The sequence below is a fragment of the Lissotriton helveticus genome, chromosome 9 (genome assembly GCF_964261635.1).
Source record: "Lissotriton helveticus chromosome 9, aLisHel1.1, whole genome shotgun sequence".
Lineage (NCBI taxonomy): Eukaryota > Metazoa > Chordata > Amphibia > Caudata > Salamandridae > Lissotriton > Lissotriton helveticus.
The window spans coordinates 1,016,934,807-1,017,006,895 of record NC_136070.1 but is presented as its reverse complement, the minus strand read 5'-3'; the positions used below and the strand labels follow the sequence as shown (position 1 = coordinate 1,017,006,895).

At 46.1% G+C, this 72,089-nt stretch overlaps 1 long non-coding RNA gene across 1 annotated transcript; it reads right to left on the bottom strand.

Moving 5' to 3' along the window:
* Positions 1–28,816: 28,816 nt before the first annotated feature.
* LOC144783124 (uncharacterized) lies at positions 28,817–70,317 on the bottom strand. Its single transcript, XR_013601415.1, has 3 exons — positions 70,211–70,317; positions 36,452–36,550; positions 28,817–29,014 (listed from the first exon to the last, which is right to left on the bottom strand). It is a non-coding gene; the product is annotated as an uncharacterized LOC144783124 (long non-coding RNA).
* Between the last annotated feature and the right edge of the window lie 1,772 nt (positions 70,318–72,089).

The following is a 72,089-nucleotide window of genomic DNA, read 5'->3' as shown; positions in this document are numbered from 1 at the left end:
CCAACCGAATCAGATTTCGGGGAGTCCGACCAACTGATTATGATGTTTCCGGATACCATTTGGTCGGACTCCCATTGACTTCAATGGGAGCCTGTGTTCCGCCGGAATACACAGGCTCCCATTGAAGAAAGGGGTGGCTGGGGCAAATCGTGCACCTGTGGCGAACACCCCTTGGTGTCTGCCACACTGTGCATGGCCTGAAAGGGGGGTCCCTTGGGTACCTCCGCGGGACCCATTCAGAAGGCTCCGGGTCAAGGGGGACCTGCTAGGAGCCCCCAATGTCAGATTCCAACACCTAGTCCATGTCTGACAAACCGATTCAGAAAGGCTGTCCGAATCCAACATCGTAACCTCTCGGTTGGAAACGCGGTCCATAGACCTGGATGAGTCAACTCTGAACGACTCGGTTCCTCCAAATGCCTACCGGAACCGACTCAGTCTTTCGGAAAGCTTTCCGAATTGGTTGGAAGGACGAGTTCCGAATTGGATTTAGCACACCCAAATCCAATTCTCGAGCCTTTCCGAATAACATTGTAATTGACCCCTAAGAGTTTCTCTCAGCATTCATCATCTCAGTAAATCTGACAGGCATCTCTGAGGCGTATAGCTTCCTCATCATTAAATTCGTATGGCCTGATTCACAGAACTAACTTAAGACAAAATCCTAAACTTACTACCATTTTCGTATTCACAGAAGGCACTTACTCATTTTGGTATTCACAGAAGACACTTACTTATTTCGGTATTCACAGAAGTTAGGAGTCCTAACTTTAGGACTCCTAAATGCCTTCTGTGAATACCGAAAGTCTTAAAATTAGGATTTTTCTCAGTTTAGTAGAAGTAAAGTTAGGACTCCTAACTTTAGAACTCCTAAATGCCTTCTGTGAATACCGAAAGTCTTAAAATTAGGATTTTTCTCAATTTATTAGTAGTAAAGTTAGGACTCCTAACTTCCGGACTCCTAAATGCCTTCTGTGAATACCGAAAGTCTTAAAATTAGGATTTTTCTCAGTTTAGTAGTAGTAAAGTTGAGAAAAATCCTAATTTTAAGACTTTCGGTATTCACAGAAGGCATTTAGGAGTCCAAAAGTTAGGAGTCCTAACTTTACTACTACTAAATTGAGAAAAATCCTAATTTTAAGACTTTCGGTATTCACAAAAGGCATTTAGGAGTCCTAAAGTTAGGAGTCCTAACTTTACTACTACTAAATTGAGAAAAATTCTAACTTTAAGACTTTCGGTATTCAGAGAAGGCATTTAGGATTCCTAAAGTTAGGACTCCTAACTTCTGTGAATACCGAAATGAGTAAGTGCCTTCTGTGAATACCAAAATGAATAAGTGTCTTCTGTGAATACCAAAATGAATAAGTGTCTTCTGTGAATACCAAAATGGTACTAAGTTTAGGATTTTGTCTTAAGTTAGTTCTGTGAATCGGGCCCATTGAACTTACAGTGTTTGATGAGCGTATTGAGTCTCCCAACAAATTTTTCGATGGTCTCACCATCTTTTGGTCATTCCTAGTTGAAAATCTAACTTTTGAAATCCACATATGGCATTGGTCTGAACTTGAGATTCAAGGCTTATTTGATTTGACGGTATGTAATTTCACCAACTTGCTGCATTTTCTTTTTTACTTCTTTTACACCTTCACCAGCTAGATTCTTAAGGTATTTGACAATCTTCTTGTTATCTGTCTTCTACTGCATCAATAAAATCATCCAATGTCTCTATCCACGCAGTACATCTGTCACCAATATTACGTTTTTGGGCAGTATTGAATTGTGGTGGTTGTTTCAGGAAGTCAGCAGCATTATAATGGTTTGTGTGATTGGCTGACACTCAAGAGTGGGGATCTCCCACACTGTATGCTGTTCACTAGGACCTGCTTCATTCATACCATCTCTAAGGCCCTGTGCTGTTTTGGCTTCTGGGTAATCTTGGGCAATCGATGGAAATACGACCTCCCTCTAGGTCTCCATGCAAGCCCTTTAACTCTTCTGGGGACCTCTGAAGTTGTTCTGAGCCACCACCCAGCAGTTGAGGTGGTGCCCTGCTTTGGTTATGGACGGCTTAGCAAACAGAACCCCAGGCGCTTCCTCTGGGGCAACTCTGTGGTATGATGACTCTCTTTTTTCTGTACTGGTAAGTAGATGACCTTTTCTTGTGTTTGTTTTGCTTTACTTGTAAGCATCTCTTTGTACTGTCCGACACCTGGATGATCTCTGCTTTGTAGCACTTCTTTTCGCAGCATTATCTTGCAATTGACTGTCAGTATTTGCTGCTTTTTTAAAGCCTGGTTGTATCAACCTTTAGTGTTGCCACACTATATGATGGATAGCTTTACGTTGTGTAGTAGTGCATCATCCTTGCAAGCCTGTATAAAATTTCACAAACTTATACCATTAAATCAATTTGGACTTCAAATAAAACAAATAATTACTATAAGTACAACAGTAAAATTATACATAATTATCAATTAATCAGTGACATATAAATAACAATTAATAAAAATAATATATCACATTAACATCTTCTCACATTATTCCCCCAATAAAAACAAATTTTTAAAAATACATGTGGAATAAACATATAAAAATTAAAACACATTTAAAGAAATAAAACACTACAAATTTAAGCAACAATTAAATAATCAAACAATTTACATAATTAATATACCATTAAATATTTAAATAACATAAAACATAAGTTCACTTTACAATGCATTTTAATTTAATTAACTTTCCACCCTATTCCCCTACAAACCCAACAACAAGCTACTAAAACATAGCTTACTGTTACTACTAATACAATGTAATATACATTAAAATTAACAATTAACAATTAAACTATTTACTTAATTAATAATCAATTAAATAATTGATTCACAGTGAAAAGCTAAATGCCATCAAGCTTAAATTATTTATAATTGAATTAATTCCAGACCCTATTCACCACAAACCCAACAACTAGCTACTATACTATAGCATTTAAATTCCTAATACTTTCAAAATTACAAACTATATTAAAAAAATAACTATTAATATGAACAATCTTAAAAAACTAAAATTAATAAATTAACTAACATACAATATATTAATTAAAAAACAAAAAAGATTGCAACTATGTTACAAAAAGGAATATCAAAAACAACATTCTCCCAAACAATAGTATATAAATAACAAAATGATATTCTTCCAAACAATATTCTGATATTTCGGTAGTACCAATATTTTTTCACCATATTTATTTATTTATGAAGTTTTCTATAGCGCTAACAAGATCCTGAGGGATATCAGAGCGCTTTACAAAGGAAGAAAGGACATAAATCCAATATTGACAACAAAAAAGAAAATACAACAGGAATAATCACATATATGGTCCATGATATTTAAAATTCGATGTTTTGTCCAAACACTTCAGAAGATTGCACAGCTCCTATCATACCTACAGCCTTAGCAGTCACTGCCCCCTGTCAAACACTAACATGGATGAAACCCGTAACCATATTTAACTAGATACCTGATCTACCTCATGCCTACCACATTATTCCATCCTGTAGCTCAGCAACAACTGTGCAGTAATACCTCTAGGGACACCACTTCCTTTGTCATTTGCGACACCAAAACTCTACACTTGCTATCTGCTTAACAGTAGTGCGAGGGTCACCATGATGCTTTTGGAGCAAACCTACAGACCGCTCACGCAACGCTACTCTCTTCCAATGCAGACTAATACACGCAATACACACTCAGACATTGCAACCCATGGTTTAGCCTCACAATCAATGAAGAGTGTAAACAAATGTGATTACATGTCTCTTACACCACTTCACCTGATTCCATGCATGAGCCCATCTATAGCTTCTCAGCAACACATTTGGAGGGGCATTGATAACATAACTTGAAGTATCACATATTTTCCTTCATTGGCCACTATATAAACTACACCCTGCCAAGCAAGTACCACTAATACAGTAATTACTCTCTGGCTCGCTCCCTTAAAGCTCTCCAGGACGTCATCAGGTGATTGAGGAGCTATGCAAGTATGGCAATATACTACACTACAATGAACGTCTTGCTTTATAGCCTACCCGATAGTGTCAATCGAAAGAACACCGCTTTATGTACAACATAGAGATAGTGTATGGCGTTGCATGTTCCATCATGACATGATTGCACTTATCCCAAAAGCACCATTGGAATCTGTCAGTCTTATTATTGGGATCAGTCAGTTATTATTGGGATCATTCTGTCTTGCTTTCTTCTATGGGTTTATCTGAGGCTGTTATTTGTTCATACAAATACTATGGGCCTCATTTATGGGTTTTTTGAAGTTCGGCAGGGCAGCAGACCTTGCTGCTGCGCTGCCCTACGGCAAAAGAAAAGGGCTGGGATGAGACGTATCTATTAGATTCAGTGCATTCCTGTCCTTTTCCCCTGTTCCGGTGCACATTGTGCCGTGCGCCAATGCAGGCACCTTTGTACCATGGTGCAAGGGTGCCTGATTTGCGGGGCTGATTATTTTTGTGGAGGAAGGGAAACGTTCCTGCATAAAAACAATCACAAGTGGCTTTTTTCTCATTCTGCAGCACACATAAAAAGAGGAAAAACGAGGAGAAAGATAGATGTTTCTTCTTGTTGAGCCTCCCTTACGCCTCCCCTGAGGAGGCGCAAGTTTCTGGCGCTGCCTCAGACTTACGATTTCTTGCAAATCTGGGGCAGTGTCAAAAAGCCATGGATGTTGCTGGGAACGTCCCCAGCAACACCCATGGAACGCCCCTTTCACTCAGTTTTCTGCGTGAAAGGGGAACATATTTAGAGGCCATGAAAAGCCATGTAATATGGCTTTACGTGACCGTATAAATATGCCAGTGGCACATTGCGCTACCTGAACGTCAAAAACTTGACATTCCGGCAGCACAAAAGTGCTGGTATGCACGTTACTATACATTACTCAAAAGAGAACATTGTTCAGAGTTAAATATGACTAACATTGCTTTATAAAATCTAGAGTCTCCTGTCTGTAGATGCCCATGCCTCACTATTATTTTCACAATATTGCATTTTTTTCATACTCATCTCCTGGAGCTTGCTATAATAAATGTTATTTATTTTGTACATAAAAGCTAAAAATTCAGATTTTATGTCTTGCAAACGTATGCCTCGAGATTTAAGCATAAAAATATTTCATCATTGGTATCTATAATATATTTATTTAAAATGTTCTGTTTTATGCTCCTGTTCCCACCACTGATGGGTACATCTGAGGGAAATTTACACTTCCTGTCATCAGGGAATGTGCTTCATCCCTCAAGTTTAAGTATGTAGCTCACATAGTGTATGCTCAAGCATACTGGATGATTTCAAGGTACTATTAACATTTACTAATAGCATTTGCTTGCGAACACCAAGAGAATATTAAAAGCATGTTATGTCATTCTATCTTCAGAGATGTGTTACCTACCCACCATGGCAAACCCAGGGTGAAGATGGACGGAGTACTGAAACTTTTCAGACACTCTCCCCCAGTCACAAATCTAGGTTGAATCCATCATTGTTATTTAGCTCACTTCGCCACCCCAGTTCAGACACAGCTATATGCAAATCAGTCTTGACCCTGTGCCTCATGGGAACAGTCCAGCCTGAACTGCCAAGCCATGTCTTCCCTGGACCGGAAACAAGCATCCTGGGACCGGTTTCCGGCTAACAGCCCTCATCAGCCCGGCTAGCTTGAATCCAGTGGCAATGTGAACAAGGGACCCACGTCTGGGTATACCCTGCCAACTTAGGGCGAACAAAGAAAACACAAGGAGATGATGGACGGAGCGCTGAAACTTTTCAGACACTCACCCCCAGTCACAGATCTGGGTTGAATCCGTCATTGTTCTTTAGCTCACTTCGCCAACACAGTTTGACAAAGCCATACGCAAATCATATAGTTGCCTTTCTTTATTCAATTCCAAGTCATGTGGGCAAACTCAGCGTGGTGTGCACCACAGTTGGGACACATGTGTGATCGATTGGGGTAAATTCTATGAATTTTCGCCGGGGACATGTATGCCCTCCATAAAAAATTTAAATTATCAACTTGTGCTTACTATTAAGGGAGACATCTTTAGTCCCAATGTGAATCTTGTATTGGGTGCCCCAGATCTCGTTCTCATGCCTCCTGGATCTTAGCGTCTCTGCTATGAACCAGGGCCATGCTGGCTCTATATAGCTTGGATATGAGATGTTCCCCCCTTACATGAATTCAGTAGTGTTAGAGGTGGAAAATTCACTGGTTCCAGAGGGATTTCAGTGATTTGCGCGTGCAGTGTACTACAGAGCCTGCTAAGCACGAAATGGTCCATGAAAGACACCTCACTAAACCACTCCTCTTCTGTGCTCGAAAACACTTGTCCTCCCGGAAAGAGGTCTCCAATTGTTTCAAGAGAGTATGCGGTGAGCGTGTGCGTTGTGCCAACCTCTCTTCGGTAATGGGCAGCCATGGATTTTTGCAATCGGAATCACAGGAGAGTAAAGTGTGTGCCCACCGGCCATACGTGCCAATTTCTGCCAAGCCTAGCTAGTAGTCAACGCAGTCTGGATATTACGGTGGTCTCTAGGAAAACCTTTTGGCAGTATTGTCTTTAGCGGGGCTGGAAGTACTAGATCAGTCTCCGGTTGTGCATAAGGGAGTCGGGCAGGGGCGTGGCTAGCGAGCTGATGTGGACGGACACGTGAGCCTGAAGCTCTGCGCCGACCCCGATGTTTATCCTGGATTGCGAGCTGCTGAAGTGAGCCTGGAGCCAGCTGACCGAGCTGCCTGCCCACTGGAGAACTGCGGGCGGAGCTGCGGGAGAAACCTATGCCATCGTCAACTGCTGGATGCAGAGGATCCATGGCGAAGAGGTAGAAGCCTGTACTAGACTCCCTCAAGATGGTGCCGATGAGTGGGCACCGCTGCCCATCTGACTGCTGAGATTAGCTGGGAAGCGGACATTGGAGAGAAGCAAACGGTGACGGACCATGCGAGGTGGCACCAGACGAGATATTCGAGTAGCTTGTTGAGAGGCACTAGACGGGAGCTGCAAGCCGAGCAGACGGCAGGGACCCCCCCCCCCCCCGTCGAGACCGCATTGCTGGTAAGCGGTGGACGGAGGCTCTGAGGCAGAGAGGCGACTGGATGACCCGGGTCATTAGCAGATGCAAGGTGGCTTGCAGGACATAGCGAAGGGCTGATCCGGGGCTGGTGTCAATGTGCAGCTATTGAACTGAGGAACTGAGTGTGTCGCCACCTCGATCGCTTTACCGGGGTGTGGATCCGGGCACACTGAGGTGGGGGTGCCCGATCACAGAGGCCCTATGCAAAGTGACCAAATAGGGACTATTTGTGGAAAACATAACTCAAGGGTGCAACGCAACAGAGGGACGCATTGGAGTTGGAGCGGAAGTTCACCAAGGGTGGAGCGGCTGTTGAAGCGCTCACCGGGGGGTGCGGGGAACCAACAAGCGGAAGGTGACTTGGCGAACGGCATGCTCTGCCCGTAATATAACGCACCCGGATTAATTGGGGGCAGGAGCCAACCAGGGGAGGACCGCCACTTAGGCTTTGCGAAAACGAAAGCCCCTGCTTCTGGTAGTACGTAGCTGGGCAAGAGCTGTAAAGGCATACCCCTGCAGGACGCTGTCTTGGGGGCAGCATTTGGCGAGAGGTGGGCTGGATCTGCGGGGGGATCTGCCTGCCTGTTGGGTATCGCCTGGGGTGGGGCCATTGGGCACCGTGAACCTGACCGGGGTCCCTGTAGTCCTGCCCGACTGAGGCGAAAAGAGCGATTTCATGGGTGCGTGCCTGGTGATGGCCTAGTGCCTGAGTTCTTCTTGCCCATTGGACTAAACTATGGACCCAGAGAGAAGAGAGGCATCTGGACGGTCAGACAAGTAACAGCCTTAATGCTAACCTTGTAGGTGCGCTGTGGCCTCGGTCCTTAGACTTGGGTTCCATCGTGGGGCCCAGAGACTGCTGGGTTAGTCTGCAGCACAGGCAACACATCTGATCCACGGAAGTAACGGAGACATGGGGAAACCACGAGGAAAGCAGGGGGGTGTCCCAGGAGATGGAGGACTCAGCAGCAGAGCAGGGGAAACAAGACGCTGCTGAATCAGTGCCGGGGACCCTACCGCAGCAGCAGGTAGACCAGATACTTACCACCATTTCGGACACCAGAAGGGCCCTGCAACAGGACATTGCACAGGTGGCGACGGGTCTGGGTCTCCTACGGGCGGATCATGCCAAATTGTCCGATAGAGTGAAACAGGTGGAAGTGGTGCTGGAAGTTGTGGAACCGGCTCAAAAATCGCTGGAGGCCAGAATGGGGGACATGACAAACAGATTGCAGGTCTTGGAGCAGCAGACTGAGGATGCTGAAGGCTGTAACCGCTGCAATAATGTTTGAGTGGTGGGACTGCCGGAAGGAGTGGAGGGGTCCAATATGTTGGGCTACCTGGAAGATTGTCTGAAAACAGTAGTGGCGCCAGAGGGACTATCATCATTTTATACTCTGGATCGAGCACACAGAGTTCCGGCGCACCCTCTGGGCCTGGGAGGCCCCCTAGGCCGGTGGTGGCATGGCTCCTTCACTATAAGGATAGGGGATTGCTGCTGCGGCTGTCACATTCAAGGTGGAGAACGGCAGGGTGACGCTGTTCCCGGATTATACTTTTTAGGTGCAGCGCCGCCGCTGGTCCTTCCTGGCAATCAAGAAAGAATTGCGGGACGAAGGATTGTAGTATTCATTGATGTTCTCTGCGCGCCTCAGAATTATGCTAGACGGCAATACGCATTTTTGCGATAGTCAGGAGGATGGGTGGGCTTGGTTGAAATCTTCCCTGGCAGGAACTGGTGATGTAGGGCAGTCCATGAAACTGAATGAGGAGGGGCCCCATCCCTGGAGGTCACAACGTATTAGAAGGCGCCGTCCAGACTCGAAAGGGCCTACGCGACACAGAGAGATCAGCAGCGTTGAGGGCTGTGTCCGGAATCTCGCAGGAGCGGCAACCACAGTCAGTAGCGGACACAGAATCAGAGAAGGAACTGGGGGTTTCTAAATCAGAGGACTCTGAAACTGGAAGTGTATTGTTGCCTCATGTCACACACGGGACAGCAGACAACCTTGTTGTTGCATAGGGTAGTGAGGAGAATATTAGGTCACTGCTGGCAAGGGATTCACTGTTGGTTGGACTGGATCCGGTATTGGGGTGATGGTGTGGGTTGATAGGAGGTAGTCGGCAGGCGCTCAGCTCCAGGGAGGTTGGTCCTGTGTAAGGGGGGGCTTTCTCACGATTGATTACCCTGGGGAACCAGGGGCCATGATCTACCTAGGGGGTAGGGAGCTGGACTGGGGTGGGATAGTGAGTTCCGTCGCCTCGGCAGCTAGCCGCCTCCTTTGCCCCTAGGGCTTGCGAGTCCTCAGTGGCTACTGGTGGACATAGTTGAGGGGGGTTTCTTTTGTTTTTCAGGTTTGGATGGGAACTAGAGTTTTAGGTCCTGTTCTGGGGGAGGGTAGACTGTAAGGTTGTTGGGGTGTGTGTTGGGAAAATGGGGCCGCCGGTGTGTCTAAAGAAGGCGAGAAGCTGGGTAGAGGATTACAGATCCATCATGGGGGAGTTACCTGAAGTAAAATGTATTACATGGAATGTGCGGGGGTTACACACAATGTTGAGGCGCCACAAAGTGCATGCTTATTTGGCGTGTAGAGGGACCCACATTGTATTTCTCCAGGAGACACATATTACTCATGCTTAAGGCCTGGCATTGCAGCGTAGATGGAGAGGGCAACTATTTTATACAACATACTCAGGTTTTGCCAGAGGGGGAGCAGGGATTCTCTTTCAGCCTATTCTACAGGTGGTGGATCCAGACAGGAGGTTTGTTGCAGTCGAGGGGCGCATAAATGAGAAGGATGTCACGCTCTGTAGTGTGTATGCTCCCAATGTCGACCAGGGGAAATTTTTAACCCAATTGACTGGTAGATTGGCAACATTCTTGACAGGGACTGTGCTCATGGGAGGTGATTTTAATTCTGTTGCAGATGTTGACATTGATATATCCCACGCTCCGTTGCTGGAGTCCCCTATTCATAGACTCACGAAGGCCAGGTGAGACTGGCAAGACATGTGGGGACTGGTTGACACATGGCGCGTGCAACACCCAGGAGAATGGGATTACTCCTTCTTTTCTGTGCTGCATGAGCTACCCGTGCGACTAGATGTGATAATGATAATATGCTCTCTGGATGTGTCTGCTATGGTGGCCCATAGTGAATATCTTACAAGAACGCTCTCCGACCATAACCCATTGTTACTCAGGATGCAGTGGGTCCAGGAGAGATCCGCGATTCTGACCTGGAAGCTACGGCCTGAAACATTCGCATTCCGGGAGGAAGTTGGCACCGGTATCACACAGTACTTCCTAGAGAATGAGGGAACGGCGTCGTCCACGGCGCTTGAATGGGTTGTCTTTAAGGTGGTGGTGAGTGGACTGTGCATTACTAAAACGGCGGGAGTGCGAAAGACATTGTTGCAGGATGTTGAACAGGCAGAGCAGCACTTGAGGGTAGCTGAGAGGACACGTCCTGAGAATCCAGAGGGGCAGGTAGAGGTCCTGGGGGCAAAAGAAGCAATGGCGGCGCAGTTGGAGAGACTAAGGTGCTTTGATTATAAGAAATTTTTGGCAGGTGCGCATGCGGAGCGGGATAAGGCGGGTACGTTACTTGCCGGGTTGGCTAACCCCACCCCCCGGGGCACCCCCATTTTAAACCTGACCTCGAAGACCGGGTTGCTGGTTTACACCCAGCAAGGAATTAATAGGTTGTTCTTAGAATATAATAACGAATTGTATGGGAGCAAATTGAAGGCCGCCGAGGGAGACATTGAGACCTTTCTAACCGATGTTACTGCAACTGGATAAGGAACAGGCGGATCTGCTGGGACAGGAGATTACGCTAGGGGAGAATGGGTGCGCGGTTAAGCATATGGCGCTTAAGAAAACACCTGGTATAGATGGCCTACCCATAGAGTTTTATTCGGCCTACATTGATATATTGGCCCCTAGATTGCAGGCGGTTTTTAATGCGGCGAATGACACTGGCAAGTTACAGGCCTCCTCCTGTGAGGCGAATATTATACCACTGTTGAAACCGGAGAAAAATGCTTCAGATGCAACTGCTTATCGCCAATTATCCATGCTTACATCCGACTATAACATTTTAAGCCGGATTCTTGCAACACGGCTCCTTCCGCACATGGTGCAGCTGGTTCACTGTGATCAAGCGGGATTTATACCAACTCGGAATACGGCCACCAATGTGCGACACCTACTTAGAGTAATGGGGGAAGACCATTGTACAGCGGTGACAGCAACTGTGCTATCTGTGGATATTGAGAAGGTGTTTGACAGTCTGGAATGGCCGTATTTATTCCATGTTCTGTGACGGTTTGGTCTTTATTTGTGAAATGGACTGGAATTCTTTACGATTTGACAACAACCAGGGTTTGGACAGGAACGTGGTTTCCTCCTTCTGCTCGTGGGACGGGGAACACGCAGGGATGCCCGCTGTCACCATTGCTATTCGTATTGGCGATTGAACCACTAGCGGCACACGGCAGAACAGGGCGGAGTTGTCCTGGGCTGGGCCTCCGGGGAGAAGAACAGCATATCTCACTATATGCTGATGATTTGCTCATGTCACTGCGCCGAGAATTCGGCAAGGTTTCGGGACTGGAAGTGAATTGGACAAAGATGTGCTTGTTCCCAGCGGCCCGAGGGGTGGTTGGCCCTTCTCAGGTACAAAACATTAGCTGGGAATCTAATTGCTTACCCTATCTTAGAACTCACATATATAATTTGCCTGATAATATGTTGGAGGGTAATATAGGAAGAGCTGTGAGAGGCCTTAAGGGTGGTATTGCGTTTTGGAGCACTTTGCCACTCTCAGTGGCAGGTCGGATAGCCTTATTGAAGATGGTGGCACTTCCCCAATTGTTGTACTATTTTCATACGTTACCGGTTTGGGTCCCAGGATCAGTATTACGGCAACTCCGCTCCATGGTTTGCGGTTTCTGTGGGGAGCTGGTAGGAGACCGGTGGCGCAAAAGACGATGATGCGCCTGAGAATAGCTGGAGGACTGGCAGTCCCAGACTTTGAGCGCTAATACTTGGCGGCTCAACTGCAATGGCTTACACAAGCAGTTGCTCTGGAGTCCAGGGGCCCTGATGATACCGGGGGGGGGCTGGATACCACGGCATGTGTTGTCTTTCATAGTTCTACGTCAGCTGCTCTACCACGGAGTGCTTACTACTGAGGAGAAGACGTTAAGGTTATGTTGGAACCGTAGTCACAGCGGAGCGAGGACTGTTCGTCCTTATGCTCCGGAGATACCACTGGGTATGTGTACAGCCCTCCCCCACGGGATGATTGGACAGCGTTGGCGGAGTGGGAAACATTGGGAGTACAGATGCTGGGGGACTTGTACCCGATGGTGCTCTATTACCATTCCAGACTTTACAAGATAGGTATGGTTTCCCCCGTGGTGATTATCTATTACACGCTGCCCTAGAGACGGCGATACAGAAGCACTGGGGGCGGGGGGGAGGTGGGGGGCTCTCGGAACAACAGACCAACATGATCTGCCAGTTTGTGGTGATGGCAGCGGGGGACCTTTAAGGTGGTCACGTGCCTATACTGGCGTATGGTAGGAGAAGGGATGGGGCCATTAGGGGACCTGCAGAGGAAATGGGAGGCAGACCTGGGGAAAGAGATACCTGAGACGGCCTGGGCATACATAGTTAGGAGGGCATAGAAGAGCACCAGAAACGCCAGGTTCCAGCTGGTATACTTTTTCATATTACACAGGGCATATCATACCCCTGCTAGGATTAAGAAGTACTTCGGAGCCAATACAGCACAATGCCCACAGCGTACATTGGAGGGGGCAGAGTTCCCGCACATGATGCGGAGTTGCCCACAACTTTAAACTTTTTGGGAAGAGGTAGTAGACCTGCTATGTGATGTTACAGACCACCAAATATCTGCTGACGTGGGCACGTGTTTGCTGCACTGGTTCCTGCACACTCCTAAATTAAAGGTAACAAGCAAATTCCTAGATCTGGGGTTGATCTTAGCGAAGAAAGATTTTACAGCCCACTGGAAAATGAGGGGATGGCCCTTTGTGAGGTGGAAAGCGGATGTAATAAAATGGGCAGCGTGCGAAGGTACAATGCGACTCCAACGGGCTAGGCGTACAGGTAACGACAAGGTGCTGGAGGCAGCGAGGGCATGGGAGGCCCTGGTATAGGCCCTGCGGATCAAGATGTGGAGATGGAGGCGACGCAGCCATGAAGGAATGTGTGGGACAGCTCGGAGATATAGGCTTAACAGCAATTCCCAGTGCAACCATGTTAGATGGCCATTGTTGCAAATTGTATACAGGTTAAAACATACAGTGTTGATGTTATTATGCACAGAGCTGACGAGAGGGGGCTGACCCAGAATGTATGGCCTTGATGGTTGTGACACACCGGGGGCAGAGGGTGGGACGGGAGGGGGGTGGGCAATATGATAATAGTTATTTCAGTTGATTTGGGTTATATAGACGTCAATGGGAATTAGGGATTAGCATCCTGTAGAAGTGCTGTGAGATGTAGGAGAATGGGCCTGGTAATTTTGATGCTGTGCTTGAAAATGCTAGGGAATTGTATTGATAAATAATCTCCATGTAGAAGAACAGTTGAACTGCATGTAAATGAGCACCAGAATTACAGTGATTGTTGGACAGTGATGTATGTGTGTTGGGAAAAACAATAAAGACAAATTTAAAAAATGAATAAATAAGGGAGTCGGCGATCAGGGTGATATCAATAGTGTGCAAAACTACACTGCGCCACCAAATAATAAACCTGAAAATTGGGGATCCCAAGCCCTCCCCTCTCGTATGGTAAGGTTAACGTGTCCCAACTGACCCTGACTCTGCCCCCTCCCCAAACAAGTCTGATGAGATATGAACGTAGCATACAGAAAAGTCTGTTAGGGAGTGGACTAGGAATATTGTGAAACAGATATAGAAACTTGGGAAGTACCACCATTTTTATTATCATGGCGTATCCCCTTTACTTAATCTGGAATCAGGACAGGAAAGGAAGGATGCCTGGGGACTCTGGATGCTTCTCCCACCTTCCAGAGGAAGGGCACCAGTAATAAAAATTGGACCTCAGACACCATCTCATCAGTACATTTCTGGACATGTGGATATTCTACCAGGAAGAAGGATTGCTGTGCTGCTGAAAGTACTGGCACTCTGCTGGACTTCTGCCCTAAAGGAACTGCTGCCCTGCTGACCTGCTGCCTGCCGCCCTCTTGCCTGGGTAAGAAGGACCGGACCTAAATCTGTTGAACCCAGGACTCAAAAGTGACTCCAAGGGCAAGTTGGCTGGCCTCCTCATCAGAGCCTCAGAGATAGAAGGCTCAAACAACCTTAAACTGAGCACTTGGACTCTGTCATCTGTGAATCTTACCCTGCCAAGTGGTGACATCCCAGTCCTGGACTCTTGGAAGTGGGCCTGAAGGTGCTCTTCCAGCCCATCTTTGGACCTAGCGGAGCCAACGCATCTCCTCTGCTGTGTGGCGCAAACCCAGGCTAAACCGACACTTTGCCTCTGTTGAAAGGGTTCTCCTGATGTAAAGGACTCTGCATTGACCCTGCAGCTGCATCGCAACTGCCACCTGTGTGAAACTTTCCCGACGTAGGCCGTCACATTCCCTCATCGAAGGCAGCCTTGACGATGACCCAGGTTCTCACAGCGCAGCCTCACTGCTCCTCAGAACCGACACATCACCTTGACTGTGCAACGCATCCTTGACACCAGACTTCGCATCACAAGCCCTTGATGACCAGATCCTCAACAACGATGCAGGACCTTCCATACAGCTAAGCCTCTTGGAACTTATCCATCTCTTTGGCTGCACAATGTATGTTCGGCATGGACTCTCAGAGCACTTTGCAAATCAGGATTTAAGGTGCTTCATTCAGTGAGCCGAACTGAGTGCTCCATCTCAGTCAGCCTGAACTTGTGACTTTGTCCTGGTCCAGTGCAACCAGATATCCACAGTTGGGGCTTTGTGCCTTTGGCACTGATTTTACTGAAATCTCTAAATCTGCATATCTCTAGTTCTACTGATTAGATTTTTGTTGTTTGGTCTTGTGTTAGTTATTCAAATTTACTAACTTTTTCTAAATCTGTTGTGGGAGCCTTTTGTGGTGTGTTTTCACTGTGTTACTGTTTGAAGTGCTGCATCAATACTTTATATTGCCTTGGAGTTAAGCCTGAATGCTCTGTGACAAACTATCTGAGGGCAGAGCACAGGTTAATTTAGGGTGTGCTTGTGACTTTCACCTTGACAAGGATTGTGGTTCCTGCTTAAACAGGGTTTCACCCCCTCAACCAGTAACCCAATTTCTTACACTTGTGGCAATGGTGGAATTTGGGCTTGTGTTTGTACAGTGCCATACAGCAATTCTTGTGCTACACTACCTTCTTATGTAAGTAATTTGAGATGATTTTGAATGTTTTAAATTCTCCTTGATTGGCTCATTTTTGCTTTTCCAAATCTATCCTCATTCCTACTACTGGACTGTCTTAAACCATACCTGTAGTAATGCTGTTTGAGCTGGCCAACTTGGAAAGTTACATTGTGACTGAGCTTTAATAGTTTCACAAGAAAAAAGGTCAACAAATGAAAAAGGGCATCAAAATGTTGGAGCTGCAGAAAGCTCCCAGGGCCTGCACAGAGGTCAACCAGTTAACAACAGCCACAGAGGTGAAGGATGATGACTCATAAGGCCAAACACATCCTCGACCCCATTTTCGCAGGAGGGACAAATATCCACTTCAGCCACACCTCGCAACTCCTCTGGACAGACCACCACTGTGTACACTTCACCTTCAACACTACCACCGCATCCAAGCCCACCCCGCGCCCACCACAAAGAAACTAGAGCCAAGTCACATAGGAACACCTCAACACCACTCTCTGCCACGACCCCACCTCCGCCACGACCGATGCCAACTCAGCCGCCAAAGACCTACACCACTGGATCACCAGCTGCGCAGACAAGCTCGCACCACTCCGCCCCCCGCCTGACATCGCACCTGAAGGCTGCCTGGTTCACCACCGCCCTCCAGGAAGCCAGGTGCTCCTGCAGATGTCTTGAAAAATGCTGGAGAAACAGGAAAACCACAGAAGACCAGAACACCTACAGGAACGCTATGACCGAATACCACCAGCGCATAAGAGACACCAAGAGGACCTTTATCCGGAACAAAATCCACACCAACACCAGCAACGCAAAGGAACTCTTCAACGTCATACAGCAGTTCACCAAACCTCCCAGCAAAGCCACGGACGTCATGCCATCCCAGGACCTCTGCAACAAACTCAGCACCTACTTCCACCTGAAAATCAAGACCCTCTATGACAACTTCAGCGAACAGACTCCAGACATCACCCTCCTCGCCGCTATTGACAACTAGCCCACCGTCACCACCTGGAAACTGGCTACCACTGAGGATACCATCACGACCATGATGAACACCCACTCAGGAGCCCCCACTGACCCCAGCTTGCTGGACAATTACCACAGAGCCTCCGCCGCCGCCATAGCACCCGAACTATGCCAGACCATTAGTGCCTCCTTCGAATCCAGCATCTTCCCCGATGACTGGAAGCAGGCAGAGGTCAAGCCTCTCCTTAAGAAACCCTCGGCAGACTTGACCGGCCTGAAAAACTACCGGCCCATCTCTCTCCTTCGCTTCACAGCCAAAGTCACTGACAGATTCCTAAACGCCCAGCTGACCTCCTTCATCAAAGAGTACACCATTCTTGACTCCTCCCAGTCCGGATTCTGCTGCAACCACAGCACCAACACCGCCCTCCACGACGCCTCTGATGACTTCTGCATTCAACTCGACCAGTGACACACCACAGCCATTATCCTACTAGACCTCTCTGCAGCCTTCGACACCGTCCCCCACCGCACTCTCGCCGCCAGACTCCATGACGCCAGGATACGGGGAACCGCCCTCAACTGGATCCTCTGCCTTCTCGCCGGCAGAACCCAAAGGATCAGACTCCTGCCTTCCTATCCGAACCCACAGAGATCAACTGCAGAGTACCCCAAGGATCCAAGCTCAGCCCAACGCTCTTTAGCATCTGCATCGCCCCCCTCGCCATTATCGTTAGACAGCATGGCCTCAACATAGTATCCTACGCCGACGACACCCAGCTCATCCTCTCCGTCATGAAGAACCCCAAAGATACCAGACTCAGCTTCCAGGAAGGAATGAATGACGTCACGGCCTGGATGAGCAGCAGGTGCCTAAAGCTCAACTTGGAGAAGACGGAGGTCCTCGTCCTTCGACCCTCCTCCACTGCCTGGGACAACACATGGTGACCCTCTGCCTTGGAAAACCCGCCCACTCTGACAGACCACGCCCGAAATCTCGGCATCAGTCTAGACTCCTCCCTCACCATGACGCACCAGGTCAACGCTGTCGCCTCCACCTGCTTCAACTCCCTCCGTATCCTCCGCAAGACCTTCAAGTGGATCCACAAAAAATGCAGAAAGACCGTCTCCCACGCACTCATAACCAGCAGACTAGACTACGGTAACGCCCTCTACGCCGGAATCAACAAGTCCCTGCTACACAAGGTCCAATATCATCCAGAAAACACTGAAGCCAGACTAGTCCTCGGAACCCCACGGCATGAGCACATGTCCTAACACCTACGAGACCTCCAATGGATCCCCAACGAGAATAGAGTAACCTTCAAGCTACTCACCCACGCCTACAAATCCCTCCACAGCATCAGACCCAAATACCTCAATGAAAGGGTCTCCTTCCACGTACCCAAAAGGAACCTCCGCTCTGCCGACCTCACCCTGGCAGAGACCCCACGCATCCGCAGAACCAGAGCAGGTGGAAGAGCCTTCTCCTACGTCGCAGCAAAGGCAAAGAACAAGCTCCCAGTCAACATCAGACGCTCCCCCACTCTGCACACCCTCAGGAAGACAGATCTGATGCTGCACCCCCCCCCCCCCCCCAGCGTGCCTTGGAACCCTCCCGCGTGAGTGGCGCACTTTAAAAACCCCTGATTGATTGATTGATGATATGGATGAGCAGTAACAGGATCTGGACATCAGCCCTGAAATGCATCCTTCAGGGGAGGGAGAGAACCCATACGTTGAATTGGAACCTCCTGCTAGAGCAGGAAGCAGTGCCCCTTTACATGGCGTGTTCCTAGACTAGCTGGCAGACTGGAAGGCAGGGAGGGAGTTCAGGCAGCAAATGGGCACATTTAAAATGAAGGAGAAGCCGGTCTTGGAGGAGAAAAGAATGGCCCATGAGAGGAGCCTCAGAGAGCTGGGCCTTAAAACTAGACAAGCAGAGCCCAGAATCATTAGTGGTAGCATTCCCTCAGTGTCTGAAGGAGACAAGAAGGTCCATATCCCCAAAGACCTGGTACCCAGTTATGTGGTGGGAGATTACATTTATCAATGGTTTTCAATTTATGAGATGACCTTGAGAGTGCACAAAATCCCAGTGGAGCACTGGGGTAGAGGACCAAACCAGGAGACACCCATGAAAGCCCTTCTCCTAGCTAAATTTGGACGATTCCTGAAAAGTATTGTCAGAGGTTCAGGGACAGCAACAACTCCCCAATCAGTCTTGGATGGATTTCTTGGACTATTCTAACAAAGAACTGAATCACTCGGTGAGGGGCAGCAAAGTTCATATTATCAATGGACTGTTCAACTTAATTCATAGGGAGCCCTTGCTCAATATTTATTTTACAGAGCTGTGACAGACTTAGTGGCTATCAAGCTGACTGACTGCAGGAAGCTTGCTGAGTAATCGGACATCTGGGTCAAAGTGCCAAAAAGGCATCTGGGGGGACTTCCAAAAGGGTGGTCAGATATCCCACCAGAAGAAACAGGTGGTAGAAAAACCTAAAAAGTAAGGAGTTCTCAAAAGGCCCTAAAATAATGCTCAATGCTTAACCAGTCCTCCTCTAAATTAAACAAGAAGGAATTATATGTTAAACGGACAGGGAGGTTTGTCCCCCAATGTACTTAATGCTACAAATATAGGCATTTTAATGGAGACACCAATTGTCCCAAGAGGGCACACCAGTGGGCAGACAACTGGGTTGGGGAGTGTAGTGCTTGGGGATGAGGTGGTTCCAGTTAGCTTGGGGGAATAGACTGAGATTACCTATTGTCCTGGGGTATAAGAAGATGGTATCAAAGCCCATATGCTTGCATAAATGTCCAAGTATAGACAGTGTGTCACCATCAACGTGCAATGGATGGAGGCTCTGAAGGACACAGAAGCCAGAATGACTGTTGTAAGGTGTCAGCTGATGTCCTCAGAGTAGGTCCTCCATAACACATTCCAACAAGTCATAGTCGAGGACAACCATGAGAGTCATCTACCAGTGACTCTGGCTCCCTTTGAGTGGGGATGGGGATCTCTGGTTCTTTAAAAGTAGCTGTGAGCCCTGCCAGGCCTGCAGATTGGAGCCTGGAACAATGACACATGGTGCTACCAAGAATAGTACGGCCAAGGGGTGTGGGAAACTAGCCCCTGAAGTTCCTGTGAACCAGCTTAATGGGGCACCTGAGGAGGATGTTCCTCAGCCTAGGTAGAGGACACTGTTAACATGAGGAGCTGCCTGAACTTGCTGGATGGTAAGTTGAAGGTGGGCCCATCAAGGAGTCATTCTGCAAAATGCAGAAAGATTGCCCCACTCTAGAGAGCTTGAGGTGGCAAGCTGAGGCCAAGGCAGCAGGTTATATGTCTGAAGATCACCTTTTCTACTGAGAGAATGACCTCCTATAGAGTGAGACTAAGGTTCCGGGACCTGGGGCTGAATGTTGGTGGTCCACAGTTTTACAGGATCACACTGGTGTTGGCTCATGACATCCCACTGGCAGGACATCTGGGGCAAGACAAAACCGTCACCAGGATTGTGGCTGACTTCGATTGACCCCGGATGAAGACAGCCTCAGAGGCATTCTAACGGTTTTATCCCACTTGCCAGTGGGAAGTCAGAAACAAATCTCAAGGCTCCCCTGACCCCTGCACACATAATTGGCCGCTTTTGCTTTGTACACATTCCGGAGTAACTCACTTGTTTTTGTGACACGTTATTTTTTAAATAATCAGCAAATGTTTGTTATTTAGCTTTTCAGGCTAGGATTCAGTCTGCACATTTCATGCAAGGCCAAACAACATTGAGCCCTGTTTTTCTCTGTGGTGGGACACTAACACCAATACATAATAGAGAGATCCAGCTGCTGTTTTTCAAATGAGACAAATCATATCATTTAAGCTGAAACTTGCTGTTCTAAAAAGAGAGGAATGAAGTTTGCAGAGAAAAAGGTCCTGAGACAAAAGAGCTACACGGCTGAAATTTAGACCAACTGATTATGACCATCGGTTATTGGGGCCCAACATTAATTCCAGAGATCTTTAGTATAACACTGTGCTTTCAAAGTAATGGTAGGCCTAGGCTGATTTGTCATTTGCTATGACAGGGCATTTCATTGTGTAAAGTTTATTAATTATGTCAATCACATTATTGACTTGAATAATTGCAGCACGGTTTCTTCATGATAGAGCAGTTAGTTTCAATAAATATTGTAAGCTTTCTTTGTGTCTCTTTCCTTTTATTGCGGACATATGTGAGTGAGAGAATGAAAGGTGATGACCTGTTACTGCAATACATGAGAGAGTTCAGAGTGTTGTTTTCTGGGGTGCTAATTTACCTGTCCCTTTGGAAGGTTAGGAGGGCAGGTAAAACACTATGATTTCGTCTGTATTTGGGCCAATGATACTGATGTGGTATGGTGACTAAGTGCCTACATGCTGATGTCCTGTGATACCAGGCATAGTTCTTTTTCAAAGCAGAATCCCTGCAACATGGCACCAACACCGTTTGGTCTGGTACTTATTCACGGGCCACCTGAATAGTGCTTGTGAATGTTCACAATAACATTACACCGCTTACCAGAGAAAGCCGTCCTGTTTGGAATTAATACTCCACAGTGTTTAGCATGCACCAAATTCTGTTGGTTTTTCAAGCTTGAAAATGTAAAAGGACCATGCACTATTGCTATTCCTGTAAATTGCAAATCGGCTGTCCATGCATATGTAATGCCACATGGACTTACTAATGCGGGTGGTGCTTATATCTTTGTAGTGGAAGCGGATGTCGCATATCGCTTTGAATTTTTTTATCCTTCGGTCAATTTTCCAGCTGTGAATGGTAATACAAATACATTTCATACATAAACTACACCTCTACCACCAGTTCAATACAGACCGTATGCACTCACGGAAATACCTTTGTCTTATTGGGAACATCATACTTAGTTCCCTCCCACATGTAGCTACACTGGTTTGAATCACTCCCCTCAGTAATGATGGGCCATATTGGCTAGCTTTAGCTGGAAACACACCTTATCCTGATATGGCTAATCAGAATCTTATACAAAAAGAACAGATGATGGACAGAATGCTGAATTAATCAAACATCCCCCCCCAGTCACAGATCTGGGTGAAATGCATTGTTTTTTGCATGCTACGCCATTCCAGTTTAGACCCACCCATATGAAAATCAGTCATGACCCGGTGCCCCATGGGAACAGTCCAGCCCGAACTGCCAGGCCAGGGCCTTGCATGACCAGAAACAAGCATCCTGGGACAAGTTTATGGGTGACAACCCTCATCAGCCAGGCTAGCTTGAATCTTGTGGCATAGCGAGCATGGGACCCACATCTGGGTGTACCCTTCCAACTTAGGGCAATAAATGCAAAACGAACAGATGATGGACGGAATCCTGAATTAATCAAACATTCACCCCCAGTCACAGATCTCGGTTAAATGCATTGTTTTTAAAATCAGAATTGTATGCAAACACAAGCCTCATACCATGGTCTAGTGTCTCTATGTCGGTGCTTAACTCAATATATTTTGTGCATGTTGTTGGCGCAACCAGCAAGAATTGGCCTGCCAGGGCAAGCCCAGGTGCCTGCAGTGCCTACAATCAGTCCTGTAATTGTTCATTCAGTTATGGGGAAAAGACCCACTAGTCGTGAAGAAATTCCATTTTGGATTGCCCAGAAAGTCGACCAGATTGAAGCTTGGTTTCCCCTTACAGGATCACAAGACAAGCACATAATTTTGACTCTGTGCTTACTCCATGGGATTGTTTCCACTATAGGAGACTGCAACACTTGGCGTACAGTATTTGCCGCTGTCTATACTATCAGTCACAGTATTCCCTCGATTTCAGTCTTACCAGACATATTAAAACAAATACAGAATGAACACAGGCAGCTACTGCCCTGGATTTGGGGATGAAGCTAATGGGAAATGTACCCATAGTTTAGCAATGATTGTGTCTATCATTAAATGTGAAGAAGCATCTGTGGCTATACACCAGAGTCTTGCAACGGTTGCACAAGCCGACCCTGAATGTGAGCTGCCTATTAATATTGCTGATGTGTGCGCATCCCTAGGATGCAAAACCATCTTGTGGCAAACCTTGTACTTACAAGGAAGCCAGAAAGACCCATGAGTTTGTTTAAAAATCATGGGATTAATCAAAACAACCTCAGAAAGGTAAACCTCATGGAAGTTCTCCACCACTGGAGTCCTCTGAGAGGTGCAACAATTTTCGTGATCACAATAAACTCAAGACTCCAGACAGGTAGCAGGTTCCTGATACACATTTTCCTCTTCCCTTTCAGGAATCCTCTGACAAGCAGTATAATAGAGGAGTACAATCTGAATGCAGGCAAGAAGAGTATGTGAAACCGAAGAGGGACGCACAACACTCGTCTGACCTGAAGATAAAGAATGGGGAAATACCGCCTCAATATAAATCCCCTTCTCAAAAAAAGAAAGTAACAGCCATAACTACTAAATATGGCGCAGACATTGAGAACCCTCTTCCTAAACAGGAGTTGGGTGGGCACTCTCAGTGACTGCACATCAGAGGTCACCATAGTGCGTCGGAATCTCCAGGAGTTTCTGGCAGCGAGATCAACTGATACTTTTATTACAGTAGAGACTCATGACCGGTGCGTAGCTCCTCTGGATATATTATATGATATAGACATTCAAATTCAGGGTGACATACATTGCACCATTATAGTAGTATTCTGGGAAAATTTAACTTTGTCTTATAACATCCTTTTGGCAGAGGTCGACTGGCCCACGCAGTTTGTACAGACATCCCCACAAGGCGAAGATGCAATACTTCCTTCTTTTTCTGCGCTTGTCCCTGACCAAGTTTAACAAGCCTATGCGGCAGAATGGGCTCTTGCTCTAGCCCCTGCATTATATCACAATCATGCTGGCTGGGATAAGGATTCCCCTTACCATGTAATACCTATTAGTTCCAGCCTACAAGTGCAACAGCAATTCCCAATAAACAGGAAGCTAAAGCAGCTGTTAAAGAAATTCACGCCCAAATGGAGTATCATGGAGAAATTAAATCCTGTATCTCTCACATGAATAATACCCTTTTTCCTGTGTTGAATCCATATCATTAATTTTGTATTACCTTAGACTATAAACATTTAAACAGTCATACACGCACTTTTGCGATACAGAGTACCATAGTAAGGCACTTAAAAACAATATAGTCTGTTGAGAATACAAAACAACCTTGGATATTTCCAATGCTTTTTTCTGCCACAATCTGGCACTTGAAAGCAGAGATTGAAAAGCCTTATCAGTTCAGGGTTTTCAGATGAGATATGCAAGAGTCCCAATTGGCTATAAATAATAGCCTAGGACTATTTGCTGCATGTATAATGTCAATGCTAAATGGTATTGACCCGGATGCATTGTCCTATGTAGATGATATCTACTTAACGAATGATGACTTGAACCCTCATTTGGCCAGATTAGATCGCAATATAGTGGGATTTGCTGACCTAGGTTATAAGTTCAACTTTAAAAAATCTTATATAGCTTTTCTAAGTGTCCTTTCCCTAGGATATGAATTTACACATGAGGGAATGAGTCTTGTAACACATTTTGGGAAAAATGTGTACAGTTGCAATCTCCAAATAAATTAAAAAAATTACAATCCTTATTAGGATTCCTTAATTTCGGCAGAACATACATTCCTGATTATGCACAATGCATCAAACCACTTTATGAATTAATTCAACCTGACTCTTCAATTTCATGCTGGAAATATGGACACACAAATACAATCAGATCCTTACAATCTGACTTGCTTGACGCATGTCACTTACATACATGTGAAAATAGCACTAACATCGAGATCTGGGTAATTACCGGGTACAGTTGGATTTATCTATATCACTTTTAAGGACGGTGAAGCAATGCTGATTGCATATAAATTGCATTTATATTTCTGTGCCGAAATGCGTTTTGCTTCCACTGAAAAAATACTGATTGCAGTGCACATGGCTGTCCTTAAAGAATAGAAGAGCCTGGGGGAACAGTGTCCTGCTTCTGTGGCTGGTGGTCAGTGGTTGGGGACTACAACCCCCAGGAGACTTTTGCGCCAGGGAGACGCTGACAGCCACTTGAGTGCCCAGAGGTGCATAAAAACATTGTGGGCCTCCCGCTCTGGGGAAACAGTATCCTGCTTCTGTGGCCGATGGCCGGGGACTACAGCCCCCAGGAGACTTTGCGCCAGGGAGGCACTGACAGCCATGCGAGTGACCAGCCATCGAGAGCCTCCCAGTGCCTAGAAGCCCTGGCCAAGGGCAGGCCCATCTGCGCCCGTCAGTGCCTCGGAGGAGGCTGGGCTACCCCCTTTACATCGATGCTTCTGCTACCGACATGGGTAAGTGCAAACAACCTTGTAGCTTGGACCAGGGGAGAGTAAGAGCAAAGGTGCCCAGGAACTCTGCTTCCGTTATATCTTATTTAACTTCTGCAGTCGGGGCTTTAAATAAGGAAATTCAAACTCTGAGGTTGAACTGGGCTTGAGGTCGGACCTTCCTAGGACAAATACGCTGAACAAAGAGATGGAAACTGTTCCTCTAGGAATTGAAGCCAACCACCAACAAATTAGTCGTGGTGGAGGGGGTGTTGGACTAGCACTCGGAGGAAGAGGGATCGGGGAATCCCGCTTTTGCGGAACTAGAGTCCTCACACACCCAGCAAGCTAGGTGTCATGCTTCATCATCTGGATCTGCTCCTCGTTGGGTCGGCGCTGCAATGCCCAACGGGCACCCGCGAAGGGGCTCTTTACCGGAGATCTTTTGTTCCTTAGCCGTTTGATGAAGTGGGGGTGCGTGGCCCGTGAAGGTGTAGATATAGTGGGGTGCAGTGAGTGTGTATTAAAAAAAGCTGGATATTCCAAGTATAGTTTTATTCCGGCTGGTAATCCACCTTATTAAAAAATATATTTAAGAGTGGCAGTACCCCTATGGAGCGGTAGTCATTTGGCATTATGCTCTGCTCTCTGGTTCGACATGTTTCTTGCCCTGTTGGTTATAAAATACTGTGGCAATTCTTCAGGACCTAATAATGTGATAAAGTGAAAGTGAAAGATGAGGTAAATATCTACACTAAATGGTGCTGCTAGTAGCTAACTACCATCCAGGAGTCACTACTTGTGTATGGTAGTGTAGTGTCTGTAAGAGGACCTTGGGAGACAAAAGAATGGAAAAAAAGACAACAGGCATGAGTCTATCTCAGTTGTTGCTTAAGTCTATCCTAGCAGTCATCCTGGTACATGGAATGGATTACTAGCAGTGGAGGCCCTAAAGGATAGTTCTAGATGCTGGGCTATTGTAAATAAACCATTGTTTTCTGGAATCGAGAACGCCCCTCTAGAATGTAACATCAGAGAAGCACAATGGATTTCCCATTTTGAATCTATATATGAGGCCCCCATCACTTTGGATTCCCCTGCTACGTCAGAACATACAAGGAATTACTCTGTAGTTGTTTTTAATGAAGGTGAAGTAGACTGGCCAAAAAGCAAATGACCAGTAATAAGACCCCTGATCCGGACGGTGTTACGGCTGACATATCAACAAAATCCAGTTTTTTGGGCCAAACTTTTGATAAAAGTCTATAATGTGGCAAGTCAACAGGGCTTCCCGACATCCTGGTCATCTTCCATTATCATCCCAGTCTTCAAAAAAGGCCAAAGAACCAAGCTGCTACAGGCCGATATCTTTAATTGACTCTGCTGTAAAAATAATAGGGAGAGTGATTTTAACTAAGTTAATGGACTGGTTGAACAAGAATGGTGTTTTAACAAACCTTCAATATGGCTTTAGAAAAGGAAGGTGTACACTGGATCAGTGTTTAAATGTACACTTATTAGCAGGGAAATACACATAGGCTTATAAGAGAACATTACAGATGGCCTTCATGCACCTTTCCTCAGCTTTTGATCTGGTTAACAGATAGGAGGTATGGTCCATTTTGATAGATAAGGGAGTAGATCAATGTTTAGTTCACTTCTTGGCTGACTTACACAGGGTCTCTCAGCCAAGAAGGCAATTGCACAAAGCTCTTTAGGATTGGAAGAGGGGTCCGCCAGGGCTGCATTTTAGCTCCATTGCTTTTTACCCTTTATATATATAACCTAGGAAGTTTTTAGAGTCCAGCAGCTTAGATATTCTGTGAGTAGGGGACATGGTTATCCCTGCCCTCCTATACGCAGATGATGCTATATTATTGGCCCGTACAGCTGTAGGGCTTCAGAGGCTTTTGGATTCCTTCGGGCCTATATGCAATCATTTAACTTAATAGTCAACATAGCTAAATCACATACAATGACCATGGGTCAGAGACCAAGAAAGCCAAAACCTTTCTATTGCGAAGGCGTAGTGCTGTCTAGGGTGACTCTTTCTCCTATTGGGGGGTACTATTTGATGAGAGGAGCTCCTGGGTCCCCTAACAGAAAGCAAAATAAATGTGATGGCTAGGTCTACGGCTGCCGTTCATGGTTTTTCTCAGCGACTTGGTGCCAGGCCAATGGCAGCTATGCTTAATATTGACAGGTGTAAATGCAAAGCCATTGCATTGTTCGGGTCTGCTATCTGGGGTTATAAATCAGCGGAGGGGCTACAGACAGTCAAAAATGTTTTTTTACGCTCTCTTTTGTTGGTCCCCCAATCTACCTCCACTTTTGTTATACATCAAGAGTTAGGTGTTAGCTACGTATCAGATTGGATAAGGATGGCCCTGGTGGTATGTTGGCTTAAGACCTGGATTAATCCAGAACTAACTCTGAATCATGAGGTCATTAGGGATTGTGTCTCCATGGAGAGAGTTAGCTGTATTCTATGGTTACAACATGTTAAGCTAATTTTATACAAACTAGGGCACCCAGATCTCTTTGACTTTCCAGAAAAAAAAAGAAAAGAGGAACTGGTGTGTGTAAAAACACATTTTTGTAATCTATTGTCTGTAGAGAGAGGGGCGATGGAGCTAACAAAACCCTCTGTAAAAGCATATCTTTTGCTGAAAACCTCTCCCCAGATTGAACCGTATATGACAATTGTCACTAAGCCCTTCCATTGCCTGCTTTTAACTAGATTTCGTTTGAATTTTATTCACTTTTTACTAGCCGACTTTCTAGGCTTGAGTAGTTTGAACGATTTAGGCCCTTGCACATGTGACAACTTTTCAACCCAGGACACTATGCACTTTACAATGTTTTGCGACAATTACAGTGCTATTCGCAGGTTTTTACTTCCAATTTTAACGGGAAATGGTTTTATACAGGTTAGACATGCTTTACTTTATCTTGAGATGTTGAATGATCTTGGGTGATTTTTAACATTGCAAGCTACTTAGTCGCTGCTGTTAGACTCAGGAGAGAACGGTATTTCCTGACAAGTGTTCCGATTGTACCTGTATGACCAAATGATCTTCGTTTTAATGCTGGCACTTTGTCTCGAGCTGTTTTTTTTTTTATCTTAGCTGAGTGTTACTATACATTTATTAATGGTAACTCAGGTGTTTAGTGTGTCTATGAAATCTGACTCTGAAATGTTTTTTTTGGTCGCCCATATTTATTGATGATTTGTAGTTTAGATGTTTTTATTGTGTGGTGTTATATGGTGTATATGTTATACTTTTATAGTGTTTATTAACTGAATAAAGTGGTTCTGCCTGACTGACTGACTGAATACTATAACAACAACAATGGTTCAAGAAAAAAGTTACATAGAAGCAAAAATAAACTATTAAAGTTTTACATAAATACAGAAATATTGAATTAAAAGACCATATAATTAAGAACCACAACAGAAATCGTACAACAATGTAAAACCATGAGAAGGTACCGATAATAAATCAAAAAAATAATTATTACTGCAAAAATATCTTTTACTAAAAAAAGACAGTAATATAAAATGGCAATTGAACAATACACAGGGGGTGCACACACAGGTACACAATAAATAGGATATATGACGGTACAACGCGTACCGTCACAACGCATACCTTTACAACGCGGCCGTGACAACGCAAGTCGTTACCACGACTTGCGTTGGGGGGGCGCGGATTTTGAATAGTTTAATTTACTATTCTAACACCAGTCCCCGTGGACCCTAGGGAAGGTGTTAGGATAGTAAATTAACTATTTTTAGACCTTGAGCGCCCTCCAGCGCAAGTCGTGGTAACGACTTGCGTTGTCACAGCCGCGGTGTAAAGGTACCGCGTTGTGAAAACATCGTTGTAAACGATGTTTACCCAATAAATACCAATGAGGACCCAGTTTACAGTGCAAACCGAAATACAATGAGGTAAGAAAGTTAAAACATAGACAGGTCCAACAGATCACAAGAACAACAATTGCATTAAATGCTTCCTCTTCAACGTGTGCCAAGGACAAGCGTCGATGGTGTTTCGACCTGCGGACAGCAGAATTTTTGAGCAATCAATCGGAGTAATCTGAAAAAAGGAGAGATAAAAAAGGACTGCTTTGAATGGGTACCAAAAAGAAATGATCTAATTCGATCAGTATCAGCGTAGCACAAGACAAAAGGCCAACTGTTATGCATTTAAAGCTGATAAAGGACATAGTCAAAGAAAGCCATAGTAGTCAAGGAAAGGAGGGAAAGGGAAACAGTTAACAATTTCAAATAAGCAAGACACAAGATAAAGTCCGAGTGTCATGCATATCACAAAGACTGTGAATGGAATAATCTAAAAGAAAATAACCTACTGTGAACAAATCAAAGATGCAAGAATTGTACCCCACGAGTCATCAAACTCATAATAGTTCAAAAGACCTACTCGTGCAATCTGAATCAAATGTATTCAGATGTAATCAAAGTGAGGAAGCCACATGGATAATTTTGACAAATCAGGAGTCCTAATAGCCAACAAATAAACATATAATCAGTATGGAAACAGAATTATAACTAAATCAATTAGTATGCTGATGCAGGGCACCTACGTATACATCACAATGTCCACAAAGGATCCTGTGCAACCTTAAAACCGGCCCCTTCGAAATCCAAAATGCATGAAGCATAATGCTATTTAGAAAAGTAATAATATGAACTGATTTAGAACCAAAAAAACAACTTCAAAAACTCCAAAGGTAAGACAAACAAGCATTTACAATGCAATGGTCTCGGCATTATTTAAGGTAGATCTATTGGCATTGCTCATGACTTTTTTTTCTTTTTTTAAAATCATAAATAAATGGCATTGTCATTTACATTGCCAATAGCTTAATCGTTAAACAAATGGTATTGTCATTTACAATGCCAATAGCTTAATTGCTCACAAATGCATGACCTATTGCATTTACACCAACACAGAGCCGCACACACAAAGCCACCCACACACACATACAGAGCCACCCACACAGAGCCACAGACACACACACACAGCTACACACACACAGAGCCCCACACCCCCCTCCACACACAAACAGAGAGAGCCCCACACACACACAGAGCCCCCCCACACACACACACACACAGAGCCCCACACACACACAGAGCCCCCCCCCACACACACAGAGCCCCCCATACACACACACACATAGCCCCCCCACACACACATATAGCCCCCCACACACACATAGCCCCCCCACACACACACATAGCCCCACACACACATATAGCCCCCCCACACACACACCTAGACCCGCACACACACAGAGAGAGCCCCAAACACACAGAGAGAGCCCCACACTTTCACAGAGAGCCCCACACACACACAGAGAGCCCCCCCCACACACACAGAGAGACCCACACACACACATAGAGAGCCCCACACACACACACAGAGCCCCCCCACACACACAGGAGAGCAAGCACAGCGAGGGGGCAGGGAAGCAAGCACAGCGAGGGGGCAGGGAAGCAAGCACAGCCAGGAGGCAGGGAAGCAAACACAGCCAGGGGGCAGGGAAGCAAGCACAGCCAGGGGGAGGGAAGCAAGCACAGACAGGGGGCAGGGAAGCAAGCACAGCCAGGGGGCAGGGAAGCAAGCACAGCCAGGGGAGCAAGCACAGCCAGGGGAGCAAGCACAGCCAGGGGGCAGAGAAGCCAGCACAGCCAGGGGGCAGGGAAGCAAGCACAGCCAGGGGGCAAGGAAGCAAGCACAGCCAGGGAGCAGGGAAGCAAGCACAGCCAGGGGGCAGGGAAGCAAGCACAGCGAGGGGGCAGGGAAGCAAGCACAGCGAGGGGGCAGGGAAGCAAGGACAGCGAGGGGGCAGGGAAGCAAGCACAGCGAGGGGGCACGGGAGCAAGCACAGCCAGGGGGCAGGGAAGCAAGCACAGCCAGGGGGCAGGGAAGCAAGCACAGCCATGGGGCAGGGGAGCAAGAACAGCCAGGGGGCAGGGGAGCAAGCACAGCTAGGGGTCAGGAGAGCACGCACAGCCAGGGGGCAGGGAAGCAAGCTCAGCCAGAGGGCAGGAGAGCAAGAACAGCCAGGGGGCAGGGGAGCAAGCACAGCCAGGGGGCAGGGGAGCAAACACAGCCAGGGGGCAGGGGAGCAAGCACAGCCAGGGGACAGGAGAGCAAGCACAGCCAGGGGGCAGGGGAGCAAGCACAGCCAGGGGCAGGTGAGCAAGCACACAGCCAGGGGGCAGGGGAGCAAGCACAGCCAGGGGGCAGAGGAGCAAGCACAGCCAGGGGGCAGGGGAGCAAGCATGGCCAGGGCTCTTACCTCAATAGGACAAACGGGCGTGGAGGGCAGGGGCTGCAGGTATTCGGGGTGCAGAATGTGTCCGCTCCCGGCCGTCAGCATTTTCAGCACCTTGATGGGCAGCCGCTGGGTCTGGCGCGCGGGGTCCGAGGGCGGCACGGGGTGCAGGAAAGCGGCACCGAGCTGCTGGCCGAACACATGATCTCTTGCGGCAGAAAGCTAGGGCAGCGCCATATGTCCATTCTACAGTTTATCCTTCTACTACCACCACCATACTTTCTTTCTTCATACTGTCCTGCACTCTTCTCTTAACCCTCTTCACTACCATTCGCTCCCGCATCTTTCAGCTTTTTCTGAACTCCTCTTCCTTTCCCTCTCAAAGTAACATACTTTGGTTACTCGCCCTTTTGCAATCTCACCCAGGGTACTCCATCTGCCTTTACAATTTACTTTTTCCGCCTTCTCCAAAAAACGAAACTCCTGTTCATTAACTCTTTAACCTAATATACCCCATGCTTACAATGGAAGCAAATCACTTGCCAGCATCAAAGCGCTCCATCCTTGGATGAACAATCCATACAACCTCTCTACCACACACCTTCTTTCACCTCACATGCCAACACATCTTAGTACACAATTTACCCTTTGTTATATGCATTCACTCGTCTGTGCTCACTCTTACCCGTATACCTAATCTTCCCATCTTGAATTGCCCTCATTCTTCACTTCAGTCTCCCTTTATGAATCTCGGAAACCTGACTTACTCCACCCCCCCGTCCCCCTCCTGACTGACTCTTCTTACAACGTCTGTATTAATACACAGACAGATCATGCTCACATATCCTTGCTTCGTAGCCCTGCACGGGCTCTACAGCTGATCGGTGTGACACATGGGGGAGCGGCCCGCTCCGTAGGGCAGCAAAAAGAGACACCCATGAGCCCTCTCTTACCGGCTCACTCTGCGGCGGCTCTACTGTGGTCTCTGGCTTCGCCCGGTCCGCGTAGGTCTTCCGGCCGGGATGGAGCTTGAGCAGCTTTCACGTTCCACATGCGGCAGGGGCAGGCACCGACAATGTGCCTCGTGCCCCCTCCGCCATCGCTACCTCCCTGCGACCCCTTGCAAGCTTCTCTCTCTGGTGCCTGCGGGGCTCCCCCTCCGCATGGGAGCCCCGCACAGGCAGGCGCCATTCTTCTCCAGCCAGCTTCCTCTCGCCCGGCCGCACTTCCGCCCGATGGCAGGCCCCGCACCCGTCACGGGCGGGCCTGCCTGACTTCCGGTTTCGGGCTTGCAATGGCTCAGGGCTGCGGCGGTGACTTTGACAGTGCTAAAATGAGGGGTGGGCACCCTTGAGATTAAAAATAAATCCAGCAAGCGGGGTGGACACCCGCTAAGGGCGCCATACACGGGGTAGCACCCGTATGGAATTTTAAATCAAAGCAAAAGAAGCAGGGTGGGCACCTGCGCACTCTGGGACATACGAAGGGCAGAAGCGCTTCCCTCGGAGGGAAAACTACAGCGCTCTGCCCAGGAACGCTGAATAAAGCGCTCATGTGTGTATTCATGATGACAAAAAAAATGGCTGCCGCAAAGCTCCGAATTTTTCGGAATCGGGGGCGTGTTTTTGCTGAGTGACGGATAACGTCACAGATAGAAAGAATGCAAAAAACACGCCCCCGAATGCGAAAAAGACGGGGCTTGGACCGAGTGACGCCCCTCTCCTCCAATGGCTGGCCAGCATTTACTAGGCCAGCCAATGGAGAAGAGGGGCGGGTTCCAAGCCCCCTCTAAGAAACATTAAATCTTCGGGCTCCGCCCACACTGCTTACAGCAGTGCGACGAGTCCTCGACCTAAAAAGGAATGCACGTAGCTATCTTACCTGCTTGATAAATCAAGCATGCAGACACGTTGCTCCCCGTCAATGCGGTGAGGATGAAAAGGTAGCAGCGTTTAATTAAGCACTGCTCACCTTGGTGGTAAATAAAAGAAGAACTTGATCTAATCAGAAACTCGATATCGAGTGCCCTCACAAAAAATATAAAAAAATGAGTATACAATTTAATATATCCAAAGTAAGAATTGTACCACTTACCAACGAAATTGTCAAAACAATCAGTCAAAGAATTAAAAAAAAAGATTTTGGAAACCGGGTAAGTCACTGCTCACACTGCGCGCATGCACAACACTGGCAAAACTAATCGATTTCAATAATTTATACATCTTGGAAGCAAAGAGGTTATCAGCGATTAAACCACACAAGCGTGAGACATACCAATTTAACAGAAACAATGGAGATGTCCCGAACCATCATCCCCAGTGCTAAATATGGTTGGCACAATTTCAACCGCTATACATTCTAATTGTCACCAATGGTTTCATGCAAATTACAACATCAAATCACGGGTAGCTCCCCAGCTACCCGTGAGTAGCTCTCCTAAGTGCAGCCTAGAGTACTAAATTTAAAGCTTTTGATTGGTTGAATTAATATACATATACCAACATTGAAAAGTGAGTGTTCCACATAAAATTTTGTGTATTTTCAAAACCCATAATTTCCCAAAAATATTTAAAACTGATCAATGATAATCATGCAGCATTGGGGAATTTATTACTAATAATACCTTGGTATTATTGCCTTGTGCCAGTGGCATTGCAGATGTGGCTGTAATTTATTATCCTTGTAGAGATATTGAAAATTAATATAGTCTTTTTTACCGTACTGCTGGTAAGCCTGCTCTGAGGTTCTCACAGCTGGTAATCTTGCCTAGGGTGGCCACTAATATAATCTTTTCTGGTGTGTATAGTACTAATAAGTTTAGTAGCTCTGAATGATTTTCATTGAACATATGTGTCTCTTACTACTGAAAAGGTTGGAGACCCCTGGTTTATACTATTTGATCAGGCCAACTTGCTATAGTTTCTAACCAGCAATATTCAGCGGCATGCGCAACTGTTGTTGGGGTTATGTTGGACAAGAACTTCCAACCACAAAAAAACTTGCACCCACTCCCTAGGGGACTGTACTGCACAGTTGGCTGAACTGAAAGCTTTTTTTCTTGCACTGGCACATACGGATCCTTAATCCCCCACACTTATCATGATTTGTATTACTATGAACAGTATTTTTGATGATAATGTACATTAATTGGTGGAAAAATGCATTCAAAGATTCTAAAGGCAACATGATCGAGCATAAAACGCTTTGGGTTAAAGTGGCAGACCTCAAAGACAAGAGGCCACAGGCTCATGTTATACATACATTGAGTCATCAATGTGTGGGAGTGCATTTTGTAGGGAATTCTTTGGCAGATGAAGCCACCAAATCTGCAGTTGCAATTGCTACGGTTTCTGCAATTACTCATTCTAAAATGAGAATAAATAGCGATATCTTGACTGCCGTTTATGCGAATAAAGGCGGCACTCCTTTCCCTAGGGGCTTTACTTCTAAATATACCCATCGCCAAAGAGAACAAAACATTCCCTTTGTAACAGTTCCAGGGGTCGATAATAGTTTGATTCCCAACCAAGACCCTAGCCTAGCCTTAAATATAGGTGCGCAGGAAGGTGTTTCTTTTGCTGGTGTGATGGGCACTATTTTGCTGCTAAGGAAATGTTATTGGTGACAAGGCTTCTACCAACAGGCCAAAATATATGTCCTGTGTTGTGTCTGTTGACAAATTAAAGCTTCCGCTGTGCGTCCACCGCAGACACACCTATTTATTTCCAATGAGCCTTTTGGCTGTTTTTATCTGGACCATTTTGGATACTGCGTTTAAACTTATTTAACTATCAACTCATTCTTGCTCCAGTTTCCTCTGGGTTTGGCCCCAAGCACACAGCTGACACTCTAACTGTTATTAAAGACATGCAAATCTTTATCGGGGCACATGCATGCAGTACACTGCACTCGAACTAGAGTCCAACCTTTGCTTCTAAAGCTTATCAGGATTCTATGGCTTCCCTGGGTGTACAGTTGCATTATTCCCCTCCATTTTGGCCCAAGGGAAATTCTTTTGTGGAGAGGATAAAAGGTGAGTAAAAGCAGTCCTTAACAGCTAGAGCATAGGCACAGGTGTAGTTGGATCCATCACCATTATGCGGTTCAATGCACAATAAATAACCTCCCAAAGAGATCTCAGGGTGGCCAGACCCCATACAAAGTCCTTTTTGTCATCAAAATGTTCATTCCAGAGCTTGATGGTCCAGACATTGTGGCCAGAGCCACATCCTTTGATGCAGATTAACTTTCAGCTGTCTTACAGGATCTACAAGACTTCCATGACATCAAATCGAACGAGCAGTTGAAGACTTCTGCCTCTGCAAGCATCAAGGAGAAACCAGAACCTTTTGGCTGGCTTCCAAAAGTTGGAGATCTTGTGCGATAGAACGTGGCAGTAAAAAAGGAGTTTGACCCTTCATACTGAGCACCAGTGCCATTCCTTGGTGTTCAAGGTACCAGAACTGTTATCTTGCCACAGCTTCCTGGCTCCAAAGACAATTGTTTTGTCTCGATTGATCATGTCAATACACACCATGTTATGTGGGCGATATTAATTAGTAGGCCGCGAGGGGTCCTTGGTAGTTCCTCATCTTCTCATGATATCATACAGGAAATTCCTCCTCAGCTAGTGAGCACCACAGAAGCTGTTTCTCCCAGGCTGGTGGAGGTCAGAGAATGCACAACAATTAATCCCTACTCCGCATCCAGCAACATGACTGAAGTGAGCACTGCCGTAACTACTAACATCTACTACGTCTTCTGCAGCTGATGTCATGTATACCTATCTGCCTCTTCTGGATTTTTCTAATCCAGGTGCAGTACCTGCGTACCAGTTTTTCAACATACTGATTCTGGGTATTATATGGGTCAAGATTATTTTTTTTCTGACAGTTTTTCTGTTCTAGACACTCTTCCATTAAAGATCTGTATTTTTATTTCATGGCTGAAAAGCTCTTACCTGGTCCCACCTTAGATATATATTTGGATTTCACTGTCCTTGTTTTTTTATTTGTGTGGGTTGAATTTGGTATTGTTTTTTTTCTTATTGATTAATAGCCATTACCTACCGCAATGCTCTGCTACAGAACTGGTCGACGGGGTGTTGGATAGTACCTGGGTTACATTCTGATGGTTGGGATGTTGAAACTGTAAACTCCATGCTCTCGGAGCTGAATTATTATACTGTTTTTGAATCAAAGGAATTGTATATGAATTTTACTACTTACGGAGAAATGTTTTGCTATCATCATTTCGGATATCATTATCTGCATACATCTACTGTGCAGTGCCCATTTTTCATTGCCATGCTCCCACACAAGGGTGTTCTAAAACATACAAGGACAAATGTTCTCATTTTTCAGGACATGATACATCAGACCCAACATCATTTTATTTTAAGTTAGTCCCTACGCCATCAAAGAAATATATGATCATACAAACCTAGCTCATATATACTGCTTCATTTGTCAAGCAATTAGCTGTTAATGGCTATGATTATTGGAAAGACACCATTGTTTTGAAATTGATTTAGGGTACCAAACCTTGGCAAGTTCAGGGGGCGGAAACATTGTTTCACTTGTGTTTAATTCCAACAGAAATGATCTTTCAGAATGATACGGTCCAGTGGACTAAATGTCTGGGACTGGCTAAAATGAAAGACATAAATGCCTCAAATGTTTCCTCCATTACCCGCTTTGAAAATTTGCAAAATATGACAAATTACACTGAAGAACCTCCGAATAGTATGTTGCAGAATGGTACATATAATTCCACACTTTCAAATCTTCATGGATGGTTATTGTGGCCAGTAGACACAAATGGTTGCTATGCTCATTTTCTGAATCCCACAGCAAGGTTTAAGGCAAGCAGGACAGACCCCTGATTCTCCCCCTCCCAACAGTCAGGTATTGTTACCACCTATTCAGTAGGGAAATTGTATCAGCAATGGTTGCAACATTCCACACTGTCTGCAGTTAAACAAAATCTTTCTCTCCTGTCTGAAGGTATGAATTTATCAGATTATTTTATTAGGTACTAGGTCTCCACAGTCTAAACGATTTATTTATGCTACGTACAATGAAATGAGGAAATTGTCACAAATGACAACTGCTGCACTTGTAAGACAAATTGATCAAGATCATTTGGATAACGTGCTTGCTGTTGTTCATAAAATTATTAATAAATACATTGTGGTCTCATATTTATAATTTGAATAACATTATATCATGTGTTATTGATATCATGCAAAGTAGCATGTCAACTTTGTATCATGGGTAAGTCAGCTTAGACCTATCATGCAGTTTAGCTGGACACTACAAACCCTCAAAAGTGGACATGTACCCCGGAGTTACCGAAATTCCTGTCACCTATTTTTGCGCTTTCATTTGACATGTAAACAACAATTAATGCCAAAAAGATGCCACATACACAATGTTACACCTAGAGAAGTTAGAACAGCTCCTATTTACAACAGCTGAAACACCTTTTGCTGGCTGGTTAATACACAGCGTAATATCTTTACAGATTTCAATATTTACATTGTTGGCTTGCATGAAACATTTCCCAGTCTGTAGATATGAACCCATAGGAGGCAGTTTCATTCATGAATGATGGTCACTCCCATTTTCGTATCATTGTGAACGTGCCAACAAAGAGGTCTCTGTCGGACACGCCCTCGTTTGCAAACACAATCCATGGTGCATGTAACGCAGTGGTAGTTAATTTGGCCTGCTATCTAAAAGGAATACTAGCTCCTGCAATATTCCTACTTATTACGTTCCTCTCAAATGGAAGTTTTTTTAATGTTAAGCGGTCAGGACTGTTGTGGAATGTGAGCTGGGATCCGCTACACTGTATCCATTTCCAAGCTAGTCACCTGTTTTAATAATGTTCCTTTCCCGCCAACGCAAGTGGTTATAAATAGCTCGTTTTGGCCTTCCATTTCAACTTTGAAGGCAGATTTCAACAAGCTAAGCAGACTCAAACCAATATTGTTCCAAAAAGAAGAAGCACTAACATCTGCTCAATAGACTTTTAAATTACAAGTGGCAATGCCATCCAGTGAGATACAGTCCCTGTTAAACAAAAACCTCCTATTACATTTCAGCAAATTAGTTCATGGTATTTATAATGCCTCTAATATGGCCGACCATTCCCATTTTTTTAAATTGTCAGTTCTCGCTTGGTCAGTTCATTCCAAACTATCTTTGGAGTAATATCGGCTTTCATTCATTCCCTTTTTTCCAGTGTGTTCAGGGTTTTCCCATTGCTGTTATTCCTCATTTGCCACATTTAGGTTTTATGTTTTCTACTCTGCAATAGATGTTCTGTATGGAAGCCCACTGGACCTACCACCTCTCCAACTGGGTGGTGAGCGCATGCTTCGATTCTTAGAAATCCATTTGCTCCAGGAACTGGACATTGACTGGTAATTATCATTCCGACCTGCCTGGATTACCTGTGTGCACCATACATTCAGCAATTTTGTCAAAATTGACGTTATGTTTTTTCAAACATTTTTTATGAATATTATTTTTATATAAGATGCTACTTAGCAATGCTTTGAATATGCTTATCTTGAGTCTTACACCTTTTAGTATTTAGTTAGTCACTGTGTCACTGCCCTGACCCAAGGGGGGTTGTGATTCCCCTATATACGGCCTATTGTAGTTTTCCCGTATGTTAGCCTTAGTACACACATAATAGGCTGCTTTTGCTTTGCACATGTAATGGAGTAACTCACTTGTATTTGTGCCACATTGTTATTTTCTAAATAAGCTGCAAATGTTTTGTTATTTAACCATTTTGCTGGGATTCAGTCTGCACATTTGATGCAAGGCCAAACATAATTGTCCCCTGTTTTTGTCTATGGTTTGACAGTAACACATAGACATAATAGTGAGATCCAGATGTTGTTTTTTGAACGTGACAAATCTTATTAGATAGGCTATGACTTGCTGTTATAAAAACAGAGAGGAACGAGGCTTGCAAAGAAAAAGGTCCTGAGACGAAATCCTCCTGCCCTGCCTTTTGTTTGCTTATAGGAAGGTGCCACAGAAGTGAGTGTCCGAGAGGGGTGGGAGCAAGCGCTCAGGAACCCCCCTCAGGATGTAGTCAGCTACATACTGGCACTACGCAACCAGATGTATTTCTTCTGGAAAAAGCTGAACGGCAATCCTGAGGCAAGTGAAGAAGTTCTGGTATGACCAGCAGGCCACTCTGGTAGAATTTCAGCCTGGTCAGAAGGTGTGGATTATGGAGTCCATGGACCCGAGAGTTCTCCAGGATCACTGGACAGGCCCATATGAGGTGCAGGAGAGAACAAACTACAGTGGAACAACATACTGGTTCTGATCACACCAATGCTGATGGTCTATTCAGGTTCTTCTGCCTTAGGGATGAGAACTCTCAAGAGGTTTGGTAGTTCTCCCCACTTTCAGCTAGGGGGTACATGTTAGACCTGTCAGTCTTAGGGTGGTCTTCCCCCAAACCTTTTGCCTTTGTTCTCCATTTTGTTGCTGATCTAATTTTTGCTGGACTTAGGACTCTGTGCACTTTACCACTGTTAAGTAGTGCTAAAGTGTATGTGTCCACTCCTTAAATCATGGTAACAATGCTTATTCCCAACTGGCACATTTAATTTACTGCTAAGTCCCTAGTAAAGGTCCTGCTCTTGGCTGAGGATGTCTGCCCTTTGGTGCATAACTTGCTGCTGGGTGTTGGAGACCCCGGTGTGGTGGCACATGTTGTGCAGCACTCTCCCCCACTGTAGCCGTCACTCCATCAAGCCATAGCCCTTGTTGGGCTTACCATCTGCTGCCAGCATAAGGGGGAAGTGGCACTGCACAAATAAAAGTTAGCAGCATCACCTCACGAAAAGATTTCACTCTGCCATTACCCTCAGGAAGTGTGGAGTATATGATGGGTGGCACCGACACAAAAAAGACAAAAACAGGGGTAAAAATGTAAAATAAACACACAAGAGGAGTGTGAAATGCAAAAATTGATTAGATTGTGTTGGATGGCGCCAAGGGAGCAGGAAACATGAGGGGATGGCTAGACAGAAGCAGGCTGGAGTAAACAAAATGGCTGCATAGTTGTACGATACGACATTCCATTTGCACTATTTCTGAGTGTGAAATGCGTCACAGCGTCATTTTCATGGTGTGATGTGCCCTAAATGCATCTCCTGTAAATCGGATTTGTTTCTCATAATGTTCCAGTAATTCTGCATAATTGCAGAATATAGAATAATGTGAGTTACGCACACCCCCAAATGATAACCAGAGAACATGAGGAGGAGCAAAAGGCGCGAGATGGGAGGTCATTATAGAACTTTTGTCTAAAATAAATCAGTCCTACTCTATCTACTTCCCTATCAGTTAGGGATGAAGATTTGACTGTGGTGCGGTGCTTGATGAGAAGCCAGTGCAACTCATGTTATATAAGTTTTTGGTGAAAGATTCAAGATTAGCATTTTGGATTGCCTGGCAAGCCAAGATACAGAGAATTCATAGTCCATTCAATAAAATATAAGAGCATGGACCATGGTTCTCTGACAGGACATAGGAAGCAAAAGGAAACGTTTTCTTAGAGCTTTGAGAATGGCAAATCAGCCTGCTGAGAGAAAGATAGTTTATTTCACAAAGGACAGGTTATCATCAATGATGAAGCCAAGAGGCTGGTGTAACAGCACTTGGGGAGGTTCCTAGGACAGAAGGCTATCAAATCTGCAACCAGGATAAAGAGGAGTTGCCAAAAACAATGACCTCTGTTTTAGCTGTGTTAACTTTTAGACAGTTTATTCTCATCCATTTGGATACTGCAGATATGTAGCTCAAAAACTGCAATTGTGTGGTGGAAGGATTTTCAGATAATGTTATGATAATCTGTGTGTAGTCTGCATGTAACACAATTTCAAAGACAAACCTGCGAATGAGAAACCCTGCTGTGGAAACATAGGCCTTTAATAATATTAGGCAGAAGACTCCCTGTTAACGCTCAGCTGACTTGCTGCACTGGATCGGCCTGGACCTGCAACTGGAACTGCTTGTGTCCTGCTGTCCTTTGCTGGAGTGTTTTTCTGATCCCCCAAGAGGTGCCCCTCAGGTCCTGTTCCCTTGATGTGGCATCAGTTGAACTCCCACATAAAGAAAAGGAGAAAGCCTGACGTTTTGGGTTCTCCACAACTGCGAACAGACCCTTTTGAGCCAAGATCTTGCCACCTACACTGACCGCCAACGTGAAGCTCTGGTGAACTTTATTCGCGCTACAGCGATGACCAGCGATGACCAGCAATGCGAGATCTGCACTTTGCTCTACAGCATCTACAGCCTACAGTGACCAGCAGTGAGAATGTCCAGCAATGACTGTCTGCTACACTCAACAGGATATTTGCGCTATAGCGATGACCGCCCATGAAAGCCGGCTTGCTCTTAGCGCTACAGTAACTACAGTGACGACTATTCGGGTCACTCTCCCTTCTCCTCGCAGCCTCCTTCATTGCGAACAGAACTCTAAATTTTTTAGTGGGACAAACCTGGTCCCTGTATCGGCCCACGAACCATTGTGGGCAGGCAGAACTTGTCCCCTTCACATGTCTCCTACGACCAGATAACTTTGATTTTGCATATCTCTGGTTCTACTGATTAGAATTTTGTCATTGTGGTGTCAAATAATGTATTACATTTTAATCTAAATTTGTGTGGGATTTTTCTTGTGTTGTGTTTTCAGTTTATCATTGTTAATGTGCTGCATAACTACTTTACACATTCCTTCTACGTTAAGCGTGCCTGCGTATGTGCCAAGCTACAAGAAGGTTAAGCATAGGTTAATTAAGAGACTTTTTGTGGTTCACTATAACAAGGATTGTGGCTGTTGCTTGAGTAGGATTCCACCCCCTCAACGAACAACACAATTTCTCACACTGATTAAATATTGGGTTCTGCCAACTGAGCAGAATCTGTGAAGATCATCTTGGTCGAGGGACCAAGTCTGGAGAAGGTTGTATCTCAAAGTCTATCTTACCATTGATGATTTTTTTAATAAAAGAAGTTGAATAGATTAGTGCACAGCTCCTGGAATGGTTGAATTATATTAATTAGCTCCTTAGCAATGCAAAAAAGAGTTCTGGAGGAATTTTTAGCAACTTCAGTGGAAGTAGTATAATAAACTGTTCAGGATTTTCTACCTGTCTCTAGTAGTCTTTTAGTGCTAGGTTGTAATGTTGTTTGGATACAGGGTTGAACTCTTTATGCCAGAGCCGCTCATAAGATCTGCATTGATGTCTAGGTGTACAGAGGGCTTCTATAAATCAGTGAAAAGTGGATTTTCTTACATTGGAGGTGATTAATTTTCAGACATGCAAGCCCAAGATCTCTGTAATTTATGGATTGAAAATGTCATTGCATTCTGAGATGTCACAAGAATTTTTCTGGATGGGTGGATTAAGTTTATTCAATAAATTATTGTTATTTAGTTTTGACAAGGGGCAAGAAGGTGGTAATGGAGGCGAGGATCAGAAGTAGCCTTGTCCTTAGAATGAGGAAAAAAACAGTTTGATTATCAGACCAAGCAAGGGAAATGTATTAAAGGTGGTTAGGTAAGCGTTTGTCTAAAAAGGTTCCAACAGGTAACCCACTATGTGTATCAGGGAGGTCTGTGAAAGACCAAGGGCCAGATGTAGGTAAATACTATTTACCGATTCTTAAATACTGAATTTTACCGATTCGGTATTTAAGAATAGGTAAATAGTATGTAGGTAATTATTCGGTAAATTTTACCTTATCGGTAAGATTTGGTATTTAAGAATCGGTATTTACCGATTCGGTAATTCCCATTCATTCCTATGGGCCTGGAGGCCTGGAGGCCCATAGGAATGAATGGGAATTACCGAATCGGTAAATACCGATTCGGTAATTTGGGGAACACATTCAAGGGTGGCAGGGTGTCACATTGACACCCTGTTGCACCCCTGAATCGTGCATGTGTGCACATGTGGCACACATACATGCCCTAAGGGCATGTATGTCTGCCACATGGCTGTTAAAAAAGCACAAATTTGCTTTTTTTAAGGTTTTCAATATTTACCACCAACTTGTAGTTGGTAGTAAATAACGAATCCTGAATGTAAGAAGGCACTCACTTGAGTGCCTCCTACATAGCTTTTTGGATTCGGTAATTACCAATTCCTTAAAATAAGGAATTTTAAGGTATTTTACTGATTCCTTAAGGAATCGGTAATTACTGAATCCAAAAAGATGCCTCCTACATCCCAAACCCTAAATACCGGTTGGGAACGGTCGAAATTCGGTAATTTCGGCCGTTACCGACCGGTATTGGGCTACCTACATCTGGCCCCAAGAGTTTTCATTTAATTCAGCAGCAAATCAGTTTTTGAAGCATACTTGGAAATTGAGATCTTCTAAGATTGACAAATTGGCCATTTTAAGAATAAAAGTAGGGCCAAAATATAATACTTTAGTGCACATATGGTTTTAATGCATGAGGTACTATATATAAAGGCACAGGAATAAGATCTGTCAACGTCCTTTGATGAAGAGAAGTGCCACCCGCCCAAATTGGGAAGTCAACGCATAACCCACCTGCTATAGGCAGATGACCTTGTGCTCCTTAGCTAAACAAAGATTGGCCTTCAGCGTCAACTATCCATCCTATACCCCTACACTGCCAGGAACGGGTTGGAAATAAATGAAACAAAAACCATGACAGTTACATTTGGACCACAAACAATATGTCATGGCAGGTGGCATCTTAATGGCTCCTGGCTACATCACAACTGTGAGTACAAATATCTGGGCATCTACCTGGACAGCCATGGATTATTAAAATCTCATCTGCGCTCTATGAAAAACAAAGTCTCCAGCTTAATGTTTGCCTTCTCATCTGTTGCAAAAGAAATTGCTAGGACCAAGTCTTGACCCTCTTCTCCAGGTGATGAAAGCAAAGGTCATCCACATTAACCTACGGGAGCAAAATCCCCCTGGGCAGGGAAGCCACTATGGTGACAAACCTATTACCCAAATCCACAAAGCCACCTTTCGTCTGCCAAACAGAGCTTCACAGGCGCAAGTCAGACTTGAGTTCAACATCTCAAAACCGAATTGGGCTAGCGGCAGTTGCTTCTTAAACTTCTGTCACAGGCTTAGACCTGCACTGCAAGACTCTATTCATGGCCTAATCTGGTGCAAACTAGAGGGTGGTGGCTCAACCTGGTCCTACAGGCATTACCTCAATGATAAGTTAATTGAATTTTGACTCACCACCGCCTGGGGGAAGCATCTCGCTCAACAGAACTTGAAAATACTCGTGGCAGCCACAGCAAAAAAACTATGGCTACCCTGAGCAAACGCTCCTGTGCATGGTCATTAACCCCTCCCATGTTGGTGACGGAACCGCTCCGTCACCAGCCTCGGTCGCGCTGTGCTGGTGACCCGCTCGGCGCGCCTGCACGGCACGTTCTATTGAGCGGGCGGGGCCGTGACGGAACTGCTCCGTCACAAGCACAGCGCGCCCGAGGCTCGTGACGGATCGGTTCCATCACGAGCATGGGAGCGCGGCGCGGCCCCCCTCTCCCCTAGCGCTGCGGCGGAATTGCCGCCGCAGCAAAGGGGTTAATCAACTCCTACACCTCCAGCAAACAACTGAACTACATTACCTGTACATACCCTCTGTGGATAAAGGCTAGATTAGTGGTACTAAGTCTGGGAGAGTGGAATATGCAAGCTCACCTCTTGGTATGGCGCCGCTTACAATCCCACGATGCAAAGTGTCGACTCTTTGGACAGGAAAAGGAAATCCTAATTCATATTTTTGGTATCTGTCCTTCCTTGCTGCAGCAAAGAAAAACTCTCTTCCACAGTGACTTTGTTCGCCTAGGAGTTCACACTTGTCGGCAGGCAGTAATAGCCAGTCTGAACCCTGCCAACACCATATTAAATGTCAAAGCTGTTAAGTTCCTCCAGATGGCTTCGGCTAAACTGGGCAATGTCAATTCTATTTGTGCTGTAAAAACTTGAAGTTAAGTGCTGCAGCGTAACAATACTTCCTGTCTGTCATGGAACACTGCCCCATTTTCTTCAGCACATCACAAACAAAAACATTCTAATCCCCCACGTAATAAGATTTTGTCTGTTTTTGTTTATAAAACAGGATGGTTTGTGCTGTAAATATGCCCCGATCTATATGTCACAGTTCAAAAATCCTGCTTTGCATATGGCACTTTTTACTGTATCGTGTGCTTTAAAATGGGCTGGTTCTGGCTTATCCGTGAATGCGCTTTCCATTCTGCTCCCCTGAGTGGGCTAAAAAGTCTGCCCCGATGTATGTGGCACCGATCAAAAATATTGCTTTGCACTTGGCACTTTATATTGCTCTGTTTGCTTTTACAGTGTGTCATTGGTCAAAGATGCTCCTTTGCACTCTGTATTTTATATTGCATTGTCTGCTTTTACAATGTGTCGGTCCAGGAGCTGGAAAATCCTGTTTTGCACTTGGCCCTTTTGAGTGTACTGTGTGTATTAAATTGGGATGGTTCTGGACGTTGATGGCAAATTACATATTCCCGGTTTATTCCATTATGGTGTTTTCACATTGCTTGCCTGATTGAGCTAAAAAGACTGCCCTTATTCATATGGCACTGATCAAAAATGCTGCTTTGCACTTGGTGTTCTATATTGTTCTGTCTATCTTTACAATAGTTCAAGTTCAAGTTCAAGTTCATGCATTTATAAAGCGCACTACTCACCCAGAGGGTCTCAAGGCGCTGGAGGGAGGGGTTTACTGTTTATCGAATAGCCATGTTTTCAGTTCTTTTCTGAAGGAGATGTGATTCTGAGTAAGGCGGAGGTGGGTGGGGAGTGAGTTCCAGGTCTTGGCAGCCAGGAAGGAGAAGGATCTGCCACCCATGGTGGTTTTTCGGATGCGCGGGACTGCGGCGAGGGCTTGATTGGATGATCTTAGTTGGCGGGTGGGATAGTAGAAGGACAGTCGGGTGTTTTATGTGTGCTGAATATTGTTGTCTATCCTTATATTGGACTGTTTTAATGTTTGTGTGCTGCATATTTGTAGCTATCACACCTGTTTGTAAAGTGTTCAATTAACTCTACAATAAAATTGACTATAACTAGGAATAAGTACAGGAGACACTAAAGTTAAGGTTAAAAATAAGACCCTTGGAGGGGGGAAAGTCCTTGTCTAATTTTGAGCAGAAAAATGAGGAGCAGTGAACTACTGCTAGTCCACCACCAGGCACATGCATTTGACCACGGCAGAGGGTGGAGTATCCTGGGACAATTCCTCCTCCAGGTCAGGGGGGGAGCCTTCACGGAACAATGTTTTGGTGAGAAACAGACCATGAGGCTGGTGCTCAGCAATGAAATTGAAAAGGTTTACCTCATGCTTAGGGAGAAAACATTCATAGGAAATCAGTCAGGACAGTGAGGTCCTGTTCAAGAGAGCATCAGCCTTAAGAGGTAGAGTGGAGTTGTCAGTGAAAGTGTGTAGTAAATTCCAGTTAGACTATTTAGGAAGGTACACCAACCACAGCTGTAGCAACACACAGGACCATGTAAGGAATTTGGATGGGGGGGGGGGGGTAGAGATGCTGCACAGCTTACCTATATGATTTAAGCTGAGTAGATCCTTTCTGGAATAGTTGATATGAGGGTGGTCATGGGACTGGGGAGATCCAGGACCCCTGGTGCTGGGTGTGGTGTGGATGCTGCCTGTGCAGAGAGGCCAGTCTTTGGCTCACCTTTGGCACGTCACTGGTGCATGCACTGCACACATCCAATGCACAGACATGCAGCCTTGCCACCTAAACAGATTGGCATGCTCCTGGGGGTATTGCCTAATAAGAACTAGAGCATGCAAGCTGCTCATAGTAATAAAAAGAGGGAGAATTAAAATTGGAAACTGGAGCCCAGTTACTCATAACAAACTGCTCAGTTCAATTAGTAGTGGGTCATACTTGGAACTGAAGAAATAAGTATGAAAGTTTTAAAATCTATGAAATAAATAAAAATAGCCACCCAAGGCAGTTTAGGAAGCAGGGAAAAACACACACTGACAGAGCTAGGCACCTCCGCCGTGGTACAAGGAAAGTAATGGGTGCCTCGCAGTAGGGCTACAATGTACTTAATCCTGCAGGTCGGGTGTTGTCCAAATGAAGATCAGTGCGTTCAACAAATCCAATTTTGACGTGCAAGCTTGCCACCTTAATAGGCTGCCATGCACATAGATCACACTAATTTGTCTGTGGGCATAGCATACAGGAGTAGGATGGGCCTAAAAAATAAGCTCAACCACTCCAAGTTCTTTTTTCCTGTGCAGTTATGATACGAATGCAGCATGAACACTGATTACAGTTTTTAACCCAAAATATATCTGAAAAATATATTTTTATGAACAGTCATGAATTTGTCACTTCCTTGGAGCACACCGCTCTTGTATATCCATAATACCTAGAAAACATTGAACAGTGGCTAGGAAAACACTCTTTCCTCATATGTACATGCCATAAAATCTGCATCTTCATTTTGTGAAAATAGCATCCCATATGTGTGACTTGTCATATCAACGGCAGAGGAATGGGCCAATCCCCATTTCATATCCAGTCCATTTTGGCTGTCAGTACACCAGTCGCGATCAGCATGACTCGGGGGTGGGGAGGTGGGGGGAGGGGTAAAAAAATATTTTTTAATTAAACTTAACATCTCTTCCGGTCCAGTGTTGCGTCGCCTCTCCTTTCTCCTCTTAACTCTCCATACAGGAAGCAGGCAGCCTCCCTCCCCCAAGCCAATCACAAATCTGCAATGGCTGTGTTGTGATTGACTAGGACGCCAACCCCACAGGCGTCTATCGGGAGGCCATTTGCTCTATGTAGGCTGCATGCAGAGTGCGTATGACTGATTGCCGACCAAACAGTCAGCGCACTCAGAGTGGGCAAGCCACTCCTCCACTGGACTCCTGCAGGACTGCCCACCCGTCCGCCATTTTATATGTTTCTACTTCTCGCACTGCGAGAAAGCAGTGGGGTGATGCACCTCCACCCACGTGGAGGAGCCGCTCCTGCATTACACACACAAATTTGCCTTGTAATACAGTTAAAGTATTTAGTTCTGATTTTGCCCATCACTCATAGAACCATTAGGCTGAAAACTAGAGACCTGGGGAAATCCAGGAAGATGTGACTTGTGTGGTTCCCACAACCTTTTGTGACCTAGAAGCCCTGCAAATACTAAAATGTGGCTAAAAACACAATTTCCTCATGCCTATTTGCTGTAAATGACCTCAACTTTTTAAACCATTTACCATTCTAAATTTCCACACTCTTCCAGCTTAAAACGGCATAGAATATGTGTGGGTTGGGGTTAGACCTGACATCTTTGGTGTGGTTTCCCCAGTCTTTTTCTTCTGGCTTCCTGTTTTTGATTGTGTGCTTGACTTCATTTTTGTTGGTTACAATGAAGTAAATGGAAGACTCTGCAAAGAGTGGGCAGGGTTCCAGCAGAATAAGTGGGGGAGGGGCCCAAAAATTAAAGGAGCTCTCAAAAGGGCCCTAAACTAGTTCCTAGGGTATGGATTCCCAACCTCCTGTTAAGAAGGAAAGCCTGCAGGTAAGGGACCCCTGAAGTGATTTACCTGTAGTACTTCAAGGGGGATTTCAAGTGTCCCAAGCCGGCACAGCTTAGCCTGGCAGGTAGTCACTGGGGATGGCAAGTGCAGTGCTTGGGGAGAAGTTGGTCACAGCTAGTGGTGGGAGCCATCGAAGATGACCCTAGTTTCCCTTGGTGACAGTGAGATGGTCCTGTAAACCCCCATGTCTGACAACACTAGAAAGTACAGCAAGGGGTTGACCATCAATGGGAGAAGGGTGGAGGCCCTGAGAGACACAGGAGCCAGCATGACAACCATCCGGTGTCACCTGGTGCCCTCAGAGCAGGTAGTACATAATGTGGTCTCACAAGTAGTTGCTGTAGACAACAGTGAACACCAATGTTTGGTGGCTCAGGTTTCCTTTGAATTAGGGAGGGTCTCAGGATCCTTGAGGGTAGCTGTGAGTCCATCAATACCTGAGGATTGTCTGCTGGGCAACAACCTGGAGCATACAGCCTGAAAGGAGGTAGACCTTAGGTCGCGCTAGGAGATGTTTGAATTGCCAAAATGGGTGTGCCTGAGGGTGGTCAGAAGGACCTGAAGCCTGAAAGAGTGGCCCAGGTCTCTGCTGGGAAGAGATTGGGTACGGACAATGGGAAACTCATCCCCTGAAATTCCCACAGTCCAGGAGAAGGCTGAACCTGAGCGTGACGCCCTGTAACCTACAGGGGAAAATGTGTCCAAACTGGGGAACCTGCCTGAGCTGTACCAGTGGCTTCAGGACAGAGGTGCATCCAAATAGTTGTTCTGCGCAGTGCAGAAAGAGTGTCCTACTCTTGTGGGTCTTCAGAAGCAGGGCCGAGGTCCAGGCAACTGGTGACGCCGCTGGAAGTCACCTGATTTATTGGGAGAATTGTCTCCTGTACAATGAGCCTAAGGCTTCTGACGGTACAAAAGGGGGTGGTGATGGACGGAGCATCTGAACCAATCAAACACTCACACCCAGTCAACAGATCTGGGTTTAATCCATCACCGTTCTTTAGCCCACTCTGCCACCCCAGTTCAGACATGGCCATATGCAAATCAGTCTGACCCTGTGCCTCATGGGAACAGTCCAGACCGAACTGCTAAGCCATGCCTTCCCTGGACCGGATTCAAGCTTCCTAGGACTGGTTTCTGGCATTACAGCTGTCTTCATCCAGGCTTGCTTGAATCCAGTGGCAAAGTGAGCAAGGGACTCACGTCTGAGCATACCCTGCCAACTTATGGCGAACAAAGCGGTACAAAAGGGGGTGGTGATGGACGGAGCATCTGAACCAATCAAACACTCACACCCAGTCAACAGATATGGGTTTAATCCATCACCGTTCTTTAGCCCACTCTGCCACCCCAGTTCAGACATGGCCATATGCAAATAATTCTGACGCTGTGCCTCATGGGAACAGTCCAGACCGAACTGCCAAGCCATGCCTTCCCTGGTCCGGATTCAAGCTTCCTAGGACTAGTTTCTGGCATTACAGCCATCTTCAGCCAGGCTTGCTGGAATCCAGTGGCAAAGTGAGCAAGGGACTCACGTCTGAGCATACCCTGCAAATTATGGCGAACAAAGTGGTACAAAAGGGGGTGGTGATGGACGGAGCATCTGAACCAATCAAACACTCACACCCAGTCAACAGATCTGGGTTTAATCTATCACCGTTCTTTAGCCCACTCTGCCACCCCAGTTCAGACATGGCCATATGCAAATCAGTCTGACCCTGTGCCTCATGGGAACAGTACAGACCGAACTGCCAAGCCATGCCTTCCCTGGACCAGATTCAAGCTTCCTAGGACCGGTTTCTGGCATTACAGCCGTCTTCTGCCAGGCTTCCTTGAATCCAGTGGCAAAGTGAGCAAGGGACTCATGTCTGAGCATACCCTGCCAACTTATGGCGAACAAAGCGGTACAAAAGGGGGTGGTGATGGATGGAGCATCTGAACCAATCAAACACTCACACCCAGTCAACAGATCTGGGTTTAATCCATCACCGTTCTTTAGCCCACTCTGCCACCCCAGTTCAGACATGGCCATATGCAAATCAGTCTGACCCTGTGCCTCATGGGAACAGTCCAGACCGAACTGCCAAGCCATGCCTTCCCTGGACCGGATTCAAGCTTCCTAGGACCGGTTTCTGGCAGCAGCTCATTTGCTGGTGGTACCCCAGCGCTTCAGATCCTTCGTACTGGGTCTGCCTATGATGTACCTCTGGTAGGTCATTTGGGGCATCACAATACCTTTGACAGGCTTATCACCCAATTTTATTGGCACCAAATTAGGAAAACCTCAGATGTGTCCTGCAGGTCCTGCCCTACCTGCCAGGTGAGTGGCAAGACAGGGGGAGGTGCAGTGCCCCCCGCCAACCATTTCGTGTTATGAGCACCCCTTTTGAGCAGGTGCACATTGACATTGTGGTGCCTCTGGATCCCAAGACAGCCATGGGCAACAGGCTTGTCCTGGTCTTGGTGGACCATGACAGCCAGTACCTGTTAGCTATACCTCTGAGGACAGTGACTGCGCCAGAGTGGACAAGGCGCTGATGGGGATCTTTACCTATATTGTTTTCCGCAAGGGGGTGGTATCTGACCACAGTACCAATCTCATGTCTTTGTACATGAAGGCCATGTGAAAGGAATGTGAATTTACCTAAAAGTCCTAAAGGCCTTACCACCCACATTCCAATGGGTTGGTTGAAAGGTTCAACCAAACTCCGAAAGGCATGATTATGGGACTTTCAGAACTCATGAGGCATAAGTGGGGCTTTCTCTTGCCATGCCTTCTGTTTACTGACAGTGAATTACCGCAGAAGGGGGGTGGCCTCATCCCTTTTGAACTTCTATATGGGCACCCTGTGAGAGGACTTTTCAGTTTGGTGAAGGAGGGCTGGGAGCAAGCTCCCGAGAAGTCACCCGAGGATATATTCAGTTACATGCTGGCATTCAGAAACCAGACATTCCGCTTAAGGAAACTCTCCCAGGAGAATTTGAAAGCTAGCCAGAAGGACATGAAACATTGGTACGACTAGAATCCCACTCTGGTCAAAAGATGTGGGTGATGGTGCCAATAGAGTCCCATGCCCTACAAGACCACTGGTCTAGCCTGTTTGAGGTAAAGGAGCCTAGAGTGAATTCACCTACCCAGTGGACTTGAAGACTCCTAGGAACCCCTTGAGGTCCTACAAGTGAGCAGCCTCAAACCACATTTTGAGAGGTTTGACTTGATCATGCTCTTGGTCACGGATGATGGGGTGGAAGAGGGGAGCGAAGTACTCCCCGACCTCCTGTCGTCCAAACAGCAGGATATGTCAGTGGAGGGTGTGATCCCCTCCCAGCCACTGACCGTTAAACAGAAGAGAGACTGTTGCCAGGTGTTGGGACAGTTTGTTCCACTGTTTTTACTCACCCGAGGAGTCACCCATTGATGCGCACATGACATTGACACTGAGGGTAACCTTCCTATTATGCTCAAAACTTACAGGTTGTCTGACCAAGTGAGCAACAGCATCAAAAAGGAAGTCCCTAATATGCTGGAGTTAGGGGTTATTGAGCCCTCCAACAGCCCTTGGTCCAGTCCTTTGGTCCTGGTCACCAAGGCTGCTCCACCCGATGTCACACCTGAACTCCTATTCTGTGTTAACTAATATGGGCTCATTGCGGTCATGAAGACTGATATGCAGCCCATTCCTAGAGCTGATGTGCTCAGTGATCAGTTTGGAACTGCCAAGTTCCTCGGTACGTTTGACTTAACGTCTGGGTACTGGAATATTGCTTTGACCAAGGGGGCACAAGCGAGGTCAGCGTTCTCTACGCCAGAAGGGCCGTCCTGTTCTGTTTCATGCCTTTTGGGTTTAAGAACACACCTGCCACCTTCCAGAGGTTGGTCAACCAGGTCCTAGCAGGGTTGGCGAACTTCATTGCTGCCTACCTTGATGACACTGCAGTCTTCAGCTCCAGTTGGGAGGACAATTTGCACCACCCGGGGAAATGTTGAGGGCATTGCAAAGTGCAGGCCTCACTATCAATGCCAGTAAGTGCCAGATAGAGCTGTGGTTTACTTGGCACACTGAGTGGGGGGCGGCAGGTGCAGCCCCTGCAACCAAAGATCAATAACATTCTGGCTTGGGTACCTCCCAAGACCCAGACGGAGGTGAAAGCCTTCTTAGGTCTCACTGGCTACTACAGAAGAGTCATCAAGGGATACAGCACCATTGTTGCCAACTTGACAGAGATAACTTAAAAGAAATGGCCACATCAGGTGATCTGGATAGAGGCGTGCCAGACTACTTTGGACACCCTGAAGGAAGCCATGTGTACTGCACTCATACTCAAGGGTCCTGATTTCTCCAAGGAATTTGTGGCTGGGCGGCATGCTCTTAGCTAAATGATGAGGGCCTAGATCAACTGGTAGCCTTGATTAGTAGGAGGTTACATCCCAGGGAACAGAGGTGGAGCACAATAGAAATGTAAGCTTTTTGTGTGGTTTGGGCTCTGAAGAAGCTAAGACCCTGCTTGTTTGGGACTCACTTCCGGGTTCAGACAGACCACAGGCCCCTCAGATGGTTAATGTAGATGAGAGGTGCGAATCCTAAATGGTTGAGGTGGTCCATCTGCCTACAGGGAACTAACTATACAGTGGAACACTGTTCCCAGCTTTTTTAGCCTTAGTGATGAAAACTCCCAAAAGGTTGGGTAGTTCTTCTCACTTTCTGCTAGTATATTTTGGCTTGTTTTTCCCTGTCTTTTTGCTTCTGGCCTTGTGTTTTTGAATGTGTACTGGACTTCATTTTTGCTGGTATTTGGACTCTGTGCACCTTACTACTGCTGACAGGTGATAAAGTGCATGTGCTCTGTGCCTAAAATATAATAGCATTCGTTTTTTCCACGATTGCCATATCTGATTTACTAGTAAGTCACTCGTACAGAGCCCAGGTCATGTGAAACAAATGCTACTAGTGGGCCTGAATCGCTGTTTGTGCCACCCACATCAATAGACCTCTAAACGTGTCTCAGGCCTGCCACTGCAAGTTTTTAACTCCTGTGTTGACCTGGCGAATACACCTACTTGCTGGGCCCAAACCTTCCCTTTTACTACATGTAAAAGTACCCCTAAGGCAGGCCTTAGGTAGTCCCACGGGCTGGGTGCTGTGAATTTAAAAGTTGGGATATGCGCTTTAATTTTACATGTCCTGGTAGTAAAAAAACACTAAAGTTGCTTTTCACTACAGCAAAGACTCTCTCTCTCCCATAGGTTAGCATTGGAGCTTCCCTGTAGCATTTTACAGAGGGTATCTTCCAATTGGAGCTAATAGAAAATTGGAATTTGGTGTCTCTGGACTCACAATTTAAAAACACATCTTTTAGTGGATTCGATTTTTGAATTGTGGGTCCCGAAATAGCACTTTGAAAAAGTTGGCATGTTCTTACTTTAACCATTCGGTGCCTCTGCCTATCCCAAGAATACACGTCTGAGTTGTATGACAGTTGGGCTTTGTGAATTCACACACAAAGGCAGCTGAGGCTTGCCCTGCATATCAAGATGGATCATCACCAGCATGATGGGTCTTCCTGAGCTTGAGTGGTGGGAGGAGTTGACACTTACACCTGAGTAGGAATGTGGCGCTCCCCACACAAAGAACTGCATACCCCCTGTAGTGTGTCTGGAAGCAGGGCTTGGAAGGGCTGGGTCTTTTGCACTACAAACACCTTTCTTTGAAGTCTCCCTACTACAAAATGGGTACAAGTACCGGACCTCTGTCACAATAATGGGAGAAACAGAAACACTTCTGGACTGAGGACATTCTGCCAGGAAGAAGAGCTATTGGACTTCCAGGAGGGACAGACATGTTCCTTCTTGCTTTGTTGTGTTGGCCTGCTCTCTGCTGCTTCGTGCCTGGGAGTGAGAGGATTGGATCCTGCTTTCTAAAGTTTCTCCAAGGGCTTGAGTTGAGCTTCTCTCCTGTTGGAAGTCTCAGGGCCATCAAAGACTTCCCCTGCATCTTGCTACCAGCACCTGGGCTCCTTTGTTGGGCGTCCTGAACTGCCAAGTGGCCCCAAACGCAGTCCCAGACCCTTGTAGGGGATTCTGGTGCTGTAACCAAGATATTAATTGCCTCGATCCAAGTGTCACTTTGGAACCGACGCAGCCCTGCAAAATGTATTCATCACCACTGCCTGCACTGAAGTCGTGGTCCCCACTCGCTGAGTGCACAACTCAATGACCACAACTTACAACACAAGCCCCAACTGTGCTGCAGCACCTCCAAAGTACCGCGGCTCTGTGAGTCTCGAGCACCACTTCACTGAATTCCATGACGCAGCACTAAGACTCCAATGCATTGCCTGCGGCCAGGTGGTTTGACATCAACGCCATGGAATCGACGCACCATGCTGGGACATTGATGCATCATCAGCACCATGTTGCCTTCAGGACCCAAGGTCTTGCACTTGCAACTGATGCATCACCTCCCATGCACCCCTCATCATTCCTGAGTGTTAGCAGCTCCGCGACCCTGCACGATGCATCACTTTTCTACAGTGATGCCTCACATCCTTTGCGCAAACGAATAATCCCCAAGTGCCAACGTGCCAATGACTACATAGCAGTAAGGAACTGAAGCATCACCTGCCTTCACGATGCCTCACCTCCTCTGTGCCTCGCACTGTCTGTGACTTTGGTGACGCATCCAACGTACTGTACTGGGGTCCGTGCAACTACTGTAGCCAGCCCGTACTCCATCGCAGTCGAACTGAACTTTTGGATTCGTCTTGGTCAAGCGCGACCAACTAGCCCCAATTGCAGCTATTATTTTCTAAACACTATAACTGCATTTAATATTAAGGATACATATCTTGACTTGTGTATGTTGGATTGGAGTGTTCTGGTCTTGCTTTACTCAAATAAATATTGGCTATTTTTTTAACTGGTGGGGAGTACTTTTGTGGTGGTTTGACTGGGTTACTCTGTGTATGTGTGTGTGTGGGTGTGTACACATGTGTCCATGCACAAATACTTTACACATTGTCTCTTTAGTTTAGCCGGACTGCTCTGTGCCAAGCGAGCAGAGAGTGGGCACAAGTAAACTTAGTGTGTACTACACTTACCCTGACTAGAGTGTGGGTCCCTACTTGGACAGGGTGAAAACCACTGCCAACTACAGACCCCATTTCTAACAGTTGGCATGTGAAGTGGGAGAGAATCAGGCAAAACCCATGACAGTGTCAGGTCAGGTTACAACCGCGACAGTGTCAGGTCAAGTAAGATGCAAATGTTTCATATGGAATAGCTACAGATTTCTCACTGTCCCGTTCTGCTCCACATCCACCATCGCAGAGCTCCAGTAACATACACTGGACTCCATTTTGCCTATGAGTAATTTCTTTCTACTGATGCCATTTCCTGTTCTCATTTTAAAAGGGAAAACACTCACAGAAGTATTGGCCGAAGTTCGTGAAACAGTGAGAACTGATTAATGGGTGAATTAATGTGATCTCTATGGAAGTGGAGCAAACTCCCAGTGATCTAGTTGACAAACATAAAGTTATCCAAAAGCCGATCATAGCAATCTCCCGAAGTCGAACATTGTACAACTCAGCAGAACTAAACAAACTGAATTGTTCTGACACAAGGTTCCATTCACATAATGCTCCACGAAGATCTATTACGGAATGTCTCCGACAGCCATCCAATGTATTTCATCATTAAACAAAAAACACTCCAGCCATGCCTGTCACCGAACAGTATCACCACATCTAGACCAAAGGACACACAGCAAATAACGAACAACAGACCACTTTGACACCAAGAGTCCCAGAAACATTGAGGACGCAAAGACTCCAGAACTGCTTCAGAACCATATATAGATGGTGGTAATTCCCATTATAAATACACTTAACATAATGTAATATAGCATAGGACTAAAGGCACTCTGAACTGGGTGTATATTAACTTAGGTGTTTTTTTTCGGTGGGTGCACTTGTGGTTGGGTGGATCTGAAATCAAGGCACTTTGGTTGTCTGATCATGTAACTGATTGTAATTGGATTGCGTGCACTCAATATTGCACCTTCAAACTCCTCACCCACGCCTAACAAATCCCTCAACAACATCTGACCCAAATGTCTGAACGACCGAGTTTGTTTCCATGTACCCAAGAGGAACCTCAGCTCCGCTGACCTTGCCCTGGCAGAGGAGGTCCCCCGCATACGCAGAAACAGAACCTGTGGAAGAGCCTTCTCCTACATCGCAGCCAAATCCTGGAACGAGCTCCCGGTCGACATAAGATACCCTCCACATGTTCAGGAAGCACATCAAGACCTGGATCTTCGACTGACCCGGAGCAGCTCATGTGCCTTGAGACCCTCACGGGTGAGTAGCGTGCTCTATAAGCCACTGATTGATTGATATTGGCTGCACTTTAGTTAGGAGGCACTTGGGTTTTGTTTCATGTGTTGTTGGTTGCACTTACGGTTGGGTACAATAGGGGGTGAGGGCACTCTAGATTGGGTGAACTTGAGGTTGTGTTCACTTGGGGCGGGTGCATAAGGCTTAAGTGTGATTGCATTGAGTACATTCAGTTGGGTGTGCTTAAGGTTGTGTAAACTTGGGGTTGTGTTCTTTTAGTGTTCAGTGCAATTAGACTTGGGTGTACCTGGGACTGAATACAATTGGATTTGCCTTCAGTTGTGGCTGAGCGTACCTGGGAATGTGTGCATTCTTGACTATGTGTACTTTCTGTTGTGCGCAGGTTGGTGTGGGATCACTTATTGTTGGGTGCGCGTGGTATTGTATGCCTTTGAGGAAGGGTCCAGCTGAGATTTCGTAGGTCGTGAATTGTGTGCACTTGTGGGGTAGGAGTGAGTTTACATATGGTAAAAGGTGGGTGCACTTGGGGAAGTGTGCTGATAGAGCTTGGTGCACTTGGAGTTGGATGTGCTTGGGGTTAATTGAGCTGCATTGAACATGGAGGATGGCTCAGTGAGCTGGATGCTCTATGCTGATTAATGTGATTTTTCTGGAGGTCATGACTTTGAATCTCAGTAAGACAGCACCAGCACTCCATCTTTCGAAGGTGGGTAAATGAAATACCATATGTTTAACAATAGTAACATCTGTTGATCGCATCACGCAGAAATGGCATAAGTGTGGCTTTTAAATCTATATAAAACAACACAATGTATTCATTGATGTGTGTGAGCTTGGGTTTTGTGGGACTGGGTGTCAGTGGAGCTAGAAATACTAGGGGCTGGGTACTTATATATCTTTGACAGCACTCTGAGGTGTTGGTTTGCTTTGGTTTAGTACAACCTGTGTTGTTGCAGCCAGGGTCGGATATTCTAGGCGACGAATGTGAGGCTGTACTCTTGTGTCCCTTCACCAAACACCCTGGGGCAGATTTACAAGCCCCATGTGTCACTTTTGCACCACCGTTTCGTCACTTTTGTGATGCAGCGACGGTGCAAACAATGCAGCCATTTTACAATGTGACGCATCTAGGGAGATGCGTCACGTTGTAAAGCCCTGCGTCACATTATACCTGTGTCTGGTATAATGTATGCAGTGTAGGCATTCCCACAAAGGAAAGCCTCGTAGAAGTGACGCAGTGAAATCTACAAGATTTCATTGCACCACTTCTAGGATGCCACTGGGTTAAAACCCTACGCCTGCTTGGAGCAGGCGTAAGGAGTGACGCAGTGTATTCGGCAGAGGCCTCCCCGTGCATTGCTGGAGTTGCGTTGTACTTGCAACATGACTAATACAGCAATGCATGACTTTTGTGTCAACAAATGCGTCAGAAATTCAGACACATCTGTCAATGCTTGGGCCATGGTGTCCCGCATTGTAAATAGGATTTATCCATGGTGGCACAAGGGTATCGCAGGCTGTCCCAGGAAACTGACGCATCCCTAAATGCGTCCGTTTCTTGTAAATCTGCCCCCCTGTGTGGCCAATCTCTACCATTTCATCTCCTAGTATTTCAGATCCTTTACCTGGATAGTGACAACACTTAGACACAGTGAAACCCACAGTACTAGGCGATACATACACAGGGACATTCACGTGACTCTCCAGGTGTGTTTAACAGCTGCAGGAAACATGGCTGCCCTCACGCACCTTCTGGTGTTATACAAAATGGTCTACTGATAAAGGAAACAGGCAAAGAGCCAAGGACACCAAGAGACTAGGTTAGACCTTGTTTGAGGTGCTTCGCTAATACCCGCTATCCTCACTTAACAGCTCAAACAAGCCTGTGGAATATCCATCTGTAGCCAATCCCGGCACGGTTTTCCTCGACCAGAGTGTTGGGGGGAAGCAGGCGAGAACAGCAGCTGCTCTCAATTACGCCCCATGATTGTGCAAAGTGGAGACTTGGCACGACCTGAGGAGAAGTTGTACGAACACTGCAGCCTATGGCCTGGAATCCGAAAAAAAAAGACGGCTTCATCTGCACTAATGACAGTTAAAAGCACAGGCTTTAAGTGAACCACCCCGGTCGAAGAGGGACTCTCGCCGACCACTGATTGCGCCGTCTGTCCAGCAGCTGTGCGCGTGGGATGCAGCCCTGTTGCCGCTAATGGGCCCGCGCGGCAGGTGGGGTGACGGGGGGCCTGTATGAAGGGGCGCAGATGGGCTGTTAATGAGGAGTGATCAGGCTCACAGAGACCCTCTCCTACCGAGCGGCGGCAAGCTCGCTGCGCGCCGCATTCACAGGCGCAGAAAATTACAACCATTAGACCAAATTTTGCTTGACTTCCTTTTAAATACACATTAATGGCAGCTAAGCTGAAATGCTTTTAGGACATGGTCCCTGGGACTGAGCTGTGTTGTGTTTCCAAGAATTGACTGACTGGAGGATAAGAACAGCCAAATGCAATGTTTGGAGACCAGAGAAAATTGCCCGAGTCTGGAGACAGGATTGGACTTCACTCAAGCACTCCTCCCCTGGCTGCAATAGAGGTCCCCATTCTGTCATTTAAAATAGACATGCCAGGTGCTCATTCTGTGCCATACCAAACTGGGGAGCCGGGCTCAATCCAAATGACTTGCATGTATGTGATACGACCAGTTTCTCTGGTCAGTTCTGCTGATTAGAGATCTGGCTGGCCAAACAGCATCGACTCTGATTGTAAACTGTTTTTACTTTGTCATCCCTTGTCCTAAGTGTTGGATTTTTTCTCGTTTTGTAAAGCTGTGATAGAGTGCAGTGGCGTAGAGTGGAATTATACAGAGTAGAGTGGATTAGAGTGCATTTGTGAAGAGTGCAGTAAAGTGGCATAGAATAGAGTGCAGTGGTACAGAGGGCAATGGTGAAAAGTAGAGTAGTGTAGAGTTCCGTGGCAGAGAGTGCAGTCTTGCAGAGAAGAGTGTCGTAGAGTGCAGTGTCATAGAGTACAGTGGTGTAGAGTGCATTGGCGTAGAGTGCCTTGTCATAGAGTGCTGTGATGTAGAGTTGAGTGCTGCAGAGTAGAGTGCTGTAGAGAGTGCAGAGAATTAGAGCACAATGGTGTAGAGTTGTGTAGCCTGCAGTGGCGTAGAGTGCAGTGACATATATTAGAGTGTTGCAGAGTTTAGTATACTGGCTTAGATTGCAGTGGTGCAGAGTAGTTGGGATAGACTGAAGTGGCGTAGAGTGCATTAGTTTTGAGTAAGTGGTGTACAGTACATTGATGTCGAGTGTATTGGTTTAGAGTAGAGTGGCATACAGCAGAGTAGTGCAGAGTAGAGTAGAGAGGCGTAAATGGACACAACATAGAGTGGAGTAGAGTAGATTTTTTCAGCGTCGTGTAAAGTGGTGTAGAGTGCACTGAGGAGAGTGGATTGGTGCAGGGTAGAGTGGAGTGGCCTAGACTGAAGTGGTATAGATTGCAGTGGTGCAGAGTACAGTGGTGCATAGTAGAATAGGGTGCATTGGCATGGAATAGAGGGGTGCAGAGTAGAGTAAAGAGGTGCAGAGTGAAGTGGCATAAAGTGCAGTGTCACAGAGTGCAGTAGTGCACAGTAGATTAGAGTGGCATAGAGTGGACTGGCAATGAGTGCAGTGGCTTAAAGTATAGTGGCATAGATTGTAGTGGGGTAGAGTGTAGTGGCATACAGTGCAGTGGCATAGAGTGATGCAGTGGCATAGAGTGGTGTGGTGTAGAGTGCAGTGGTGCAGAGTAGAGTGGCACAGAGTAGAGTGGCACAGAGTAGAATGGCACAGAGTAGAATGGCATTGAGTTCAGTGGTGGAGAGTGCAGTGTTGCAGAGCACAGTGTCGTAGGGTGCAGTGGTGTGGAGTCCATTGGAATAGACTGCAGTGGGATGCAGTAGAGTGGTGCAGAGTAAAGAGACGTAGAGAGCAGTGATGTAGCGTATAGTCGTGCAGAGTAGAATAGAGTGGGCGGAGTTCAGTGACGTGGAATGGTGTAGAGTGCAGTGGTGTAGAGTAGAGTGTTCCAGAGTAGAGTATAGTGGCATACAGTGCAGTGGTATAGAGTGTATAGAACTTGAGTAAAGTTCTGTAGAGTGCAGTGGCATAGAGTAGAGTGCTGAAGTGTAGTGTGGAGTGGTGCAGGGTAGACTGCAGTGGTGTGGAGTGGAGTAGCAAGAGTGGAACAGTGCAGAGGGTAATATAGTTTCATACAGTTCAGTGGCATATTGTTTCTGAGTAAAGTGAAGTGGCGCAGAGTGCTGTGGCATAGAGTAGAGTGCTGTAGAGTGCAGTGTCATAGAGTGCAGTGGTGAAGATTAGATTAGAGAGGCTTAGAGTGGATTGACATAGAGTGCAGTTGTGTAGAGTGCAGCGATACAGAGTAAATTATTTACATGCGCTAGTGCGCATGTACCATTTGAAATTAAGAAAAGTTAAGCAGTATGGGCTGACATGCAGCCAGCCCGATTCTGCAGTAATTGGGGTTCCTCTGAGACCACCCACAAATGACGCTTAAAAACGTCACATTCCGAAGCTGCCCCGGGCCTGTAAAGCATCATCCCTGTACTCCTGGGTCTGCTTGTCTATTATAAGTTTCCTTTTAACACTCTTCCCTTTCCCAAGTCGTCACAACATGACATCTTGGAAAGGGAGGACTGCAGCATTTGGGAAATGGCCTGACGTCACAGAGTCATGAGACTCACCTCATGGCCAGGACCAGACTGACCGTAGTGGGCACCAGGCGTTTCCCCTGTGGGACGCCAGGATGTGGACCGTTTTAGATCCTTGGGGGAACATTTTTGTTACCAGGGCCAGTTTTGCAGCAATATTGGCCCCCAGCAACAAAAGCGGTGTTAGACCTGGCACCATTGGCGTGGGTCTCCCTTCCATTTTTTGCAGTTGCGTCGTGTATTTTTGCTGGTGTTAGTTGCTTTGGGCACTGTGCCACTGCTATCCAGTGCCACAGTGCAAGTTCTCCCTATTGTAAATTGTTGTACTAATCAGTCGTTCCATGTTTGGCTATTTGGTTTACTTGTCAGACCCTAGTCCAGTGCACTGAGTGTGCCCAGGGCGTGTAAATCCAAATGCTGCTAGTGGGCCTGCAGCACTGGTTGTGCCACCCACAGAAGCAGCCTTGTAAAATGTGTCTAAGGTCTGCCATTGCAGAGCCTGCGTGCAGTCTGGTACTGTCCTGCTGACTGGGCAAGTGCACCCACTTGCCAGTCCCTAAACCTTCCCTTTTCCTCATATCAGTCACCCCTGTGGTAGGCCCAAGGGCAGGGTGCATTGTAAGTATAAGGTAGGACAAGCCCTGGTGTGTGTGGCATGTCCTAATAGTGAATTACAGCCATTTTCGTTTTTCACTATTGCAAGGCCACCTGTTCTCCATAGGCCAGAATGGGCTGTAGAGTTATTACATTTTATAATCCTAACTGTCTCAGAGAACATGGTAGAAATACGAGTTTAGTATGCCTGAACTCAGAATAATAAAATACATCTTTAAGTAAAGTTGGTTTGAATATTCTGTGTTTGCAAATACTACTTTTAGAAAGTAGGTATTTGCTTGTTTATTCATTCAAACCTGCCTTTGCTAGGTTGTGTATTCCTATATCTGTTTTTGTGAGTGGCAGGGCTGGGGAATTCCAGGAGACAGGCTGAGTCACCCGGTGGTGAATAGAGAGATCTGCATCTAGATGGGAGGGAGGAGTTGCACCTGAACCTTGAATAGGGCTGTGCCTGCCTTCCACAATGCTGGCTCCACCCCCTGGGGAGCGGCTGATGTCTCTGCCCTGCACACTGAAAGAAGAGAAGGAGTCCTGTAAACAAAGTGCTCCAGGACTGTACTTGCCTTCCACAATGCTGGCTCCACCTCCTGTGGGGAGTCTGATGGGCATGCCCTGCACTGTGAAAGGAAAGGAAAAGTCTGGTAAACAGAGAGCTTCAGGACTGGTTTGGACTGGGCAAAGGCCCCTCTCCCCTCAGAGAGGTATAAATATTGGGACCCTGATCCCATGAAATTAGATCACTTTGGACTACAAGAAGAGACCTTTACTGAGGAGAGGAACCTGAAGAAACTGAGGAGAGACTATTCCCAAGCTGAAGTGCTGCTTGGGGGATTGGCCTGCAGTGGTTGCCTTACTGCCAAAGGAAGGAGCAAGGAACTTTGTGTACTTTGCTTTCAACTTGTGAAGGATCTCCAAGGGCTTGGAAAAGAGCTTGCCTCCTGCTGAAGTCTAAGGGACAACAGACTTTACCCCAGCTCCCCAGAGTTCTTTGGAAGCGCCTGCTGCTGTTTTGGGCCTTCTGAGGGACTGCGTGTCGCAAGGAGCTGGAAGCGCGACTCAACGAGAAGAAGCGTGTCGCCGTCGCTGTGCCTGCTGTCACAACTCCGAAGGAGGGTGTCGCCACTGGAACTGTCGCACTGCACCGCATCGGAAAGAAGAGTGCCGCAACGAAGAGGAAGCGTGTCGCCGTCGCTGCTGCTGCCGTCACAACTCCGAAGGAGGGTGTCGCCGCTGTAGTTGTCGCACTGCACCGCATCAGGAGAAGAATCTCGCAACGAGGTCGGAGCGTGTCGCTGTGCCTTGCGTCGCAACTACGAAGGAGGGTGTCGCCGCTGGAACTGTCACACTGCACTGCATTGACCAAGAGCACCTTGCATCCCTGAGAAGCCGCCGCCGTCGGAGCTGCTGCCATCGCATCTTGGATGTCGCCGCTGTAGTTGTCGCATCGAGTGGAAGCTTCACGCATCGTGGGAGAAGAGCGTCGCCACTGGAGCTGTTGCCGTCGCATCGTAAGGGTGTCGCCGCTGCAGTCCACGCATCGAACCGAGGACTTCTCGCATCCCCGAGGAAGCATGCCGCATCCGGAAGATCTTCACGTCTTATTTCTTTGTATCTGAACTTTGCCGCATTTCCCATTGCTGCGACATTGCTTGTCGTGGAAACGCAACGCAACCTAAGGTACATTGACGCAGTGTCGCATCTAAGAACTGAACTGAACTAAGCTTAAATCTACCATCTTAAAGTAATCATAGTGTGTATTTCTGTCGTTTATGGTCTTGTGGTAACTCTATATAAAGTCTACTTATTTTTTATGTAAAACCTGTGTGGTGTCCATTTGTAGTGTTGTCACTTGGTTACTGTATGTGGTCACAACTGCTTAACTTACAACGCCTCTGAAGTAAAGCCCTTCTGCTCGTGCCAAGCTACCAAGGGGGTGAGCAGGGGTTATTTTAGGAGTGTAATCCCCTTATCCTGACTAGAGGAGAGGGACCCTATTTGTCACACGTACCTACCTGTGCCAACTAGAGACCCCCAAATCTAACAAGCGGCACAAAACTTTCCGCTGGTAAACCCCCACAAACATACCCCCCCTGCGGTGGCCAGCCGAACTCTTTGCCAGGCCCGGTTTCGGTTCCCATTCCGGCCCTGCTCATGGCTTTGTGATGGTCATGTGCAATAAACAGTTACACGGTGCATGCTTCTGCGCCTCTTGTATTCTGTTTAGAGCTGTCATTTCAAGGCGATTTCAGGAGCTGCAGCTAGGCCTCATTTAAAGGAAGCACCATGGACACCAGCACCTGGCAACATGACTTCTAAGGCTGAGTGCTTTTATTCGTCCTTGGCTGTCAGAGTGTCAGCTTAACTTTCCCTCCCTTAACCACTTCCTCTCTTCCTTTCCCCCACTGCCCTTGGCCTGTTGCTCTCTCCTTTTCCCGCTAATTCCTCTTGAGTAGCAGCAGCGGGGACGGTTCAATCCACTTGTTTAAATTAAATGCTTTAGCTGAAGTGTCATTGAGCACGTCTCATGTGCTGTAAACCCAAAACCAGGCAGACAGTCAGTGTGCCTGCTGCGTGAAATAAATACAAATGGAGTCTACTAGTCAATCCACAAATATAAAGAGTAAAATCTGCAAATGTAAAGGATGCTTGGGAGTTAGTACTTGATGGCAAAGACATTCTTTTTGAGTGGTAGTGCAAAGAGTTAACAAGAGTTAACAAGTGATCTGTGCAGTGAGTAAGGTGTTGAAGGGACACTAATGTAAATAACATGAATTACATTCACTCTTAGTATTATTAAAATATATATTTTGGAAGCACTATTTTATCTTAACCATTTATGCATTTTGTAGCAGCTATCTTATACTGTGTGTGCTGCAGGTTTAAAATAGTGACTTACATATTCACAGTGCTCTCTGTCACAGACTGAGACCTTGTAGTACTAAAAATACACAAGTCACTATTCTCCACTGCACCAACCAAGATGTAATTCTGTGGCTTTCTGGTTACACACAGACCTCTGCAGTATATTAACTAATTGACTTTCATAATGTACTACAATGCATTTGCCACTATCCTTTTGTTTTGTTAACTTTTCATTCAATTTGCAAGTTATTTCATATGTAGCTACATGACTGAAAAGCTTTCATAATATTATGGCTTTTTTAGCTACACCTTTTGTACAACTGATATTCTGAACTCACATATATAAAAGTGCTTTCATACGAGATAATGAAGAAAATTGAGTTTTGGTGAAATAAAATATTTGCCTAAGATCACACAATTTAAGTGGGGTAGCCGTAATTTCTCAATATTGTGTGGTTTTGCTTTGTACAAATGGGCCACTAAATGAGTATCTGTTTGTCTCTCATTATGTCAAGGCTTTGTTTTCAACCTCTTTGTCCAGTTTTTATATACCGGACTCAAAGTCAGTTAGCCCTTTCATGAGCACCAGTTACATTTCACAAGGTCACATTTATTTTTTATAGGCACATGTGAAATTAACTGATTTGCCCAGAAATGCAGGCAATGCATGTGAGAATTAAACCTGGTTCCCCAGTTCCAAAATAGGCAGCTCAGGGCGTAACATCACATTTTGGGTGCAGGCAGGCTGGCAGGCTAAAGCCAGTATTAGAACTCTGGGCCTGATTCACAAAGGGCCTCTGCACTCATTGAGTAGGCCGTGCAGTGGTGGGGGAGTCTCCCCACTCGGGGCGGAATCTCCGCAATGAGAATTCTCGTTTCAGATATTCCACCCGAGTGTGGAGACTACCCCACGGCTGCAGGGCCTCTGACACGAGCGCGGAAGCCCTTTGTGAATCAGGCCCTCTATTTTTGCTGAAAATTGCATCTAAACACACCAATTCTTAACACTTTTCTAGGGGGAGAAAACCCTGAACCCACCCATAATAAACATTGACCTCGCTCATGCTACAGATCATTCACTAGTTTTACGCATCACCTATTACAAATTCCACCATCCACCACTGGCATAATGTGCCTAGTGTTAGAGTAAAGAGGTGTAGAGTAGAGTGCAGTGGCGTAGAGTGGTACAGAGAAGAGTAGAGTGATACAGATTGGAGTGTTGCAGCGTAGAGTGCAGTGGAGTGGTGCAGAGTAGATTGTTTCAGAGTAGAGTGAAGTAGCATAGAGTGGAGTGGTGCACGGTAGAGTGGAGAGGTGCAGGGTAGAATGCAGTGGTGTAGAGTAAATTGATGCGGAATGCAATGGTGCTGGGCAGATTAGAGTGACATAAAGTAGATTGGGATAGAATGCACTGGCATAGAATGGAGTGGTACAGAGTAGAGTTCGTTGGCGTAGAGTGCAGAGGCACAGAGTACAGCATTGCAGAGTGGAGTGACATAGAGTGGAGAGGCGTGAGTGAAGTGATCCAGAGTAGAGTGGAGTGGCAAAGACTGGAGTGGTGTAGAGTGCAGTGGTGAAGAGTACAGAGGTACATAGTAAAGTAGTGTGGGATAGAGTGCATTGGCATAGAGTAGAGAGATGCAGAGTAGAGTGCAGGGATGCAGTGTGGAGTGGAGTGGTGTAATGTGGAGTGGTGAAGAGTAGAGGGCAGGGTATTAAAGTGGAGTATACATGGTGTGGTGGCGCTCTGCCACTATAGACAATACATCTTCATTGAAATGACCATTGCATTTTCACAGACATACAGTTTTACTGATACAACTATACAGAGCACAAACAATAATGTGTGTAAATATAATCACCTAGTGAATTGATTTTTTTTAGTGCATTAAAGTATTTGTTTCCACATCACTTCAGAATTACCTGAATTTTCCCCAGTAGCCAGCATGATTGTCACATAAAGCCTCCCACTTTGAAGTTAGAGAAAGAAAAGTAAACCCCAAGCTCCTTGGAAAACAGAGCCTGCCATTTGACCTCTGTCTATAAATGCAGAGCAAATGTGACAAGATAAGAATAAGATTTAAAGGTCTGTTTAGAGAAAGGGAGCAGTTGAAAGGACACTGTAAATAAGTATGGGCTACAGAAGCAACAAACTCACACTGGATAGCCTAAAATAATTTAAGCCGGCACATAAAAACCAAGAAGATGTGAGATACAAACCACAAAGCAAATGGTAAGAAATGGTGGAATGCATTCCCAGGGAAGCTTTCTGAATGTCCCCAAGATGTTGTTAGCAAACCAGGCAGCTGTACTGTCTGGTAGGCTTTGACCTAAAAATGGATACCCGGCCTCATTTGGAGCTTCAGTTTTCCCTTTGATTCCCTGTTGGAGACAGTTTCTGGTTTCGGAAAACAGTCGCCAGAAGTTTTATATTCTCTGAATAGACTGTTTTTGTAAACAACTACCAACAGTTTAATTGCTGCTGAATGCACTCAATGGGCGTGATCACACGTCAAAAATGCATCTAACAGCACTCATAAATTGTGACAGTGATCTGTGGCAACTAGAAACCAAAACACAAAATCTGTCTTGCAGCAAGTGAGCAGGAGGTCAGAACCCCATGCAAAGATTAAAAAAACATGGCAATGTCCCTGTAACTTCAACTCCAAGACACACATCCAGACACACCCTTTCTTGCATAATTTCAGTAGTTTTGAGCTACCCTTGTTACACAAAATTCGCCAAAGTACCAGGTGTAGCTAAGTACAGCTCCACTATCGGTCCACTTGAAATCAGGTCCTGAGCAGTTGGGGTAGTGTTCCTCTTGGTTGAATGATGGAACCACACATACCATTACCATGCATTCCTCCAAGTAACTTTTATGTAAACTAGTAGAATGACTTTTGACTACCAAAACACCAAATTTTTCAGTAAACATAGTGTTAATGATGTAAGTGGAAAATGAGGTAAAACAGCTAAAAGGAAAATTTTCCCTGAGCACTTCTTTGATATTGGCAGTAAAACACTATAACAAAAATGGCAGCCTATTTACATTGGTTCTTGCAGTTGATTTTCTCCTCTGCAAGTGCTGTGTTAGCGATTAAGTAACTCATAGTTTCATATTTGTTCTTGCTGTAATTTCCTAAAACCCTCCAATTCATTAAATCCAGCCCCTTGCCAATCAAAATCTCTACTTTCATCGGTCGCTCAAGGCTCTTTTTAAAGCCCGCAGAAAACAGTGGTATTTTTGCAAGTTTCAAAATAACATTCTTTCTGAAAATCGTCCCATGGTGACACAAAAATAACTATGGGCCAGATGGAGGTAATTTCGAAATACCGAGTCCTTAATAGGTCATTTTACCGATTCGCTATTAAGAACTCAGTATATCCGATGTAGGTAAAAATTCGGTAAAAATGACCAAATCGGTAATATTCGGTAATAATTAGCGATTTGGTAAAAATAGCAAAAAAATTACAGATTCCCCATTACCGAATCGGTATCACCGATTCCTTAATACAGATTCGGTAATTAGCGAATCGGTATTTAAAAAAATCGGTAATTGTCAAATTAGCCATTCCTGTGATTCCTCATTACCTCACAGGAAGTGGCCACACCCATGCAGCTGCACTAATCTTGAAGCTCTTTGAGAGGCAGGGAGCACAGCAAACAACCCAGGAGCAACTCTTACAAGTCTTTGATGAGAACACAGAGCAGATATGGGCAACCAGGAGAGGGAAAAGGAGGCAGGTGAACGCAAGAGGAAACATACATTTAGTGAGAGGGAGCTGGAGGTCCTTATTGAGAATGTCACAAAGGACCATGACAAACTTTTTGGGGAAAATTCTCTGCACGTGCCTCAATCTCAGAAGAGGCGGATATAGCTGGTTATCCAGGAAAGGATTAATACCATTGGAGTAACCCAGCGCTCCATTGAAGAACTCAAAAAACGCTGGTATGACCTTAGGAAGCGTGCAAAGGAGAGGCTGGCAGAGAGAATGAAACAAGCCAACCTGACAGGTGGAGGGAGAAACACAGCACCTGCACCAACTGCCCTGGATCTCCTGGTGGAGTCCACCCTCCAGCCGGAGAGTGCGAGTGGGATTGGGGATGCAGACAGCTCAGCCAGAGCTGGCAACAGGCAAGGTAAGATGCATGCACGGCATGCTGTGCCCCCCACTCCCTAACTCGAATCCCCAATCCCCAATGAGGCAGTATGAATCCCACTCCAGTACATGTTTTACTAAAAACCAGCAATGTATTATGGGAGATGTAGTCAGAAGTAACACATATCATAACAGTCAGTTCACTGAACCCAAAGTTATGTGACACACATCAGCAATTAGCAAGCAGAGGACAGTCAGTTTTATTGGCAGTCATGAAATGTATTATTACACAAATGCTGCCAGACAAGTGAGCAAATGTACATTCTGTCCCTACAGGCGAGCCATCACGCAGGGCTGCAGAGGGTAACATAGGAAAGGCACCCAGGAGAGAGAGAACACAGGAGGAGGAGGAGATCCTATCGCATGTAGAACACACCACTCAACCACCACCACCACCACCACCACCACCACCACCACCACCACCACCATCACCACCATCACCAGCAATACCACCGCCACCATCACTGCCACCAGCACCGAGAGTCAGGAGGCATGCAGTGGCTAGCCACCAGCAGATGGAGGTGTCTGAGGAAGACAGCATGGGAGACCAACAGTCCACGGTGGCAGAGAATTCCAACAGTGCAGGCATACAGTCCCCCACCGAGTGCGCCCACCTAGGTGCCAGATGACGCAGGGCAAGGGCAGCCAGTCCAGCTTCACAGGGCGATGATCAAACTGTATTTGCCGGTCTTGAGGGGAACATGCTCAAGGTGCAGCGCCTGCAGGGCAAAGCAGTAAGGTCAGTCCAACGGAAGATGGTACAAATGAATAGACACATGCTGCAAATCGAGAAGGGCATCAGCAGCATGAACAATACTGTGGCTGAGGGCATGAGGGACATGCCCGAGGCAGTGAGGCTACTGTGCAGCAAAATGGATGAGGACCGTTTAGCGAGGTGCAGGGAGAGGCAGAAACTGGACAACTACACTAAGGCGGTGAACCGCCTCTCCACTGCCACCTCTCTGCTCTGCAAGCGATCTGTGGCCATGCAGGAGGAGATGGCCCACTGCAGCCGTGACGTAACAAGGGGGCTGGTCACAGTGACCAGTGCACTGGAAGTGCTACAGACAAACCAGTTAGCCACTACAGGTGCAGGTGATGGGGGGATAGTGAAGTGGCAAACAGCCGTAGTAGCATCACGCCCCCTATAACAGAGTCCAGGAGGCGCAGCGAACGGCACAGCGCGGCCACAGGACAGACTGCCGGTGAAGACAGTGTGCCCAGGGAACGCAGCAGTGTTGCGCGTGGGCACAGAAAGTAATGCCAGCCATGACATGGTATTGCGAAATGGGTGATGTAACCCATTTCACCTTTGTAGTTTGCATTTCATTTTGGCTTGGCATGTTAAGCCCTGCATGTTGTAGCAGTGTGCTATGCTAATTAAACACCGTCAATCACTTACAGTAACTGGCTGTGTCTCCTTACTTACTCGTCCTCAGAGCCAGTTAGTTGCACTGCTGTTCCTTTCTTTGTGGCAAGGTTATGCAGCATGGCACATGTTGCTATTATTTTACAGCAGATGATGGGGTGGTACTGACATGCACCTCCACTTTTGTGGAGGCAGCGGAACCTGCTTTTTAAGAGTCGAATTTGCGCTCCACAACGTTGCGCGTAGATTTATGTGCCACATTGTATCTTCTCTCACTTGGGGTGGATGGGTTGAGGTATGGAGTCAGGATAAAGGCCCGCATGGCATATGTGCTCTCACCTAAGTGAGAAAGGAAGTGCCATTAATACCAGTCACCAACACATTCATCCGAGGTATACATCAGGGTCTGTCACATTGATTTACCTAGCAGGTATCCTTCTCCAAATTCACCCCCAGCCAGACGTGTGTCTATCCCACTGTTCCTGAATATGTAGGAGTCATTGGTACTCCCTGGAAATTTTGCTACAATGTCAGTGATGATGTGGTGCGCATCGCATGTTACCTGCACGTTGATGGAATGTGTACATTTGCCGTTCTGGTATATGTACTCTGTAGCTGCAGGTGGGCAGATTGGTATGTGTGTCCCATCAATGCACCCTTTTACATGTGAGAACTGTGCCTTTTGGTAAAAATCCATCTTTGTTTTGTGCAGTTCCGCCTGTGTGCTGGGGAAGCGTATGTAGTGATGCATTCTTTGCCTCATGGCATACAGGAAAGTGTTGAAAAAATGGGACAGGCAACTCTGTGACACACCACCTGCCACAGCTATCACCTCCTGGTAACTACCTGATGCAAGTAGGTGCAGGCTACAGAGCACCTGAACATGTGTTGGTATAGCGGGCGCCCTTGGTGTCTGATGCTTCAGGAGTGGGTGCGGGTCCCGTATCAGGTCTAGGATAGTTTGGGGGTCTAGCCTGTACCTCTCATGGATTTCAGCCTCAGTCAGTTGGAACAGTGTAACGTGCAGTCTGTACACGCACTCCTCCCATCTACAGATCCTCAGTCCTACTGCTTGCAAACGTAGCTGCCTTGCAATTACGTAGAAGGCCGCCATTGCCTTCACA